Raw genomic sequence first — 72,089 nt, 5'->3', positions numbered from 1 at the left:
TATTTCAGTGGTATCCTTGTAATGTCTCTCATGTAGGGAAAGTAAGTCACCTAGTCCTTGAGTGAACTCATTGTGGTGAATGTATGGAAGGACATAGACAACAGCCACAAAAGGTAGGAAGGCATGGATGGGTTGACAAGTACATCCTTAGAGGGAATATCTTTATCACCGAGGTCACAGATGTATTTGAGAATTCAAGTAAGGCCCTTTTCAACACTAAGATTCTATGATCCTATCTTAGAAAATTAGAAAGATGTGTTGCATGTCAGTAAGCTGAAGTGATCCTGAAGGCCCATATTGACTATGGGAGGAAATTAATTAGTTGTCGAATAGAGGTAACAATATGCATTAATAATTTTTCTAGACTTTTCATTTCCCTGGGTACTTAACAAAATTTAATAAATCAAAGCAACAGAATAATAATATGCCATGGAAAGAAAATCCGTTAACCAAAATAAAACAAAAAATACTTGCAGCACAGGCCTTCAAGGTTAAAATTCATACTGTATTTCTCTTTTTGGCATGGGCAGAAGGGTTGTAAGAGAATGGGAGTTTCTAAGTAGTTATACCTTTGCTTATAAGTAAAAATCAAAATCACTTCTGTATGTGCATGGCTCAGGGGACTCTAGGGGAGCTGAAACAAGATTCATTAGTGCCTCCTAATTGACTTTACCATATGGAAACAAAAATTTAATTTTCCTTACCAAAGGGAGATTTAAAAAAGAAACTTTGCAAAGCAATTTAAAATGAGCAACCAAGAAGGGAACTTGGTCGTCATGATTATTAGCAATGAAATTAATTTTTTGCTCCCATAGAGTTCTCCAAAGACAATAAGTAACTCAGAATCCAAATCTTTAGCACTAAGTCTATTTTTTGTTTGTGTGGTTCCAATAATCCCCTAAAAGGGGCTAGGGATTAATAATGTTATACACTTAGTGCATGTAACTAATAAAACTGAAGGATGGGGAGAGGCCTAAAAGAGATTTTTTTTCCCTTCTCTCCGGAGCACAGTAATAAGAGCCCAAGTACGGGTGTTTCATTGCTTGTCTGTATCAGTCTAATATGCGGACCACATTGGGTGCCCAAATGGGAAAACTTAATATTAAATGACAAGAGTAGTTGGCAGTAGTTCCCTGGTTACTGCCTCTATTTGTCCCTAGGGGATGTGTAAGCTTTCTGTATTCTGAGGTAGAATTGTCTATTATCACCTGCCTCAGAACCCTTCAGATCTTTTTTAATCATCAGACTTGGGAGGAGCTTGACAACAGCTCAGTATGGTTTATGTCAACTGAGCTGGTTTCTTTATTAGGAAAATAATAAAAAAAGAAAACAACGAAACCTTATAAACCAGTCTATTGGAAAACCCAATAAACATCCCTCCATACTTCTACTGAGACTTATATTCTATGATGTTATGATCCTATGTGAATCAGAAATAGCTCGTTGGATGGGGTGGGGGCCCTCAGCACACTTTTTCTAGGTTCAGATATTGAATCAAAGAATGTCAAAGCTGAATGGAGCCTCAAAGAGGCTCACCTCCTTAAGCCCTTTATTTTATAAATGAAGAAACTGGGTCCTAGAGAAGTGAATTGCCCAAGGTCATGCATTTCATGGGAGAAGAGACCTTCTAACTACCAATCCAATCTACTAGACCATCTGCTAACATTAACACCATTAACAGGGGCATTTAGTGAATGCATATCCTCATGTGATGCTTGGGGTGACAATCCATGACAGACAACCAAGATATCAAAAGGCAAATTCATATTTTAAAAATAAACCCAAAGCATCTGCCCTGTCTAGCATGAGTCATGTGGGTTTTCTGATCCTCATTAACATTTTTGTCCTTCCTTCATCCCCAAGCCACCTATTTCCAACTCTTGGAAACCCCTTGACTGCTTGTCCTTGACATATATTTTTTTTACACATCCTCTTCAGGCTGCTTATCTTTGCCTCCTTACAGAGCTTCCTAACGCAGTTCATCTGTCTTCACTCATTATCTGCCAAGTGGAGCCTGTTTCAATACTCAGAGGCTTCAATGTGAAAATGACAAAGAAGAGGATGGTAAAAATTAAATTGGAAAATAGGGCTGGGGATCAAGAACAAAAAAGACCAAAAGTCTGTAGACAGTCAGAGGTCTTGTGCCTATTCTTCACGAATGCTTTATCCGATACTAATATTACTATTATTTATCATCAATAGCTCGCATTTATATTCTAATTTAAGGTTCATAACATGCCCTATCTGCAGCAATCCTGTGAACAAGGTTATCAAGATCATGTTACTATCCCTAATTTATGGATGAGGGAACTAAGGCCAAGAGAAGTTTAATGATTTGTCCATGGTCCCATGGATTGTGGATTAAAATTTAGGTCTTTTTCAAAAATGGCCAATGTGTTGAATTAATTTTTCTTGGCTACCTTTGAAGCTCTGAGGATTCTTATTTTAGCAGCCACTATCACAGATGAGTCTCACATTCTGGAGCAATACTGTGTCTCCTCTTGAATCAATGATCAACAACAAGCATTTATTAAGTGTTTTCTATGTAGGAAGCATCATCATTCTATGTTGGAAGCACTAATCACTGAGAGTACAAATACAAACAAAAGGAAGCTGGTCCCTCCCTTCAGGGAACTTTCACTCTAATGGGGAAAGGTCACACAGAAAAGGAAGCTAAAAAGGATGGGGTGAAAGATAGGGGAAGGTATCCCAGCCCAGTGAGGTACAAGGGAAGAGGGGGATGATGGAAGAATCCATATTACTGCCTGGTAAGAATTAAAGAGATGACTGTGTGCCCTCCTTAAATGGAAGTTCAGGGAGAAGCAATCCAATTAGAAGGGGGTACAGGAAGCTAAGGGTACATACAAGTGATGAATTCCAGAACTGAAATGATGTTCCAAGAGTTTTCTGGGATATGAGGTAGGAGGCTAGATTGCAGCCTAGTGAGAAATGAAGAATTCTAGGGGTAATCCTGAAGAGTTGGGGGTGATTCTCTAATGCTGTCAGGTATGCTTCACATTAAGATTATGAGTTCAGAATTAATTAGTTAGTCTTGGGCAGTTTTTAGAAAAGGGTATTTGCTAATAAGGACTAATAAGGTAGTATGGTAAAAGCAGTTGGTATAAAACATTCCTCCAAATGTCTGTGACACACTCTCCCACAAGTATATACAGAGTCCAGAGGAAAGTGTACTTAGGCTTAGGGAGTACCAGTGGCAAAGGGATAACACACAACTCCTGGTTGCTAGAAATCCTTTTCTTCCACTTATGGTCAAGGAGTTCAACCTAATAGTGGTCAACTTGTCCAGTTTTCCTTGGAGCCTGATGCAGACATTGCTGAGAGCCACTACTCTCCTGGGGGGATGATCCTAAGATGCTGATGGGAAATCCAAAATCCTCTGAATTCTGAAGCTTTCCAGGTCCTCCTCTGGTTAAAGAGGGGGAGGGTGGCGGTGGTAGAAAGGAGAGCCAAAGTTGCACCTGAGACTTCTCCTTCTCCCAGCAGGTGTAAGGAAATCCCCCAGCCACTTGGAACAGACTTCCTCTATGTAGTCATTTTACTTCATCCAATATCTTCCAAAGACTTTTCATATTTAATCTTACACTGATAATTGATAGATTGAGACATATTTCCATCCAGCTAATGTATTAGGTCTAAAATGGAGTGAGATGGTCACAATCCCATCTCTGCACACTTATTTATTATGTGAGAGTTTGTGGGTAGTGTTAAAGATGACCCCCCCAAAGGGAACATCAATAAAACATTCTAAAAGTATGTGAGGGAAGAAAATTCAAAAAGAGTTAAATAGGGCACTAAAATTACTACATTAAATTTAATAACAACCATTTACAACAGATGTTCGTGGTTTCATATATAAACTTTTTGTATATTGAAATATTTATGTTTATTGATTATTAAATTCATTAAATTTTTAAAAAAGAAAGATTGGATAAAAATGAAAAAAACCAAACCAAACAACCGAAGTCTCCCAAGTTTATAGCTTTCATCACTCTAAAACCAAAGCCCTTTCCATTGCCTCTTTGGCAACATATTAGACATATTTGTCACCCAATGACATAATGAAAAACTGACTATATCTTAATAAAGAGGAAGCAACAAGTAATAGAATTAGCAATGATTTCAGAATCAGATGAGTGCCTGGTTATAGAAGGGGAATTTGGGAGGGAGCAAGTATTTATTTAGCCACTACTATATGTCTGACACTGTGCTATATGCTTAACAATATTATTTTATTTGAGCTTCACAACAACCCTGTGAGGTAGGTGCTATTAATATCCCCATTGTACAGTCAAGAAAACTGAGACAGACAGAAGTTAAATGACTTACCCAAGGTCACTCAGCTAGTGTCTGAGGCTGGATTTTAACTCAGATCTTTCTGACTCTATACCAAGTGCTCTATCAAGATTGTACCACCTAACTGTATCAATAACTAGGATTCATATAGTGCTTTAAGGTTTGCAAAACACTTTACATATATTATCTCATTTGATCATACAACAATCTTGCAGGGTACATCCTATTTTGCTGTTTTTCATTTTTTAGTCATGTTCGATGTTCGACTCTTCGTGATCCCATTCTCCAGCTCATTTTACACATGAGGAAACTGAGGCAAACAGGATTAAGTGACTTGCCCAGAGTCACACAGCTAGTAAATGTTTGAGGCTAGATTTGAGCCCATAAAGATGAGTTTTCCTGACTCCAGACCCACGAGCTTTATTTACTGCACCACCTAGCTGCTCCATAGGTGCTATTACCATTCTCATTTTGTAGAAAGGGAAACTAAAACTAAGTGAGATGAAGTGGTTAGAGCAAAAGGTCCATGGAAGCAACAAATTAGAAGAAAGGATAAAGATGAGAAGATATAGTGTGTATTGTTATAATCCCACATATTCCTAATCATGACTTTTTTTTCTACTAAAGACTACACCTGACTGACCTGATATTATTTCTTCTAAGCACCTGTGGTTGACCATTGTTGACATCATGAAAGTAGGTGGCCTCTCTGGGAGTCATGCAGGATAGAGGGACCTTTGCTGAGTTGGGATCCCAACTCCCCACCCCCTAAGCTTTCTCTTTTACTGGGGCATAATCCCAGTACACTTATTACTATGAACATAGTACATCTCTAAATGTCTCATTAGGTGTGAGCCAAACATAGTAACCCCTAGGGTTACAAACAGATGGCAGTCCTCCAAATTCTTTAAAAAAACAACGTAAACAGGGGAAGACTTACCTACAGGACACCAACGAGTACATTCTCTATGGAGCACTTTTGGCAACATACAGATGAGAATTACAAAGGAAGACAAGATGGACAGTTTGTTCTCCTCATCAATTGAGAGAGTGCCTACACTATCATAGATCCACCATAGTAGATATAATCTGCAGAAACCAAAATGCCAACTTGGTAATCAGGGCCAGACTGAGCATAGAATATACCAAGAACATACATCTTGTAGAGCCAGAAGGGTCCTTAGAGATAAGCCAGTCATCATTTCACATTACATTATCACTGTTGATTTCCCCCATGGTATATTCCTTTTCCATGACATTTGGTCCACATCCTTTCCAACTATGGTGGTGTGAATTCCCAAAGTTAAAGTTGTTCTTGTCTATTTTTTAAAAATAATGACTGTTTGAGAGGCAATGTGCCCTAGAGGATGGAATGGCAAACCTCGATTCAGGAAGAACTGATACCTAATAGTTGTTATGAGCTATGACCATGCGCAAATCACTGAGTCTCAGTTTTTTCATTGGCCAAAATGAAGATAGATAAACCTGGAAAATGCGCCTTTCAATGCTGGTGTAAGACCCTGATTCAATGACATTAGCCTTCTAGCTGTTCCTCAAATAAGACAGTCTTAACAACTCTGGGCACTTTCAATCTCAGCTAAAATCCCACATTCTAGGGGAAACCTTTCCTGATCCCCCTTCATTCTAATGACTTCCCTGTGTTCATTGTTTCCAATGTATCCTGTATATAAATTGTACATAGTTGTTTGTATGTTGTTTTCCCCATTAGACAGTGAGCTCCTTCAGAGCTGGGGCCAACTTTTTTCCTTTCTTTGTACCCTCGGCACTTAGCACAGGGCCTAGCATATAGTAAATATTTAATAAATGTTTACTGATTAACTATTTCCAATGAGGTTGTGTATGAGAGGCACTTCATAAATTTTGAAGTGCTGGATTATCTGAGTAGCTTTTATTTTCTTATTCAGGGACCTAAATTTTAAGAGCTTAAAATTGCACTAAGACTTTTGGGACACTTCTTTCATCATATCCAATAGATGAAAGGGCAAAATTTATTTTAATGTGGACATAATATCATCATTAAAATCAATAAATGTCAGTTTCATGGATTGCCTGGAAGAACAAGGACTAAGGCTGGCCAGGATTTGAAGGGATAGAGGGGCTACAATCTGTATTGTTGGAGAGAACATCCACATTGTTGTAATCATGGATCCCTATGAGTATTTGAGTTAAGTATAAATGCTAGTCATTATTATTGGAATGTAGCTAAAAAGACATTTTTGGTAGGTCAGGCAAACACCACTATATATCAACCAGGGCATGCTACAGCAGCAGCAGACACGGAAACTTTGGCTTTATTCGTTGGTCACTTGATATATAATTTATGAGAGAATTCAGTAGTTCACCCATCATACGCAGTAGAATATGGAAGGAAATGAAATATTGCTTTCAAAGTAGTTAATGGAGTGTATTTCCTATCTTGCTTCTTGGTGAGGGACAATTTTTAGGGAAGATTCCAAGTTACTCTTTTTCGGGGCTTCTGAGTATATTCATGCTGAGAGGTGAATCACTTGACATTTTGGTATGTGATGTGAAGAGCAAGGATACATGTTAAACTACAGTAATATGAGACACGTGGGAGCGGAATCACATTAATAACCAATTGCCAGCTGTATAATCTATAAAGTATAGGTGACAGGCTCTCTATGGGGTCTCTGTCCTCCTGGGATAGTTCATTTCTATTTACTAGAAGAAATATGCCCAAAGAAATTGTTTCTGTTGCCCTAAAAAAGAGTAAGGATGGTCTCTGAGGGAGGCTCCTTTTACCCACTTAAAAATCGACAAATTTTCTAGTCATCTGTTCACATGCTCTTCTGCTACTTATTTGACCTCTTTCTCAGCCTCGGTTGGAAATAAAGTAGATGAGATTCAATACGGGTAAGAAAAGAGTTTACTGATGTATTAGTGAAAATGTAATTCTGTGCCCCCTTTAGTCCAAATTCTATTTTTTAAAGTCCTACCTCCTCTGTAAGACTTTTACAGACCACCTATCCTGACCCTTGGTGATTGGCACTCTCCTCCAAATTCTTGTGATAAAAATTATATATGATTCCAATTTGAAAGTTAGCAACGCTACTTTGAATTTTTAAAAAAAAATATGCCATTTCAACAACTAGATTTTGGACTCTTTTAGGACAGGGACGACACCTAGGGTAAAATCATAACATCTTCTAGATTTGTGTTCTTCATTCTCAATCTCTGGGGGCAGCTAGGTGGTGCAGTGAGTAGAGCACTGGCCCTGGAGTCAGGAGGACCGGAGTTCAAATCCAGTCTCAGACACTTGACACACTTACTAGCTGTCTGACCTTGGGTAAGTCACTTAACCCCAATTTGCCCTGCCTTCCCCCCTCCAAACATATATATATATTTTCTCAACCTCTCCTGTCTCTTTTTTCCACTCTCCTCTCTAATCAAAACCCTTCTCCTCTTCATTTCAGGCATCCAATAACCTTTTGCTTTCTGGACTTCTCCATCAAAATAGAGAAGGATCTGTTATCCATTATTCAAGCAAGTAACTTGATTGCTGACTGTTTACAATTTAATATGTAAGAGTTTTGTTCCATGCATTCCTTCAACTAGGACTTTTCCTTGTAAGCTTTTTACACTGCCTCTTAACCAGTCATAGGCTTTATAAAATGAATTTCTGGAATCATCTAGCATTTCTTAAGACATTTTTTTCTTTTGGGAGGATGGAGGAATTATGGAACTAGAGAAGAGAAAATAGCATTTGAACTTTGGAAAAGCACTGTGATTTTCTCCACTTGGACCAGCATCCTCTGTATAGGACCCTCACACTGGACCTTTAGAATTCATATCTTAATCCCTGGGGAAGTTAATCCAATCATCTTTGGAACTCTTACTATAATCTTACTGTAATCTTGATTTGTTACTGAGTGCAAACTTCCGTTGTGGGACCTATTTGGCCCCCAGATACCTGACCAACCTTGTTACTTCACATTTCACCCAGTCATTCACCCTGAGTACCTTGCTATCTGCCTGTGGTCAAGTGAGTATGCTTTCTCTCATCCCTTCCTTCATTTCACTTATTATTCTGGGCATAGTAATCAAATAGATGGTACCATTGCTTCTGAAAAGAACATGGCAGTTGACTGCTTTATTGATCAACTCATCATCCCTGTGAGTGTCCAGGAAAAACTCCTTTTCTTGACCATAACTCCCCTATATTTGTTATTTTTCCTTATTATGATGAGGACAATTGTCTCACTTTTTTGTATTTGTATTCCTAGTGTTTAACACATTGCCTGGCACTTAGTAAATGCTTTTATCATTCATTCATTCATTCAAGATAAACCTGATTTAGCTTTTTAGGGCATCTTGGATGGGGATGGGGAATAGTGAGAAGGAATAGTTTGTAGTTTCTTCCTCCAAACACTCCCTCTGGAAGGGTTGAATTGGGACAAGTCATCCATGCATTCAAGGAAAGGTTTGAAAATTTTCATCCCATTTGCTAACATCTACTAGAAGCTTTATGCTATCACTGGAGCCCTGTAACAACAATGCTACTTGCCACCACTGTGGCTGTGTAAGGCCAATAACACCAGCACACAGGAGGGCTACTAGCACAGGTTCTTTGATCTGCTTTTATAAGGAAAGCAACTTTAAGGGGTTTACAATCTCACTGTAATCAAACGTACCTATATCATTCACTTAGTTCAGGGGAAAAAGTCAGCACCCTGAACTTCAGAGCAAATACAAAGAGAAATTATATAAACAGAAATTATAAACAGAGCAAAATAACACAAATCAGCAGACAGGCTTCTATCTGTCTGACCACAGATACACAGTTACCAGAGGGAGAAGCACAAACATCTGAGTTTTCAAAGCCAGGGGGCTTCTTAACAGCTACCATCTGGTCAAATCACACAACACTCTTCCAGTACACAGCCCCAAAGCAAAGTGCTAACACACACACACACACACACACACACACACACACACAAACATGCTTCTTCAGGGTCAGAGGGCGTCACAACCATGAGACTCAAACCCATGTGACCTAGGCCTTCCCTTGACTTAAGCATGTCATCAAAGACTCCCAATTCAATCAAAGACTCTTGATTGAAACAAAGGCAAGACTCAAAGGCACTTGATTGCCTTAGGGCTGAGAAGCACTCCAAAACAAAAGACAACAAAAGTCCCCCTTTATTTGCTATTGTAGGCCCATACCTTTTGACTCATCAAGGAGTTTATTTATGCCATGGAGAACAGGATTATCTGACATTAAAAATATGCTTATGGGGGCAGCTAGGTCATTTAGTGGATAGAGCACTGGCCCTGGAATCAGAAAGACCTGAGTTCAAATCCAGCTTCAGATACCTGACACTTACTAGCTGTGTGACCCTGGGCAAGTCACTTAACCTTGATTGCCTTGTCAAAAAAAGTTTGCTTATAAAAGTTTATCAGAGGATTACAGATCTAGATCTGAAAGGGACCTTAGAAACCATCTAGTATACATATTTCTCAGATTTTCAGGGGTGGTAATCTTTTTTCTGTCATGGACCTTTTTGGCAGTCTGGTGAAGCCTATGGACTTCTGAGACTGCTTTTAAATGCATAAAATAAAGTACACAAGATTACAAAGGGAACCAATTATTTTTAAATGCAGTTACCAATTTTTTTTTAATAAAGCCATTTTACAGGTCCCAGGTAAAGAATCCCTGATCCAGTAGTCCAATCTCCTTATTTTTACAAATGAGGAAATAAAGGCTCAAAAAAGTTGTGACTCACTTCAGGTCACTCAAGTAGACAAATCAGTAGATGCATAGCAAAATATCCAGAAACTAATTCACTTTGACTTAATTAATCATATGAGAGATATAAGAATGGTTGAACACTAAGATATCAAATATCTGATTTGACATAAGCTCCACTGACTCTAGAACCAGTGAACTTTACACTGTCCCATGATGCTATGTCTACTTATATCCTTCTATATGTTGTATTTTAGGCAGTTGCCTACCTTGCCTGTCCCTAGTCCTATTCCAGAGAGTATATGGGTAAAGAAATCTGTATCACTTTGTTAGTAGCTTCTTCTAGGACCCTGACTTAGCACAGATTTTAGTAGGTCCTAATTTTAACCAAATTCTTTTCCTTCCCTCCCTTTACTCTCTCTAATACATAACTTGTGCTTTCCAGAAAATTTAGCAGTTCATAGGATCATAAAATGGACCTTTAAAAACATTATTTTAATTAATATTTAATGATATTTTTGTACTGAATTACTACCTTCTCTCCACACTTTCTGCCTTCTGCACTTTCAAATATATACTTGTGTCCTATACTATTTCAGTGATGTTTGATCCAAATATTTTCCCCACTCTACCATTTCTCTTCCAATTTGGTTTATATTGTTTTTGTTTGTGAAAAAGCTTCTTGGGGGCTGAGCCAAGATGGCAGCTGGAAAGCAGGAACTTGTGTGAGCTCCCCACCAGGTCCCTCCAAAAACTTATAAAAATGGCTCTGAACAAATTCTAGAACTGCAGGACCCACAAAATAGCAGAGGGAAGCAGGGTTCCAGCCCAGGACAGCCTGGATGGTCGCTGGATGAGGTCTATCATGCACAGAGCAGATGGGAGCAGAGCTCAGCATGGGTGGTGGCAGTCCTAACCAGACAGGGAGCCAGGCGGAACAGGCCCTAGTGCTCTGAATCAGTGAGCTGTGGCAGTTACCAGACTTCTCAACCCACAAACACCAAAGACAACAGAGAAGGTTAGTGGGAAAAACTGCAGGGGACAGAGTTCGCAGTTCCGCCACAGCCCCAGGGGCAGCAGTGGTACAGCTACAGAACTATAGCTGCAGTTACTTCTGGCCCCAGACCCACGTGGTGGGAGGAATTAAGTGGCGGATCAGAGCAGGAGTGCAGAGCCAGCTTAAGATTTGCATCAGGTCTGGGTTGGTGATTCATGGGAAAGGAGGAGTGCTGGTGTGGCAGAGCTGGCTGTATAGAAATAGCTCTGAAATCGACAATGCATCCCCTCAAGCTTGGAACAAAGTACTCTTTGCTCTACAAGCAGTCATACCCCGACGAAAAACTCAAGGGTCAAGTAAGTTCGGTGGGAACATGGCCTGGCAGCGAAAACACACTCATATTCAGTCTCAGACTTTGGAATCTTTCTTTGGTGACAAAGAAGACCAAAACATACAGCCAAAAGAAGTCAACAAAGTCAAAGAGCCTACAAGAAAAACTTGAATTGGTCTCAGGCCATGGAAGAGCTCAAAAAGGAGTTGGAAAAGCAAGTTAGAGAAGTAGAGGAAAAATTGGGGAAAAAAATGAGAATGATGCCAGAAAACCATGAAAAACAAGTCAATGACTTGCTAAAAGAGAACCAAAAAATACTGAAAAAAATACTGAAGAAAACAACACTTTAAAAAATAGACTAACTCAAATGGCAAAAGAGCTTCAAAACGACAATGAGAAGAAGAATGTCTTGAAGGACAGAATTAGCCAAATGGAAAATAAGGTCCAAAAGACCCCTGAAGAAAATACTACCTTAAAAATGAGATTGGAGCAAGTGGAAGCTAGTGACTTTACGAGAAATCAAGATATTATAAAACAGAAACAAAGGAATGAAAAAGTGGAAGACAATGTGAAATATCTCATTGGAAAAACCACTGACCTGGAAAATAGATCTAGGAGAGATAATTTAAAAATTATTGGACTACCTGAAAGCCATGATCAAAAAAAGAGCCTAGATATCATCTTTCAAAAAATTGTCAAGAAGAACTGCCCTGATATTCTAGAGCAAGAGGGTAAAATAGAAATTGAAAGAATCCACAGATCACCTCCTCAAAAAGATCCTAAAAAGAAAACTCCAAGGAACATTGTTGCCAAATTCCAGAGCTCCCAGGTCAAGGAGAAAATACTGCAAGCAGCCAGAAAGAAACAATTTGAGTATTGTGGAAAAACAATCAGGATAATACAGGATCTAGTAGCTTCCACATTAAGGGATTGAAGGGCTTGGAATATGATATTCTGGAGGTCAATGGAGCTAGGATTAAAACCAAGAATCACCTACCCAGAAAAACTGAGTATAATACTCCAAGACAAAATGTGGATTTTCAATAAAATAGAGGACTTTCAAGCTTTCTCAGAGAAAAGACCAGAGCTAAATAGAAATTTTGACTTTCAAACACAAGAATCAAGAGAAGCATGAAAAGGTAAACAAGAAAGAGAAATCATAAGGGACTTGCTAAAGTGGAACTGTTTTGTTTACATTCCTACATGGAAAGATGATGTGTATGATTCATGAGATCTCAATATCAGTAGCTGAAAGGAATATGCATATATATATGTGCGTATGCATATATGTACATATGTGTGTGTCTATATGTTGACAGAGGGCACAGGGTGAGTTGAATATGAATGGATAATGTCTAAAAAAATAAAATCAAATTAAGGGATAAGAGAGGAATATATTGATAGAGGGAAAAAGGGAGAGGTAGAATGGGGTAAATTATGTTGCATAAAAGTGGCAAGAAAAAGCGGTTCTCTAGGAAGGGAAGAGGGGGTAGGTGAGGAGGAATAAATAAATCTTGCTCTCATCGGGTTTGACCTGAGGAGGGAATACCATACACACTCAATTGGGTATCTTACCCCACAGGAAAGAAGGAGGAAGAAGATAAAAAAGGGGGGACAATAGAAGGGAGGGCAGACAGGGGGTGGAGGTAGTCAAAAACAAACACTTTCAAAAGGGGACAGGGTCAAAGGAGAAAATTCAATAAAGGGGGATAGGTTAGGAAGGAGCAAAACATAGTTAATCTTTCACAACATGAGTATTGTGGAAGGATTTTACATAATGATATGCGTGTGGCCTATGTTGAATTGCTTGCCTTCTTAGGGAGGTTGGGTGGGGAGGGAACAGAGGAGAGAATTTGGAACTCAAAGTTTTAAAAACAGATGTTCAAAAGCAACAACAAAAAAAGTTTTTGCATGCAACTAGGAAATAAGATACACAGGCAATGGGGCGTAGAAATATATCTTGCCCTACAAGAGAAGAAGGGAAAGGGGAATGGGAGGTGAGTGGGGTGACAGATGGGAGGGCTGACTGGGGAATGGGGCAACCAGAATATATGCCATCTTGAAGTGGGCGGGAGGGTAGAAATGGGGAGAAAATTTGTAATTCAAACTCCTGTGAAAATCAATGCTGAAAACTAGATATATTAAATAAATTAAATTAAAAAAAGGAAAAAAAAAAGAAAAAAAGAAAAAGCTTCTTAATTTTATGAAGTTGAAAGTGCCTATCTTATTCTTTCTGACTGCTATCCCTTGTTTTGTTAATAATTTTCCCCCTGATACTTTAACAACAATCAATTGTGAAAGATTTAGCTACTCTGATCAATATAATGACCTCTGACCTTGATCAATAGCAATACTATGATCCATAATGATTCCAAAGGACTCATGATGAAAAATGCTTCCATAACCAGAAAGAAAAGTGATGAACTCTGAATACAGATTGAATATTTTTTCACTTTTTAAATTTTTCTTGCTTTCTCCTGTGTTGGCAACCAAAAATGGGCTCCTTAGCACTTAGTCAACAAGTGCCCTTGACTAGTTTGGCTTTTTCCCCTGAACTGAATGTTGTTTGTATGTTGGACTGGAGTAAGCTTGTCGGCTCCTTCACCTTGCTTCCCTGATGGAAAGAACCTGTGCTTTCCCGGTCAACCCCTTCACCTTGCTTAAGCTGATTGAAAGAACCTGTGCTTTCCTGGTCAACCCCTTCACCTTGCTTAAGCAGATTGAAAGAACCTGTGCTTTCCCCGGCGTACCTTATCCTCCCCCCCCCCCCCCTACAGAAGCCAGATGGTTAAAAACAGCTTCCGTTGGAGCCAGAGGCTGCTATAGCTACAGCCACAGCCGAAGCTGAAGCAGGAGCTGCCAGTAGCAGAGCTGACCTACGGGAGGAAGCTGAACAAGGACTTGAAGCCAGTGGGTAATCTTTTTACCATAGAAGGGGAAGCATGATTTTGTTTTACACCATCATGCTTCTCTGTAGCCTCCTGGTTACTCTTGTAAGGCGTACTTATTGGGCCTGGAAACTTTTCATTAATATATCAAAATGGGGATGCTGGTTCATGGGTTGGTTACTGTGGAGCCTAAATATATGCTTTGATTCTTCTGCCTCCTACTTTGAGAGTTTCTTATATCTGGCGGTTCCGAACCTTTCAGACATATATATGATCCTCTTTGAGATTATAAACTCTGCCCTTCTAATACACCCCCCTCCCAATATGGCTAATGTAGAAATGTGTTTTGCATGACTTAATGTGTATAATGGATATGCTTGCCTTCTCAGTGGTTGGGGGATGGTTTGAAGGGAGGGAGAGAATTTAGAACTGAAAATTAAAAAAAAAAGAATGTAATAAAAATCAACCATGCTGAGCCATGCAGGGAAGAGGAAGAAGAGGAAGATGAGGAGGAAGAAGAGGAAGATGAGGAGGAAGAAGAGGAAGATGAGGAGGAAGAAGAGGAAGATGAGAAGGAAGAAGAGGAAGAGGAAAAGGAAGAAGAAGAGGAGGAGGAGGAGGAGAAGGAAGAGAAGGAGAAGATGAAGAAGACTAAGAAGAAGACGAAGATGCAGAAGAAGATGAAGAAGAAGAAGATGCAGAAGAAGATGAAGAAGAAGAAGACGCAGAAGAAGAAGAAGAAGAAGAAGAAGAAGACAATTTTCCCCCAGACATAGATGTAAAAGGTACTTGATCTCATTTTCTTCTAATTCTTTTATGGTGTGACCATTTTATACTCAAGTTCTCTTTCCATTTTGAGTTTATTGTGGATATGGTGGAAGCTGTTGGCCTAAATCTAATTTCTGCCACATGACGTGCCCATTTTCCCAGAAATCATGTCACAAAGGGGACCTTCTGTTATTTCTTTTTTACAGTTGAATATAGGCCTAAAGAAAGGTCCTTCCATGACTATGTTTTCCAGGGTTTTAGAATAAATGAATGTGACATGTTGTTAAAAGCTTTTATTTATTTATTTATTGAAATAATCCTTTAAAAACATTTGTTGGTCAAATGATGAATTGTGCTGCTTATTTTCTTAATATTAAACCATTTTTGTATCCCTGGTATGACTGACTCTAACTTAGGCATAGTGAGTTATTTTCTGGATATATTGCTATGCTCTATGTATAAGAATTTTGCTGAAAAAAAATTTAATCAATATTCATCAGTGAGATTGATCTATGTTACTCTTTCTCTGCTTTGTCTCTCCCTGGATTAGGATATATTTATTTCATTAAATGAATGTAGTAGAATGCATTATTTTCAATTTTGAGAATAATTTTTGTAGCATAGGTATTATGTACAATACAATTACTGCCTCTGGTCAAAAATGTGCCTTCAATGCACATTTTTGTTAACATAGGTTTTCTTTTTCTACAAACAGAAATCAGTGTACAAACACAGAAAAAAAACTGGAGAGAACTGGCTCAAAATAAAGGCACGCTTGTTAAAAGCTATCTTTGACATACCCTTCTTGAAAATGTACAAAATGCTAGTTTCACACATTTTAAGATACCCAATATATCTTGTATGAGATCATCCTTTTTCTTTGTCCCCTAGTTAGGCACCCCCTTGGTCTTTAATATAGAAATAACATGCAGAGAGTAGGAAAAGTAGATAGTGTCTATATTGTCAAGGCACTGCAAAATAGATCTCTATTAATCAACCAAGGAGAGAAATGACAACATCAATGGTGATCATGTGTACATATGTTTATCATTTTTTGTGAATATATTTCACAGGACTATTTCTCCTCCAGCACATCATTCACTGACATGGATTATTCTTGTCTTAAACATAGTAGATACCTCTTTATTTAAATGAAAATAGAAGTCAAATTTCTTCCCCTTATTTCTATTTTTGCCTTTATTCTTGCATCTTGAGCATAACTAATTAAAGATTTAAAGAAAATTATTCAAAGGAAAATTTGCCCTACATACATATTGTGGGCTTTTCTAGACTACTAATCGCTTTGTTTCCACGCTTGGGATACCTAAAGACAACTCATCAGGCTGAGAGAGAATCAGGTTACTTAATTAAATATCATAAATCTTATGTTTTAATTCTAGGTGGGATGATTAATTTTGTATTACCAAATCTGGTACCATTTAGAGGATACTCCTGGGATTGCCTGTTCTTAAATTTATAAATTACAAACTCAATGAACCAACACAGCTTATGATAGATATTATAATCCATGAAGGCTTATTTTGATAAAACACTCTTCTTGAGAAGAAGAAGTTAGGATGAGCAAAAGGTTGTCCTTTGACATGCCCTCTTTCCTTTTGTTTTAGTGCTTTTAAAAACAATTTCTGTTCCATCGTTTTATTTAATGTGGTATCATATCATTAGGGTAAAATGAATACCGATCCTCCACGGAGTTACATGGACTGTTAGGAAGGTAAAACCTCCAGTGAAAGGAGAAAACAGAATTTAATTGGGAGGCAGTGTAGCAAAGTGGACAGAGTTGGTTTGAATACTAAATCAGACTGCCTATGTGACCATGGGCAAACCACCCAGCCTCCATCAGCTTATTTCCTGTTCTGTAAAATGGGGATAATAGCATTTATTTCATGGGGTGGTTGTGAGACTCAAATGAGATAACTATCAGTGAGCTCTCCTGGGATGGCTCCTATAGGCTAATTCATCCTTGCTATATGTGTGAAGCACTATATAAATGTTAGCTGCTGCTGCTGCTGCTGCTGCTTCTACTACTAGCTATAAGAAAGCTAGTTGGCACAGTGGACAGAGAGCTTGGCTAAAGGCAGGAAGATCTGAGTTCAAGTTCAGCTTTAGACACTTACTAGCTATGTGACCCTGGGCAAGTCACTTAACTGTTTCCCTTAGTTTCCTTGTCTGTAAAATGAGCTGAAGAGAGAAATGGCAAACACCTCCAGTAATTTTGCCAAGAAAACCCTGAATAGGGCCATGAAAAGTTGCATACAAATGAACAACAACACCGAGAAGCATGAAAATGTGTTTAAGAAATTTCTATTTGAGGGCATGGCAAGAAAAGGAAGTACTTTCATTTAACAGACAACAGAGAAAGTATTTTGTTATGTGCCTTTAACTTTTATCTTCTACTCTAAAACCATCAGTAGCTCCCCTTTACCTATGGGATAAATTTTGATTTATTTAGCCAGGAATACATGACCCTGCACAATATGGGCTGAATCTATAACTACAATTCTATTTCCCATGACTTCTAAGATTATTCTGACCAATCTAGACTATTCATTGTCCTTCAAAGGCAACTTAACAATCTTGTCACCCTATGTTTTCTGTTTCCCTTGCCTGGAATGCCCTGCTTCACCCTTCTCTCCTCTCTTACTCACATGCTTTGTGATTAGCTCAAGTCTTTATTAACTAAGTCTTCCTCGAGGCAGTATGATATAGCAGAAAAAGTACTGTACTTTGGAGTCAGGAGTGTCTTGGGTTCAAATACCACCTCTGACATTTACTAGGTGTGTAGATGTAGGTGAGTAACTTCAACTCTGTGCCTCAGTTTCCTTATCTGTTAAATAGGGACAATAGTATCTATTTGATAGGTCCCTGAGGAGATAATGTATCTAAAGCTCTCCTCAAAGGTTAGACCTTTATCTACAATATAATATCTTAATATAATATGCAATATAATATAATACAGTATACTATAATACAATATAATATCTTAACCTACAATTATCTTTTCAACATATTAATTCATTTGGCACTATAATTACCTGTCCTGTATGGTGACTTTTAAAATGTATGGTGATGCTGAGTCTGAAGACTTAAGGACATTTCTCTATTCTCCAGAGACTACATTTCCCAGAGGGCTTTGAGGAAAAAATGAATGTGAATCCTGAAGTATTTCCCAGAGACCTGGACAATGCGTAGAATGTCACCAGTGTGGGATTATAAAGTTGAAGGTGACAAAGAGAAAGCAGGGAGATCCAGAGGCATGGTGGAAGCTGGGAATGTCTGTCTCTATCGTGTGTCTCTGTGCCAAAAGGAGAAACTTTCCACCGTACGAGCAGCAAGTCAAGAGGCCATAGGCAGCTCAGTGGTGCAGTGTGTAGAGTATTGATCATGAGTCAGGAGGACACTTGCTAGCTCTGTGATCCTGGGCAAGTCATTTAATCTCCAAACATAAAAGGAAGATAATAATATTATCTGTGCCCTAGGCTTTTTGTGAGATTAAAATGACATAATATTTGTAAAATGTTTTGAAAATTTTAAAGCACTATGTAATGTTAGCACATCAGTGAACCAGTTTGTTGTAAACAGTGAAATAGGTGTGTCCTCTCTAGCCAAGCTAACGAGCATGGCAGTGGCTGAGGTTTCTGCAGCTTGTTTGTTGTTGTTCAGTTGTTGCAGTTATGTCCAATGCTTTGTGACCCCACTTGGGGTTTTCTTGGCAAAGATACTGGAGTTTGCCATTTCCTTCTCCAGCTCATTTGACAGATGAGGAAACTGAGGCAAACAGGGTTAAATGACTTGCCCAGGTCACACAGCCAGTCAGTGTCTGAGGCTGGATTTAAACTCAGGTCTTCCTGATTGATTCCAGGACTGACTGGACTAGATGGACTAGACTCCATCCTAGTTGCCCAAACATTTCTAATTTAATTAAATTGCTTACTAAGATAATGAACTTGTATAGAGGTTTGATTGACTTAGCAGAGAAAGAAGGGAGGAAGAGTGGGGCAAGTAGGAAGAAGCAAAGACTACATACATTATACTCTCCATGGTCTTTGCTACTTTTTTGAGAATTAAGCAGTAGTCAGAGCTTCCTCTATTGTTTCTCATATTCAGATTTTGTATCTTCAATTAGATTGTGTAAGGATGTCTCAATACCTCCCTTATTAATGAGGACTCAGTCATGAAGAAAGAGTAACCTTTCTAAACCTGAGGACTGTATTAACAGCAAGGCAATGGGCATATAGTCTCCCTTTCAACTTTCTAAAGACTAGGCAATCACCATGAGAAAGTGTATCTTAGTATCCTGCTGTCTCTGTCTCTGTCTCTGTCTCTGTCTCTGTCTCTGTCTCTTCTCTTAAGCTGAGAAAATTTCCAGTCCACTTGAGAACTGATACAGCATTTCAAAAGAAATCTTAATAATGTTAGATCTGAAGACCAGATGTCTTCACCTGGAGAAACAAAGCATTACTGAAAAGTCCCTATCCAATCTCAGTATGCCACTAATGGGTCACCACCCATGAATTGATTGGTCAGTTCAGCTATCCTCAAACTGTCTGACCTAATTGGTATTTAAGGGTACCATTTAGACAAGTAGTAGCAACTTATCTCCCTTAATATCAAGTAGCCCAGATCTCTTTGGGCAACCAGGGTGATTCATGAGGGACTTTACCTGTGAATCTACTTTCATTGTTGATAACTAAAAGCTATCGAGCTCCCCATAACTAGATACCAAAATCCATGCCCATGTGCTTACCTCTTCAAATACTTGTCTTTCTGCTTCACAGTTATATCATAGGAATGTGGTGCTACTTATAAAGTCATGTTATTAGTTGCTGATGGTAATGAGAAACTAGCGGGGTTCTTAACCTTAGGAAGCATTGTAGAGTTTGAAGTGCTAGGCCCAATAAGGATCAATCCTCCTTTGATATCCTGTCCCTCCAAAATCTGGCATTAAGTAGTACATTCTTTGGTGGACCTTAAGCATCTTGCCCACTCTGATTGGATATTCAGGGCAAACATTGCTTTACCACAAGTCACTGACATTTTGTAGGGGGTAGTGGTGGTGGTGGTGTCCTCCCTATGATGCCCTCTGTTCCTCTGCTCTACCTCAGGGTCCACCCCCAAGCCACTCCTAGCGACCAGTAAATTTAGGACCCCTCTTCCAGGCTTTGCCTTTTCTCCTGACTCCCTCAAGGGTGAGGACTGGAATTGGTCCTAACAGACATATTATCCACTGTGTTGCCATTGCTGTCCTATCCAACTAACTTTGGTGTCATGGCTCTGCCTACAAACCATCATCATTCATTAGATTCTTCTAGGCTTTCTTAAGACTGATTGCAGCCCCTTGTAAATCAGATAGCATCATTGCAAAATATGAGCTCACTGAGGGTAAAAACAATGATATACTTCTTCCTATTTCCCATAGTTCCAGATATTAGTGCTAGTTTCTTCTTTTCCTCCTTCTCTTCTCCTTCATGTAACTGCAACAAATGACCTGCCACTATTTGTTCCTTATCTAAGTACCTCTCATGGCTGCTCTGTCATTTTTTTTGAGGGTGCTGTCTCTAATTTAGACTGTAGGATTCTCATGGAGGTATTGTGAATAACCATGTGTCTTACAAGCATCTAATGAATTAATCATTTAATAATAATTTCGAATGGTCCCAGTCTGACTGATTATTTAGGGAAAAAAGAGACCATCTCCCTCTAATATTCTTGCTTTCAGAAAATTTGGCCTCCAAATTATTTTTTCCATCTAAAATGAATCATTATTTTGTATGTCTGAAGATGTGCTTGTCTCTTCTGTTCATTAGGTCAGGCATGGCTTGTATGAGCTTTATAAGGGGCACTAAAGAGGATAATCAGACAGCCAAGAGGTTTCAGCCAGACAGCAGCACAAAAAAGATGTTAAAACAGTGGTAAAATTCAGAGGATTTCTCAAAATTCCTTTAGGTAGACAAAGCTTTTGCAGAACAGTTAGCAGTACATCTTGCTTAATTCTTTAACTGCCAAAATATAATATCCACAGCTCCTTTCCCACCATAGAAACAAAGAAGTTCTACAGCCAAGGAAACAAGCTAAATTCATGTCGTGATTCTTATGTTTCTGCCAGCCATGACTTCATTTCCATTATCTGTTTACTAAGAAGAAGACAGGTCTATATGAATGTGGAATGAAAATATAATATACATTTTTAAGCTCTGAATAAATTTAGCATTGTTAGTTGAATACTTGATATGGTATTTTATGTTAGTCTTGAAAACACTAAAAATGTTAGAGAAACCAATTCAAAATACTATGGAATATTCTTTTCTTACCCATAGAAAATGATCAAACTATTGAGGAAAACTTTCAACAGTAATCAACTAATTAACAACAATCTATTAAGTGCCTACTATGTGCCAGGCACTGTATTGGGGGTACAAAGATAAAAATGAAAAAAAAAAACTCTGTCTCAAGAAGTTTATATTGAATTCTGGGGGGTGGGGGTGGGGATGGAGTCAAGATGGTGGAGTAGAGCGACCAGATGACGTCTCCCAACATTCCCATACACACAACTTTAAAATATGCCTCAAACTGAATTTTGGACCAGTTGACAAAAGGTCAGGGTGAGACATTTTTCCAGCTGAAGACAGATTAGGAGGCTGAAAAAGAAGTCTTTGACACAGGGGTGGGGGCTGGCCCAGAGCCCACTTGGTGGCAACACTAGCAGTGGGCTTTAGAGGTGGTAACAGAAGCAACTGCAATGTTGGGAGCTCTCAAACCAGAGATGGTAAAGGGATAAGAAACTGATCATAAAGAGATTTATAGGGGACTGCTGTGCTAGCACTGAGTCCAGGACAGGGCACTGTTTGGAAATTACATTGCCTATACCCTCTCATGGGTTGCAATTTCAGGGTGGAGAGGAGTACTTACTGTCCCAAGGAAGCACAGACACTGAGGAACAGTATCATTCACAGTCACAAGGGGATAGTAACCACATCTCTCTCTGTAACACACCACTTTAAGAACACCGAAAACTTAAAAATCCCCAGAACTAGTTCCAAAAATAGTAATGTGAAAAAACCTAAAGCTTGGGAGAGTGCCCCCAACCCCAACTAGGAACAAAGATAAACTTAAACATGAAATTGGCTGGAACAAGAGAAAACAAAAAATTGGCTGGGAAAATGAGCAAATAACAAAAAAGAAGCCAACTATAAAAACTGCTATGGTGACAAAGAAGATCAAGATACAAATTCAGAAGAAGGCAACGATGTCAAAATAACTACAAGCAAAACCCCAAAGATAATATGTGATCTAGACACAAGCCCAACAAGAATTCCTGGAAGAGCTTAAAAAAAGATTTAAAAAATCAAGTGAGGGTGCTAAAAGAAAAATTGGGAAAAGACAATTAGCAGCTTGGGGAAAGAGGCACAAAAATACTGAAGAAAATAGCACCTTAAAAAACAGAATTGGCCAAAAGGAAAAACTTTATGGATGAAAATAATTCCTTAAAAAAGCAGAATTGGACAAATGGAAGGAGTAGTACAAAATTTCATACAAGGAAATAATTACTTAGAAATTAGAATTGGTCAAATGGAAGCTAATGACTCCATGAGACATCAAGAAAAAAATAGAAAAAAAATGTGAAATATCTCACTGGAAAAACAAATGACCTAGACCAGGGCTGTCCAAAGTGTCTGGCAGGCCACATGCAGCCCACAGTGCAATTTTATGCGGCCCGCCTATGTTTACTACAGGTGTGGAAATTGACATAAATGTTTTAACTAAAGCATTTGTGTCGATTTCTGTGCTTGTGGTGGACTCAGGCAGGCCACATCGGGGTGCATGGCCCATGTTTGGACAGCCCTGACCTAGAAAATAGATTGAAGAAAGCTAAGTCAAGAATTATTGGGCCACCTAAGAACCATGATCAAATAAAGAGCCTGGACCTCATATTTCAAGAAATTATTAAGGAAAACTGCCTTCATAGTCTAGAACCGGGTAGTAAAAAAATGGAAACAATTCACTGATCACCTTCTAAAAGAGATTCCAAAATGAACACTCCCAGGAATATTATGGCCAAATTCCAGAGCTCCCAGGTCAAAGAGAAAATATTTCAAGCAGCTAGAAAAATATTGTGAAGCCACAGTCTGGATAACACAAAATTAATAGCTTTTACATTAAAGGACTGGAGGGCTTGGAATGTAATATCCTGGAAGGCAAAGGAGCTAGGATTACAATTGAGAGTAACCTATCCAACAAAACTCAGTATAATCCTTCAGGGGAATAATGGATATTTAATGAAATAGAGGACTTCATGCATTCCTGATGAAAAGACTAGAGCTGAATAGAAAATTTGACATTCAAATACAAGACTCAAGAGAAGCATAAAAGGGTAAACATGAAAGACAAATCATTAGGCACTCAATAAGGTCAGACTTTTTATATTCCTATATGGAAAGATGATACATGTAACTCCTAAGAACTACATCATTATTAAGGCAGTTAGAAGGAGTCTACATAGACAGTGGGCATGAGTTTGAGTTAATTGGGATGATCTAAAAAAATAATGATGGGTGAGAAAAAGAGATGAATTAAGAGAAGAGCAAAGGGGGAGAAAGAGTGGGGAAGAATTGTCTCACATTAAAGAGGCATGCAAGGAAAAGCTTTTATAGAAGAGGGAAAAATGGTGGTGGTGGGGGCCAGGCAACACCTGAATCTTCCTCTCGTTTGAATTGGTTCTTATAGGAAAAGTTAATGAGTTATAGGAGGAAATTGAGAAAAAATTATACTAGTGGGGAACCTCAACTTTCCCATTTCTAAATTAGATAAATCTAACAAAAATTAATAAGAAAGAAGTTAAGAAGATGAATAGAAGGTTAGAAAAATTAGACATGATAGACCTCTGGAGGAAACTGAGTGGGAATAGAAAGAAGCATCGCTTTTTTCCACAGCTGTACCTTCACAAAAACTGACAATATATTAGAGCATAAAGATCTCACAAACAAATGCAGAAGAGCAGAAATATTAAATGCATACCTTTAAGACCATAATTCAATAAAAATTATACTTAATAAAGGGCTGTGGAAGCACAGATTAAAAATTAACTGGAAATGAAATAATATAATCTTAAAGAATGAGTGGGTCAAAGAACAAATAATATAAGCAATTAATGATTTCATTAAAGGGAATGAAACAATGTGACAACATCCCAAAATTTGTGGGATGCAGTCAAAGCAGAACTTAGGGGAAAATTTATCTTTGAAAACATATATCAATAAAAGAGAGAGCAAATAAATGAATTTAGGCATGCAACTAAAAAAAAACTAGAAAAAGAACAAATTAAAACTATCCAATTAAACACGAAAATGTAAATCCTGAAAAAAAATCAAAGGAGAGACGAATAAAATTGAAATTAAAAAAGACATTAAACTAATAAATAAAACTATGAGCTGACTTTATAAAAAAAGTGGTTAATTTGATTAAAGAAGAAGAAAACCAAATTATCAGTCTCAAAAATGAAAAGAGTGATTGAATCATCAATGAAAATGGGATAAAGCAATTATTAGGACTCATTTGCCCAATTATATGCTATAAAACTGACTAATTGAAATGGCTTAATATTTATAAAAACATAATTTCTCCAGATTAACAGAAAAGGAAATAAAAGACTTAAATAACCATATCTTAGAAAAAGAAATTGAACTTGCCATTAATGAGATCCCTAAGAAAAAAATTTTTAAGACCAAATGGATTTACAAGTGAATTCTATTTAAGAAACTGTTAACTACAGTACTATATGAACTATTTGAAAAGATAGATAAAGAAAGAGTCCTAACAGATTCCTTTTATAACACAAATATGGTTTTGATACCTAAACCAGGGAGAGAAAAAAGAAAACTGTTGGCTAATTTCCCTGATGAATATTGATGCAAAAATTTAAAATAAAAACCTAGCACGGAGATTATAGAAATGCATCACAAATGTCATACATTATAACTAGGTGAGATTCATACCAAGAATGCAGGGCTGGTTAAAGATTAGGAAAACTATCAGCATAGCAGACCATGTCAATAACAAAAAACAACAAAAATCATATGTTTATCTCAATAGACGCAGAAAAAGTTTTTGACAAAGTACAATGCTTATTCCTGTGAAAAACACTGGAGTGCTTGGGAATAAATGGAATCTTTCTTAAAATGATAAATATTTATTTAAAACCCAGAACAAGCGTCATCGGGTATAGGGATAAGCTAGAAGCCTTCCTAATAAGACCAGGGATGGAGCAAGGATGTCCACTATCACCACTATCATTCAATATTTTATTAGAAATGCTAGTAATGGCAATAAGATAGGAAAAAGAAATTGAAGGAATAAAAATAGGCAATGTGGAAATCAAATTATCACTCTTTGCAGATGATATGATGATATATTCAAAGAACCCTAGAGAATCAACTAAAAAACCAGTCGAAACAACCTTAGCAAAATTACAGGATGCAAAATAAATCTAGCATTTCTATATATTTCCCATAAAACTCAGCAGGAGGGAAATTTTAAAAATAACTGCTGAGATTATAAAATACTTAAGAGAGTATCTGCCAAGACAAAACCAGGGACTAAATGGACACAATTACAAAACACCTCTATCTTCATTAACCTTTGACTTGATTAGGCTACATCAGATATTCCCATCTATCCTCTTCCTCCCCTTTTTATGTGCCTCCCATTCTATAAGTTAGTCCCACAAAAGACATGGGTTCAGCAGCAGACAGGGTGTTGTGATGTTTAGTCCATGATATTTTAGGCCTGTTTCTCCACCATTACTTCTACTTAACTTCTGATTTCACCCCTCTCTCCTCACATACAGTTAGAAAGAAATTTCTTAATGATCTCTCTGTTAATGGTGCCCTTGGTTCCTGTATTTGTTTATGTTTCTGGTATTAGTGTTATCTGGAGGTATTTGAGAAGTAAATAATTTCTTCAGTTCTGTTTTTATTCCTAGGAATGTTTCAAGTGCCTCTTTATATTGAACATCCATCTTTTCAGGGTCATATTTGTAAGGTAGGTCACCTTGGGGTGCATATTGAGCTCCTTTGTTCTTTGGAACACATTATTCCATTCCCCCCTGCATTTTCTGGTTGGTTCAGAATAGTCTTGTGTTATTTGAAGTTCCTTTCTTTTCTTTTAAGGTTTTTCTCCTGGTCACTTGCAGAATTTGTCTTTTGTCAGTGGAATTGTTAAATTTAACTAGTATGTATCTTGAAGTTTGCTATATAAGTTGTTTTCTTCTTTTTCTGGAGGCTATCTATGGCTTCTTTCCATTGGCACTTTGTTTTCTGTGTTCAGAACTTCTGGGCAGTCTTCATGTGTTATTTCATGTATTGTGGTGTTCAAGTTTTTTGCCTTGTCATGTTCTTTTGGTATACCTGAAATCCTTAAGCTCTGTCCATGCATTTTGTCTTCAAGATCAGAATGTTTTGCTTGTATGGCGATCATGTTTTCTCTTAATGTTATTCCCATTTGCTTCTCTTCTTCGAGATTGTCCTTCAAGTCCATCTATTTGCATTCCTTATCAGTTATCTTCTCTTTTTTTTTTCTTTGGTGAGACTTGCCACCAGGTATTCAAGTTTTTCTATTCAGCCAAATTATTTTTGCTATGCAGTCCATACATTCTGCTTGTACAATTCTTATTCCCATTTTCAGTCACTCAGGGATGCCTTCCTTTGGTTCCATGCCCTTTTGGGAAGTCATAGGGCTTTTGCCTCACCAGATGTTCATTCATTTTTCTTTGTTTCTCTAAATTCCTCTCGTTGATCTTTTCCTACTAATTCAAATGGTTCTAAGATTTCATCAATGCAGATATTTCCTTTAGTTATGTGGATCATAACCCATCTATTCGAACTCCCCTATGTGACTCTGTAGCAACAATCGACTAGCAGCTGCTGTAGGGGTGTAAGACCAATAACACCCAGCACACAGAGGGCTGCCAACACAGGCTCTTTGATCTGCTTTTCTTTTTTTTTTTTTTCTTTTTTAGGAGGGAAGACAGGGCAATTGGGGTTAAGTGACTTGCCCAAGGTCATACAACTAGTAAGTGTGTCAAGTGTCTGAGGCCAGATTTGAACTCAAGTCCTCCTGACTCCAGGGCTGGTGCTCTACTCACTGTTTGATCTGCTTTTCTAAGGAAAACAACTTTAAAGGGTTAACAATCTTGGTATAATCAAACATACAAGTATCATTCACTTAGTTCAGGGGGAAAAGATCAGCCCCCTGAGCTTCAAGGCAAAACACAAACAGAAATTACAAACATTAACAGACAGACCTTGTCTGATTCAAATCACAATTCATAGTTACCAGAGAAACACCAATATCTGTCTGGGTTATCAAAGCTGGGGTGGGGGGGGGCAGTTAAACAGCTTGCCCAGAGTCTCAACACTCCTTCCATGGGTGAGCTCCAAAAGTAAAACACCAAGCTCCCCTCAATTATATCCTGTTCAGAGCCCTGAGGGCTCTGACCTCACCCAGGCTGGGTGTGGGAAAGTTTCCCATCCCCAGTATAACATCATCTACAAATCAATGACTCCCAATTGTCTTAGTGCTCAGAAACACTCCAAGGCAAAAGATCCCACAGTACCTGCCCCATTCAAATAAAGAACAATGAAAAGTCCCATTTTGCTTGTCATTACAGACTCTTATGCATGTCCTCCTATTAATTTGGAATTTAGAGAAACAAAGGAAGACATATGAGTTGACATAGAATCAGATAAACAGCCTTGAGTGAATATCATTTGTAATGATTATAATAATGTAAATGAAAGGAACGCTAAAAGGAAGAATTCTTACTAACTACAGTGACTAATCTAAATCTTAGAAAACAATGAATCTCTTTTCTTGGTAAAAAAGGGGAGGACTATGGGTATAAATGTTGCATGTACTGTCAGATCTGACCATTGTGTGTATTGCTTTTGCTTAATTTTTTTGTTTTTTGTCATAAAGGAGAGTTTATTGTTGGTTGGTGTGTGTGTATTTCTGTATGTGTATGCATGTAAGATGTATATATGGAAATGACTATGATATAAAAATGTTTTAAATTGTCAACAATATTTATTTTTAAAATGAAATAGGAGTGCCCACACTGTTACTGGAGAATGAATTTCTAATGCGAGGTTCATCTCTTTAAAGTGATGGGGTTGGATTGGTGCATTGTTAAGGTCTCTTCTATTTCTAATTTAGAAAAGAGAGTTAGATCTAGAAGGGAACTTAGAGGTAATTTAGTCCCACCCTTTTATTTTATAAATGAAGAAACTGAACCTCAAGGAGGGGATGTAATTTCTCAATCAATCTACAAATATTTATTAAATGTCTATTACGTGCCAGTGATAGGTACTGGGAATACATACAAATACAAAGAATGAGATTTTTTTTCTATGCAACTTATTTCTGTTGGAGGAGACAGCATGAGCCTCAGTTCTCTCACCCATAAAATAAGCGGATTGGACTAGACCTTTTCTACGGTCCCTTCTAGTTTCAAATCTCTGATCCTATGCGCATATAAAAATATATGGAAAGTAAACATATTCAGAATCAATACAAAGTTTAGCTTTTAGAAAGGCAAGGCACAAATGATTGGACTAGTAAAGGCTTCATATAGAAGGTGATACTTGAGTTGAGGATGCATTTGGAGGGAAAGATAAGGTCCCACTCTTATCATTCTCTACCACCATACCCCAAAACTGGATGCTTGCTAGAGCTAGGGCTATTTGATCTGTATTAATAAATGAATTAGTGATTTTGGAACTCTAGGACAATTACTTCAATAAAACAGCAAATTACATTCGCCATAAAATGAAAAAGTAGCATTCCATCCAATTGTCCCTGTATCATTGACAAAATATATTGGTTGAATCAGTAATAGATATCTTTTTTCTTTTTTTTTAGAAGAGTTTTTCTAGAAGTTATGTCAAATTAGCAAGTCTGCAACAAAGGAGAAATCTACATACATTCACCTGTCTCCTGTCACTGGTTATCCACCAGGTGATTTAGAAGACAAGACACAAATGGTGAGCGAGCCCTACAGCAAAATTACCTCCCTATTATAACTTTCCAGGGATAATTAATTTTAGCTAGATTTCAAATATGCCATGAAAGAAGTGGATTGTTAAATAGCTATGAGACTATTAAAAAAAAGATACCTCAAAAACCTAGCTTTTAATTTTTTTCTTGATCAATGCAAGTTGTAGCTCCAGTATGGCAAATATTTTTCAAAAACCAAGAATTTTCATGAGGGCAAATCATGTCAGCAAGGCAAATAACTTGGTGTGAAATCATTCTGTTGCCACTATAAAAAGATAATTTTGCAAAACCTCAAGCATCAAAGTCTTTTAATGAAGATTATAAGAACATAAAGAGAAGCTATTCCTGTCTCTGACACCTATTAGCTGGTCCAAGTCACTCTGCCTCTCAGCAGACAAGGCAGATAATCATTTTATATCAGTGGAAAGAATTCCACATAAGAAATATCACCTAGAAAAGGGGATAGAAGTCCATGTATAATGATACTACTACTACTACTACTACTGCTACTCCTCCTACTCCTACTCCTACTACTCCTACTATTTCTACTACTACTACCTAGCTAGCATTTACATAGCATTTACATATTTTTTGGGTAAGAGAACTGAGGCTCATGCTGTCTTCTCCAATAGAAATAAGTTGCATAGAAACAGAATCTCATTCTTTGCATTTGTGTGTTAAGTGCTTCACAAGTACGACAGAGCTGCAGAAAGAGTGGAGAGTGGAAACCAGGAAGCTGCAGAGACCAGAGAACTGAGGGGGGAGAGAATGCAGACAAGCAGACGGTTAGGATTCATGAATGATTGTTTATGGGAAGGCCCTACTGGGGGGAAGGTTACAGGATGACTTGGTTCCTTGCTATAATACTGTGTTATAATTTCATAATTTCCTTGTTGCTACATTGAGTAGGACTGGTTTTGGAATATAATTACAGCTATATCAAATTGGAGGTATTGGTCCTTGGATTTAATCCTCTGGAGTATAAATAAATGTTATATTTCCTTGCCTTCTACCTAGAGTGTTTCTCATACTCCGTGATTCCAAACCATATAGGCATGTTCATGGTCATCCTTGAGGTCATGAATCTTGCCTTACTGATACAGACTCTCACCATAACCCCATGAAGCAGGTGCTACAATTTTCCCCATTTTACAGATGAGTATCTGAGTCTAGATTTACACTCAAGTCTTCCTGATTCCAAGTGCAACACTTTTAGGTGTCTAAAAACTTAAAATTTATATCTTTATTTTCATTAACCTCTAATTGAAATCCATCATTTCCTTGTACTAAGAATTTTTAAAAATTCTGATAAAGAATCCATTAGATTTACCAGTCTGCCAAAGAAGTTCATGAATGAAAAAAGTTTAAGAACCCATGCTGCAGAGATAAATCATAGTTCTAGACAACCTCCTGCGCCACCAAATACCAAAAAAGTTTAAAAAACAACAACAAAGGTACATAAAATTAGAGCTGGAAGGGTTCTTGGAGGTCATCTACCCAAGCCCATCACTTTAGAGATGAGAAAACTAAGGCTCACAGATAGACATTTGTCCAAGACCACATAGGTTGCAAGGTAGCAAATCATATAGTAACTGGTATTCTCTTTTGCTCTGGGTACTCATCTGATGCTCTCAGTTCAGGCAATGTTGTTTTGGGATAGCCATCAATCAGTGATCAAAAAAGCATTTAGTAAGTGATTACTATTTGTCAGATGCTATTCTAAGACCCAGGGATACAGAGAAGCTAAAGTATTCTGGCCCTCAAGGAGCTTACATTCTAACATAAGCTCTACTCTAAGGGAATCAAAACATTGCCAATGAAGGAGTAATGAGCTGAAGTCTTAGCTCCGATCATCCCATCATCATCAGTCTTTTTGAATTTTTTTTTCCTTTTTCTTCCTGAAAGCAAGAGCTGGGGGCAAAGTCACTTGGTAAACTTTGTTTCCTCTCCTTTATGCATTATATGCAGCTGTCACTAGTTTCTGTCAGTTCTTCCTTTCAAAGGTCTCTCAGTCACCACTTCCTCTCCATTCACAAGGCCCTTATCGCTGTCATACTTGGACCACTATGGTGGTTTCCCAGATGTTCTCCTAGTCTTTTCACTTCATCCTGTATCCTGCCACCACACTCATCTTCCTAAAACACTATCTTTGTCATGTTATTCCCCTGGAATTGCTTCACTGACTCTTAAGAAATTTTGTTTGGAGGCCTTAGGCAAAAAGAGAGATTTTTCATGACCCCTGTCACCTCCAAGACCTAATGATGCCTCCTGACAACCACAATTCTAGGGAACAAATGACCTGAAATTGCTGCTACAGCTTCATCCAAAGTTGCAATGGAGCAGCAATAACTCTAATAAATGATATTCATATACCAATTCCAGGTCTGTGGTTATTATCCCCATTTTACACCTAAGCAAACAGAGATTTAATGACTTGCCAAGGTCTCACAGCTAGTAAGTGTGCAAGGCTAGATTTGAACTCAGTACCTGCCTGATTCCAGGTCCAGTACTCTCTATCCTCTCCGCCACCTAAGAGAAGGGCCTTGTCCTTTCCAGGAATCCAGAGCAGGGCTAAAGGATCAAGTCAATCCAACCTAAACAATATTTAACATGTATTATCTGCAAGGACCTTTGTTAGGCGTTGAGGATTTGTCAGCAAAAACAGAAAAAAAATGCTAACGTGTCACTGACTTAAATTTGATTCCTGCCTTTGGTGTTTATAATCTGTACAACCTTGTGCAAGTCACTTCAGATCTCTATCCTTATTGTTAACACCTGACTGAGGATAAGTGTGTGATAGTCACAGAAAGAATGTGGCAGCCAAATATTTAAAAGTCATTACCCCTGGTAACTGTTTTTTCATAAACTTCTAGACAATCATTTATAAAATAAGGGGGTTGGACTGAATGATCTTTGACGTTCCTCTCTTTTCTAGATCTATTACCCTAATAGACTGTCGGTAAAAAAAAGAAATCTGAGACAGGGAGTTTTCATTTAGAGGAAGAAAGGTGGAGACTGTGAGCATGAGTGATATGCCTGTGTGGCAGGGAGATGATGCACAGGACAACATTCCCCGTAACAGGCTCAGGAGGGTAGGCTCTAGAACAGGGAATATAGGAGGAAGAAGGCAATGAAGATGATACAAAAGGGGGGTGGTCCATTTCAATGCCAATATTCTGATTCTACGAATGGAGTGATAAAAGGTGAAAGGGAAAGCCAAGGGGAGCCAGGAGGATATAGTTGGAAACATTTTACGTGGATTGAGCCCTGTGGCTTGGTATCAGAAAATAAAATAATGGTATAAAAAATGTAATGGATGATTCTAGGCATTTTTTCCCTCAGTCCCAAGTTCCCTTCTTCCTTCATCTGCTAAGGAGGACAATATTCTGACATGAAGATGTCTGACCATGCAATGTGTAAAAGTCGTTTCATTGTTAACTACTGGGCCAAGTTGGAGGGGAAGAGCTCTATGGCATGTGAATGGGAAAGTGATTTTAGTGTAAATGGAGTCTTGGTGGTGACCCTTAAGTAACACTGGATGGAAGGCCTTCTGTCTTGCCTATGCTATTTCTGCAAATCTATCACCTAGAATTCTTGGTGCGGGCAGATGGAGATAATATTTGTTGCATTTACTTCAAGTGGTTGTTAGGATCACATAAGATACTGCATGTAAAGCATTTAGAAAACTGAAAAACATTATATAAATCTAGAAATGTCATTGTTATTATTAATTTTGGTCGAAGTATGGTGCATGGAAAGAGAACTAGACTTACAATAAAGACAGGCCTGGATTCAAATACTGTCTTTGGTACTTACAAATTGCTTGCACCTGGACAAGTCATAGCCTCTGCAGGCCTCAATTTTGTCATCTGTAAAATAGGGATAATAACATGAGAAGTACCTACCTCACAAGGTTGTTTTGAGGATCAAATAAGATAGTATATACAAAGTGCTTCTCAGATCTTAAAACCCATTTTAACATTAGCTATGTCATGGACAATGGTTTTAATGTTTGTGTCTGTCATTAAGTTTATTGCTTCAAGATGAAATTTGGAACAATGGAATGCTGGTGATGGGTTTTGTAAATAAGGATTGCCGATTGTCTAGAAATTTATGAAAAGTAGTTTCCAGGGGTAATGGCTTTTGAATATTTGGCTGCCAAGGACTTTCTGTGACCATCACTCATTTATCCTCAGCAAGGTGTTAACAATAAGGAGAGAGAGAGTCAAAGTCATAGCTGACCAGGAGGCTTCAATCAGGAAAAAAAAGTCTTTAAGAAACAAAAAAAATCATATCTTCTTTAGAACCTAGTGTAATGTACTGCACGTAAGAATAGGAATACAAGAGAACATTATACATAGTAATAGCAATATTGGCTCCTTTCATCAATGCAAGGTTCAAAGACAGCTCCAAAAGACTCATGTTGGAAAAAGCTATCCACACCTAGAGAAAGAATTATGGAGTCTGAATGCAGATTAAGACAAACTTTTTGCTCTCTTTTTTTCCCCTTCTTTTTTGGTTTTGTTTCTTCTTTCTCATGATTCATTCCATTGGTTATAATTCTACTTTACAACTGGACTATTATGTAAATAAGTTCAATGTGAAGGTATATGTAGGACCTACATTGGATTACATGCCGTCTTGGGGGGAAGGGGGAGAAGAGAGAAGGAGAGAAAGTCTGGAACCCCAAAACTTGTGAAACTGTGTGTTGTAAACTAAAAATAAAAAATAAATTTATTTAAAATTTTTTTTTAAAAATGACTTTATGCAAATAAACTATAAAGGGCATATGAAGAAAGGTGCTATCTGTATCTAGAGAAAGAATTGATAAATAGAAGTATGTATAGAATACATACACATACACATACACATGTACATACACACATACATATTTGTGTCTAATGGTAGTCATCTCTAGAGTGTGGGGGAGAAATAAAGAAAAAAGGGGAAAAAGAAATTTACATAATAACTTTGTTGTGTATTTAAAAGGAATAACACTTTGTGCTATAGTAATTTGCAGTTTTATGTACAGTCATCTTTTCATTGTACTATGTTATGGAAATGCTTGTTATATTCCATAAATTAAAAATAAATAAATAAATTTAAATTAAAAAAAATAAAATGAAATAAAAAGTAAAAAAAATTAGGGATAATGACTAGACCTGTGGTTTCATGAACATAGTAGACTTCCAGGTAAGGAAACTCCTTCTATTGATGCAGGTCAGCATCCCCTCTGTGACTTAAAATCTCAGAGAATTGCCTAGACATATACTCCCAAGGAGGTCATTGACAAAAAGAAAGGCTCCATACATGTAAAAATTTATTTTAAACATTTGTAGGAGCATTTTTGGGGAGGTCCGTCAAGAATTGGGAACAAAGTACATATCTATCAATTAAAGAATGTTCAAACAAATTGTGGTACATAAATGGAATGGAACATCACTGTGATATAAGAAGATATGAATACAGAACTGCATGGGAAGGCTCACGCAGACTGATGCAAAGTGATGTGGAAGAGCCAGGAAGATAGCATATACGATGGCTACATAATTATATATCTAAAGAACAGCCATCACAACACAATCAATAAGGGATGTTGCAAAATTACAAAGAACAAACTTGTCTTCAAAGAAGAGATATGAAAAGATACCTCCATGCGCACCTTTGCAGAGGTTGCGGGGAGAGTGGTCCATGAGTGTCAAATTGAATATAAGGCCAGGGTTTTTTCCCTATGTATTAATCAGTTTTGCTGATTTTTCTCTATTCTTTTTCCTTCTTCCTTCTTCTCTCCCTCCATCCCTCCCTCCATTTTTTCCTTCCTTCCTTCCTCCTTCCCTCCCTCTCTTTCTTTCTTTTAAAAAAAAATCTTTGTTATAAGCAATGACTTTCTGAAGGGGAAAAGCAAAGACCACAAGGAGAAATCTAGGGAATATAAAAACAAAAATATCAATAAAAAACAATTAAAAAATGAGTTGACTATAGGTTGACTGCTGAGAGGTTAAGGTACTTGACCAGGGTCACATAGCCATAAGACTTGCTTTTGTTGTTATTGAGTTGTTCAGGTCATATCTGACTTTATCACTCCATTTAAGGTTTTCTTGGCAGAGATACTGGAGTAGTTTGCCATTTCCTTCTCTGGCTCATTTTACAGATAAGAAACTGAGGCAAAAAGGCTTAAGTGATTTGCTCAGGCTCACAGAAAGTATTTGAAGCTGGATTTGAACTCATGAGGATGAATCATCCTGATTTCAAGCACAGTGATCTTATCTACTGTGCCACCTAGCGGCCAAGACTTGCTTTTTCAATGTTGAATGGTGGCTTTTGGAAAGGGTCGATTTAGTCATTAAGACTTACCTATACACGGATTTATTTTCCAACTAAATATTCTGAGTCTTATTTAGCGCAGAAAATTTAAAGCTGATGACCTAGGAGTAAAAGACTTTGTAGCCTTGCACTCAGTCTCATAAGCCATTCACTTCTTGTTTGCCTGAGAATTCATATAATCCTTTGCTAATAAACTAAAGAACAATATTCTCCTGAATTGCATTCCTTGGAGAATGGCTTATTTATGTGTAGCTAATTTAATCTTGGCTAATTTCAATTTTTTTTTTACCATTTTAATGAACAGTGTAAACCAATGTCCTTGAAAAGGAACGAATGCAGAATTATGACATGAATATTCAGTAAGATTTCAAGTGAAAGCGCATGGCCATGACACCTTTTTCATGTGAAGATAATGAGCACGGCTAAACCGCAAAATCAAGCTGTTCAGGACTTGGCACCAGGCATGAAGAAAATGGTTGTAGCTCTTGTCATTTTTGCTGCATTTTTACACTCTTTAAATTTGTAGAAAAGAGACAAAAGAACTTTTAAGAGAATTTATCCCAAAAACCTTATTATTTAGGCTAGCACACTTCACACTGATATGATTCAGAATGGTAGGGACAAAGCTAGGATAAACGGATTTGGTGAAGGAAACAGGTGCACCCAGAACCATAGGAACACTCACTGACTTCTGTGGGGCGTAGCATAATTTGTTCCCTTCAGGGTGAGACTATTTTCTCTCATGGGCTAGCCCATGACCATGGTCTTACCTAAGCTGATAACAGACTCAGGATGTCATCATTGTGGGAAAACTCCCACAGAGTGGGAGATACTTCTACCAATGTAGATGTGTGTTATAAATATAACTTACAGCTTTGGATAGTTCCCTGGGGGCAATGAGAGCTTAAGTGACTCGCCCAGGGTGACACATCCAGTATGTGGGAGAGGCAAGGCCAATCCTAGACCACTGCCATACATCCTTTAATAAGAACATAAAATATTGTTTTCTGGCTATCGTGGGGATTTGGTAGCTATACTTAAAAAATGTAAATCGTTTACAACTCTGGCTAAAGGGCCCCATCTCAAGTCAACAAGTATCACTTCACCTGTTTGGCTCAGTTTTCTCATCTGTAGAATGAGGATAATGATAGCTAGCTACAGGGGTGCCTCGAGGCCACATGTGGCCCTCTAGGTCCTCAAGTGTGGCCCTGTGACTAAATTCAAACTTCACAGAACAAATCACCTTAATAAAAGAATTTGTTCTGTAAAACTTGGACTCAGTCAAAAGACCACATCTATAAGGCCACATGCAGTCTCGAGGGCACAAGTTCCCCACCCTGGAGTACCTATCTCCCAGAGTTGTTATGAGGAATAAATGAGATACTCTTTGTAAAGTGCTTAGCTCAGTGCACGGCACACAGTAGATGCCATATAAATTTTAATATTCTTTTATTCATTTTCTTATTAAGTGCTTACTTTGTGTTAATTACCGTGCCAAGTGCTAGGGTTACAAAGAAAGGCAAAAAAAACTCGGTGGTGACTGGGCAGGCTCTGCCTTGCTCTGAGGTGACTCAGTGGTAGGTCGCATCTGGTACAATGCTGGGTCCTCAGGGGAAGGCAAAGACAATATGAGTGATGCCTATGTGGTCTCTAGGGGTCATCCTGTGGGGCATACTCAGAGTTGGCATTCCATATTCCTCAAAGTTAGATTAAAAAAAGAGCACTTCTGGAATATTTGACCCTGTAGACCTATTTCAGCATCTCTCGTTTCTAGAGTGTTTGTGAAATTTTTAAAGCACTTTAATAATAAAAATAACTAGCATTTGTAAAGCCTTTAAGTTTTGCAAAGCACTTATTATCCCACCTTATTTGAGCCTCACAACTGAGGTAGATTCTTTTATAGTCCCATTTTATAGATGAGGAAACAGACTGAGAGAAGTTAGACAACTTGTTCCAAGAAAAAGAAGCAATATAGTATTCCCTTAACATAAAGGGAGGGAATTACCACGTGTTAAAACCCAGTGAGCAGGGTTTGGCGTGACTCAGTGGCACTCAGCTTGTGCTGTTCTCTTCCTGTTTGGACTAAGGAGGAATGAATGGCATCCTTTCATTAGACTAGAGTATGTCCACTGGCACTCAAAGACTGAGCACTCACAACGATGGCGAGATGCTTTTTTGCCTTAGCACCTACCTCCAGGATTGTTGTGAAGATCAAATGAGACCATAATAATTGGAAAGCACTTGGCACAGTGCCTGGCACATAGTAGGTGCTATATAAATATTAGCTGTTAGTAGCTATTGTTATTATCATTATTATTTTGATTTCTGCATGAAAGCAGATTTTTCTCCCCTCTACTTGTACTAGGGCTTCCCAAGTTCAAATTTAAGAAATGAAAATAGTTAAAATAGCAACAAAATAAGCAAAATAGCAATTATCTTGGCTCAGCCCCCATGTCTTGGAATAATTCCTTCAGTTTCTTTTTCCTTCATGCCCAGTCATTAGCATATAGATCACTGCAGTTTTAATACATGTGAAATAAACCATAAAAATAAAACATGTACACTCCTACTCACCACTAGTTACACATCCCTATATTTCTCTTTCCTTCCTTCTCCCACCTGTTCTTCTGTGTTGAAGAATTCACATATACTGTAGTATATATGAACCTCTGTAGGGGCTCACATAGTATGGAGAAACAGATGGAAGGCAGGAAGCAAGTGTTAATTAAGCGACTACTATGTGTCAGGCAATAAGTTAAGTGCTTTACAAATATTTCGTTTGGATCTCACAGAAATCTGGGAGGTAGGTGTTATTATTATCCCTATTTTATAGCTGAGGAAATTGAGGCAGACAGAATTTAAGTGACTTTTCCAAGATCACACAGGTTGTGTCTAAGGCCAGAATTGAGCTCACGTCTTCCTAATTCCAAGGCCAGCACTGTGTCTACTGAGCCACCTAGGTGTCCTGGAAAAGGTCATGGGATTGTTCATTAAAGATGAAGTAAGCAGAGTAGTCATCACTTGCCATCTCACTAAGTCTAGTCGCTAGGCAAGATTCGTTGCATTTTACTGTCTCCAGTCAACTCTAGGCAACAACTAATTGTAGCCCTCCTCTCTAATGGCTCAACTGGGTCCCATGAGGTCTTATAGTGTTGCTAGTTTCTCTTCCTCCTACCACACTTAAGATCTATCAACTTTTCCCGAAAGTTCTGAGGGGCATAAATTATAGACATTCTTCTTTTGTAATGTCCTCTCTTAAAAAGAGAAATAGCATGATGTCTTCCTCTCCCAGGGCAGTACATGTAAAGTAGAAATGTCCAAGCATCTAGTCTGCCTTGTTCTCCCCTTTAAATAATTGACAGGCTTCCATGGGAAAACCAGAGAGGCATAAACAAGGAGGCAAAATTTCTCCAAGATGTGTTTGCTTACACTGTCCCTGTACAAAATTAAGTAGAGATATTAGACAAAAAGATAACATACTTTTTTTAACATCAATCAATCAAATAACAAGCACTTACCTAGACACTATGCCCTGTTTGTCCTTCGTTCTCAAAGAGGACCATGACATCAGAGAGGGGATGCCATGACATGCAAGTGAACTGGATTTAAGTGAGGGAGGGTTGTGCAAAATCACCAGCCTCACTTTCTCCTCCAGAGCCACTTGGGTCCGGTGGCCAGATATAGATCAGGAGAACTGGAGGTGGCCCAGGATGCATTGCAAGAACTTGGCCTTTTCAAGCTAAGGTCTTCAACAGGTCTCATTTTGACTGCCCTGGGGATACTAAGAAAACTAAAAATCTTCCAGGAGTTCACATTGTAATGAGGCAGACAGCATGTAAATAAATAGACACACAGGTTAGACAGGAATTAACCTGAGAAGGGAAAGCTCTGGCTGCTTTCTATAAAGGCTGATCTCAAAATATTAATAAAATTTTTCAGATATTTTTTGTTTTCAAATTATCTTTATTTCTGAATATGTCCTTACCCTGTTCCCTCCTTATTGAGCCACTCCCTGTAATAACAACTAAAAGGGGGAAAATCAGCAAAAGTAACCCACATATCAGCTAAGTATGACAGCATATATAATGTTCCACACCTGTCTTCTCAATGAGAGGTGGAACAGTATGATGGAAAGAGCTTTAGTCCTGGAGTCCAACTGTCCAGGTTCAAATCCCTTCTCTGATGCTTACTTCCTGTGTGACTGCAGGTAAGACAATTAGCCACTCTGAGCCTCTGCTTCTTTATCTGCAAAATGAGGATGTCAGACTAAATAGTCTCTTCCGGTTCTAAATCCATGATCTTGATCCTGTATAAGAATGACAGAAGGAAGGTACATTTTTCTGGTGTCTTCTCCAGGAACAAACCATCATCATAACTGCACAACATCCAGTTTCTTTTTAGCGGTGTTAGTCTTTCTCTTTACACTGTTGTAGTCATTGTGTGGATTACTTCCCTGGTCTTCTAACTTCATTCATCAGTTCATATAAGTCTTCTCACACTTTGAATTCTTCATATGGTTTTTGTTACAGGTGCATTGCATCCACATGCCACAATCCATTCAGGCATTGTCCAATCAATGGATATCTATTTTGGTTCCGGTTCTTAACAATTATAAAAAGCACTGCTATGATTATGGTTGTATATATAGGATGTTTCCTTTTGTCTTCAACCCACTATATACCTTGAAGTGAGGTGTCTGAATCAAAGGGTACAGACATTTTAATTACTTCTTTCGTTTTCTTTTTTTTTTTTAAAATTTAAATTATTAGCTTATTTATTTTTAGTTTTCAACATTCATTTCCATAAGTTTTAAATTTTCTCGCCCTTTTCCCTCCTCCCTCCCCAAGACAGCCTGCAATCTGATATAGGTTCTATATACACATTCCTATTAAATATATTTTCACATTAGTCATGTTGTATAGAAGAATTATAACAAATGGGAGAAACCATGAGAAATAAAAGAAAACAAAACAAAAAAGAAAATAGTCTGCTTCTCTCTGCATTCAGACTCCATAGTTCTTTCTCTGGACGTGGAGGGCATTTTCCATACTTCTTTTTTTGTCTTAAAAGTGTAATATCAAATTGTTTCCTCAGAGTGGTGGGGCCGATTCACAGCTTTATCAATAGTGTATTAGTGTATGGCCGCTGAATTATGTAAAAGATAGTTAAATCTGTGGAATGAGGGTATAAACTTTATGGAAGTAATGGTCATTGTTTCTAAGAATTCTGGTTTGTTTGAGAAACATATACTTTCTCAGTTCTTCATCTATATATTTGATGAGATTACTTCTAGCCAAAAGTAGTAACTATCTTTTGTATCTCAAATAGAATTGAATTTATGATGGCTATTTTACAAGTAAGTGATAATAGTAATGTGTGGAGTAGCTTTTAAATAATGATGAAATAACTATTACCAAGTCACCAACTTTTCTACATTTCATCAGACAAACTCAGATGAGTGTGCTGAGATGTTATGTGTCTCAAGATAATGCTATAAAGATAAATAATGCTGAGAGATGAAGTAAGCCTTCCTTTAACTATTAGTAATATCTGTGCATATGTATATACATGATTATTATTATCTCTATAAAATTTATTTATTTATGTTTATAAATTTATTTATAAAGATTGCAAGGTTGGCTTGGATTTGCCATTTCCCCAAAGGAAAGGGACCAAAATGCATGTTGTTGTGAGAAATAGGAACTGGGTAGGACCAACAGCTGGACCCAGAGAAATGTGAAATATTCCTTTGATTCAGTGGATATTATTCTCTTTAATTCTGCAAATATCTAAGAACTGGAAGTGGAATGGGGGAAGGTGCAACAAAGGGCATATGCTTTAAAGCTGTGAGGGTAAGAGAGTTGGTCTGGGTCCCTGGCAGGGGAAAACCATGCCAGGGATCATGCCAGCTGGCTATGTGATCAGGACAATTTTGGATGCTAGTTAGAGCCAGTGGTGATGGAGTTGCACTTTCCTTAAGGCTTATATCAGCCTTGATGACAACCTAGGGAGTATAGTCTAGACAAGGTCAAGAACAGTATTAGATCATAACAGAACCAATTATGCCTGGAAGCTATCCCATTCTCCATGACTAGATTGTGAATGTCAGAGGATGATCATCCTGTACTCTTAAAGCTTGTTAATTCTGTGTTCTGAAATTTTTCCAATTTCACATTTTCCTCTTAGTAGCAAACCTTGTGTCAGAGTCTCTCACGACATGAAAGGCCCGGGGACACTTAAGTAGATTTTCTCCTTTTCTTGGCTCATAGCCCCTATCCTTCCTGAGAAAGTGTATGCATGGTATTATTCCTGATATACTGAGACTGACTCCCTGCTGTAAGTAAGCAGCTCCTATTGTTATAGACAAAGGTTGGCAAACTACAGTCTGAGAGCTAAATCTGGCCTGTTTTCTATATGTAGCCTATGAGCAAAGAATGTATTTTACATTTTTAATTACTGGCCGTAGTTTGGCTATCCTTGATATAAAACAAAGCTTAAAAAAGGAAACAGAACAGGAATCTTAGAATGAGCAACTATTAGCCTCAAATATGTATGTGGGATCATAGAGATAAAACTGATAGGACTTTAGAAGTCAACCCACCCACTGTACAGATGAGAAAACTGAAGCCTAAGGAGATTAAGTGATTTGTTCAAGGTCATATAGGTCAAATGTCAGAGGCAAGATTTGAACTCATATCTTCTGATTTCATATCCAATGAACTTTCCACACTACTGTGAAATTCTTAGAGTCGTAGTCCCATCTGAGGGCCCTTTGGCCAAGGTCCTCCCCTATTCCCAAATCACATCTTGGTCACTGTTTCTAAATGGTCAGAAAGCGGAAGTGTAGAAAGTACTTTCTTCTTTGTCTGTCTGTCTCTGTCTCTCTCTCTGGGTATCTCTCTCTTTTCATCTCTTCTTCTCTTCTCTCCCTTCCTCCCTGCTGCCTTCCCTTCCAAGCCTTGTGGCCCAGTTTTACATTGCTATAATAATTCTCACCAAAAATCAAACCTGCCACCAAAGTTCACATTCCTCCCACTAACTCGTCTGGCACTTCTATTTCACTGTTTCTCTCTCTCTGTTTCTCCATTTCTATTTCTCTTTCTGCCTTTGTCTCTTATTGTGAACAACACCTCCACCTTCTTTTAGCCAGTACTCATGATGTTCCTAGCTTTGTAGCACTGCTATCTAATTCACCAGTTTCTCAAGCAAGGTAATGACAAGTTGAATCTTTCTGTACCATTTCCTCTGTGCAAGATGAAGGAAACCACTTTTTTCACTGATCCTTCCTTTTTTCTCTTTTCTTGAATTTCTCTTAGCTATCAGACCCATATGTCACTATCAATACCTATTAGAGTAGAATCTTTATTTTCCATAGTTACTGCAATGGAAGAAGGAAAGGGAAGGAATAGTCTTGCAAGCATTTGCTCAAAAACAAATGTGTTGATCTAACAAATTATGTCTTTGCGTAAGCAATTTTATTTGAATACACAAATATTATTTTTGTTTTAATATTTTGTTTTGCCATTTACATATGAAACCATTTTAACATTCATTTTAAAAAATGTTGAATTCCAAATTCTCTCCCTTTTCCCCCCTCCCTGAGATGGCAAGCAATTTGGTATGGATTATACATGTGCAGTCATGCAAAACATATTTTCATATTAGTCATGTTGTGAAAGAAAACACAGAACCTCCCCACCCCCCAAAAAAAAGTTTTAAAAAAGTATGCTTCAATCTGCATTTAGATTCAAACAGTTCTTTCTCTGGAGATGGATAGCATTTTTCGTCATAAGTCCTTCAGAATTGTCTTGGATCTTTGTATTGCTGAGAATGGCTAAATTTTTCACAGTTGATTATCATAAAATATTGCTGTTACTGTGTGCAATGTTTTTCTGGTTCTGCTCACTTCCCTTTGCATCAGTTCATGTAAGTCTTTCCAGGTTTTTCTGAAAACATCCTGCTCATCATTTCTTATGGCACAATAAGAATACACAAATATTGTTAAACTTTTTTTCCAGACCCATGGTTTCATTGCTGTAGGATCATACATTATAGAGCAGAAAATGACCTTGGAGATCATCTTGTGCAATACACTTATTTTAAGCTAGGGACACTGAGTTTCCCCAGGATCTCACTACTAGAAAACATGTGATGCAGGACTTGAACCTAGTTCATCTTAACTTTGAGTCTTCCTATTGTGGAAGCGCCCTCTACCCATGCAAATCTTAAACTTTTCTTTATCATCTTTGGTGGTTGCCCTGTGGCACTGAGAATTTCAATGTCTTGTCCAAGGCCACATAACAATTACGCATCAGAGGTGGAACTTAAATCTAGGTCTTCCTCATGCTCATCCTTGATCCCTTTCAACTCTGACACATCGCTTCTTATTAACAAGCATTTGAACACAAAATATACACACCAGAGGGCTATACATGGAAATTACTTTTTGCCTCCCTTGAATTTGGGATATATCACCTGGGAGCCCTCAGCTATGAGATGCCAACTAGTCAGTCATGTGAGCACAGCAATCTCTAACGAAAGCCTATGAAAAGACCATTTGTCAGTTGGGGAATGATTCGTATTCTTATAGATTTGACAAAGTTCTTTGCATGTTAGAAACATGAGACCTTTATTTGAGTATCTGTCTATAAAATTTCTCCCCCAATTTTCTGCTTTCCTTCTGATCTTGGCTACATTTGTTTTATTTGTATAAAACCTTTTCAATTTAGAGTAATCAAAATGATCCATTTTATACCTCACACTGCTATCTGTTGTTTATTCTTAAATTGTTTGCCCTATCTGTAAGTCTAATAGATAATATATTCCACATTCTTCAAATTTTCTTGTAATCTCTTCCTTTATATCTAGAGCATGTATCCATTTTGATCTTGTCTTGGTAAATGGTATAAGATATTGGTCTATGCCCAATTTTTGCCAGACTGCTTTCCAGGTTTCACATTTTTTTAAATCAAATAATGAATTCTTATCCCCAAAACATACACTTGTCAAATTAAAATAAAAAGCTCCCAGGAAAAGATAACAGAGCCTGTTTCCTTATCTGTAAAATGCCTCTGGGGTTTCCTCCAGCTCTAGATTGATGAATGTATGAACTGTGACATGAAATCCCTCAGTCTTGGGAGACATTGGCTTCAAAATCTGTTTTTCTGGTATTCAGGATCCTAGATCACATCTTCCCTCCTCCCAAAATGTTCCGTGCCAAAAGAAAAAGTACTACTTGTACCCCAGTTTTACATCAGTTTAACAATTCTCACCAAAAGTCAAACCTGCCACCAAAGTTCACATTCCACTCATTAGCTTATCTGGCATTTCAGTTTCACTAAAATGTAAACAAGTCTTGGCTTCAAGGTACTAATAGGGAGAGTGACTTCCTGTAGGTACCAACTGATTCCATCTCTGACCACTAGATATGTGACAATGAGCAAATCATTTAGGTCTTTGAGCCTCATTTTCATCAACTGTAAATGATGGGATTTGGACTAGGTGACCTCTAAGGTGAACCACATGATTATAGATTTAGAGTTAGCAATTCATTGAGCCAAACCCCTTCATTTTACAGAAAAGGAAACTGAGACACAAAAGGTAAAGTAACTTGCTTAGTGTCACCTAGGTAGATAAGTGTCTGGGATTCAAACCCAGATCTTCCCAATGCTAATTGCAATGCTCTAACCACTACGTCACGTTGTCTCTCTTCTTCAGTTTCTAAGTCCTGTGAAAGAAAAAGTGGTCATGGGGGAGAGACGGGAGACAAAAGTGGAGACTGCCAGCACATAGTAGGTGTGTAATAAATGTTCATTGATTTGAATTGGAGAAAAAGGAAGGAAAAAACATTCTCCCAGCACTTGCTGCCTTTGCCTTTCTTCTAGCATTTCTCTAATGGCTATTTATATTGCTTTCTTGTTTTTGTTGTTGCTCAGTCATGTCAGACACTACATGGCCTCATTTGGGGTTTTCTTGGCAAAGATACTGGAATGGTTTGCTATTTCCTTCTATAGCTCATTTTACAGGTAAGGAAACTGACACAAACAGGGTTAAATGACTTGCCCGGGGTCACACAGCTAATGAGTGCCTAAGGCCGGATTTGAACTCAGGAAGATCAGTCTTCCTGGCTCCAGGCCCAGCCCTCTATCCACTGCACCACCTAGCTGTCCATTGCTCTTTTAGTTGTTGCTTAATAGCTGACATTTATGTGGCATATTTTAAGGTTTGCGATGAGCTTTACATATATTATCTCACTTGACCTTTAACTTCTCCTTGACTTTGAGATCCCTTCTCTGACTATCATGCTCCCTCCAGTTAGACCCGTGAAGTTAACGCAGACTACAATGCAGACTAATTGGTCCTCCCAGAAGACTGTCCTTCTAATCTATTCATGGAATACTTCCTCCTGGGGTCTTTCTTTCTGGCTTTACCTAGTTGTAATACCATAAAACAATAATGAGTATAAGAGGAAAGGGACTGGTGAGTATGTGCAGTGTGCTCAATTGACCCTGTTCTAATGCAGAAGAGTGTGGGGAGCCTGCTTCTGGAAAAGCATGATGCCACATAATGGGAAGGCCCTGGTCCTTGATTAGGAACATACATTGATGTTTTGTAACAGTTCTGAGCTGTTCACCTTATGGTGAAAAGATAGGCTGTTGGATGGCTAGGAGAGCCAGAGCTTGCATGCATCCAAGAAGCAAAACTCTTGGTCTTGCTCTTTCCTAACTGGCTGGTGTTTGAGAGGGAGAACAAACTGCTACAGACCTCTGGGTGAGGGAGGGATCTCTATTTTTTTCTTTCACACAGAGCTGGCATTAAGCTGAGAATGTGTGGTCTGCTTATTGCTTCTCTTTCTTCTGGGTCCATTCTTCCTTCTTAGGTGGAACATTAGAGATGACAAGAACTTTGTGAGCTTCAAAAATCAGAAGAGTGAACCATCCAAAACCTAGGAGCTGGAGTTGGTACTGGGATTTGCCAAAAGTCAGATAGTAAGAAATGAAGTCTCAAGCTACCTGTTTGACCCAGTATAGATCAAAGGGGAGCCAAGAGGGAGCTACAATGATTTGGAAGTGACCTTGGAGGGGTGGATGCTATGTTTATGCCCACTATCCCCAGGGACTAAGGTGGCATTGGAAAGAGCATGCCCCCATGTGTTGGGAGGAAGAAATGTTTTGTAACTTTCGCTCTTGCTATATCTTCAAAGTAAATATCCATTTGTAAAAGCTAACTTAAATGGCATCGAACCACGTTGGCTAACAAGCTGACAGCATTAAAGACACCCCAATCTCCTCACAGGTACCCTCTAGAAACAGGATGGGTGACTATAGTCTTGTTCTGGGATCTCATTCATTTCTGAGTGTGGGAGTTGGGATAAGGATCCTCAGAGCATATATTACTATACAAGTTTACTTCATGTTATCACTAGCTATTTATATCAAGCATGCTGCCAACACTCTGCATGAATTGAATTATTTCTCTTGAAATTTAATTCTGCGGATGAACTTTCCAATGACCCCTACTCCTGCGATCTCTTCTGCACCCACCTAATCCTATAATAGTAATAATAACCATGGCAGTATCTTGTATTTATATAGTTCAAAGTATTTTCTCATTTTATTCTCACAGTAACCATGTGAGGCAAGTGGGAAAATATCATGTATATTGTACGTATATATTTAGAGCTATGCCTTAGTGAATAGGCTGCCTTGTGAAGCGGTGGCAGCTGAGTGGCATAGAGGATAACTTCCTGCAATCAGGAAGTTGTGCATTCAAATCCAGCCCTGGCTCCTTATTAGCTCTCTAACCCAGAGCAAATCATTTAATCTCACTCAGCTTCAGTTTCCTCATCTGTAAAATGGAGGTAATAATAGAACCTGTCTCACAGGATCAGATAAAAAACTGTGTAATTTGTGAATCTTAAAGTGATAGAAAGATGTTACTTATTATTAATAATTATTATTATAAGGAGATTATAATAATTATTGCAGTTGTTGTTCAGTTGTGTCCAACTCTTTGGGACCCCATTTTGGATTTTATTGGCAAAGATCCTGGAATGGTTTGCCCTTTCCTTCTCCAGCTCATTTTTAGATGAGGAACTGAAGCAAACAGGATTAAAGTGATTTGCCCAGGGTCACATAGCTCAAAAGTGTCTGAGCCCGGATTGGAACTCGGGTTTTCCTGACTCCAGGTCTGGTGCTCCATTCTCTGCACCACCTAGTTACATATAATAATTATAATATGTAATTATTATATTATTATAATTTATCTATTTGATATAATTTTATTAATAATAATAACCAACATTTATATAGTGCTTACTATGTACCAGGCACTATGATAAGCACTTCACAACTATTACCTCACAACAACCCTGGGGGGAGGTCCTATACATTTTACAGATAAGGAAACTGAGGTAAACAGGGATTAAGTGACTTACCTAGGGTCACATAGCTAGTGAGTATCTGAGGTCATATCTGAACTTGTCTTCCTGACTCTAGGCACAGTTCTATAATAATTTGTCATATTCAGTTATTTTTCAGTGGTGTCCAACTTTTCATGACCCCATTTGGGGCTTTCTTGGCAAAGATACTGAAGTAGTTTTCCAGTTCTTTCTCTAGCTCATTTTACAGATGAGGAAGCTGAGGCAAACAGATCAAGTAAATTACCCAGGGTCAAACAGCTAATAAGTGTCTGAGGTTGGATTTGAACTCATGCCTGCCTGATTCTAGGCCTGGCACTCTATCCACTGTACCACCTAGCTGCCCATATTATTATGATATCATATAATAATAATAACAATGAACATTTGTATAGCGCTTACCATGTGACAGACACTGTGCTAAGCATTTTACAATTATTATCTTATTTGATCCTCACAACATTATTATATTATTTGATAGCTATTATCTTTATCCCTGTCTTATAAATCAAGAAAGTGAGGTTCGGTGACTTGCCCAGGGTCACACAGTCAGTAAGTGTCTAAGGTCACATTGGAACTCAGATCTTCTTGACTCCAGGCCCAGCATTCGATCCATTGTGCCACCTGACTGCCCAGATCATTAGTGAGTTTCCTATCACCAAAAGTCAAAGACGAACGAGAGAGATTACTACATAGAAAACTGGATTAGGTAGAGTCTCAAGTTCCTTTAAATGCCATGATTCAAGATGAGAAAACTGAGGCACAGAGAATTGAAATGAACAGGATCATTAGTGAGAGCTCAAGTCTCCTTGTTTACAGTCTTGTTCTTAACAATACATCACATCACACTTGAAAAAGCAAATGTCACAAATGTGCCATGATGACAACTCAGCCCAGTTCACTGGACACAGGATGGAGGAGGTGGAAGTAACAGCAGCAAGAGGGAAGTGGGAAGATGGAAGAAGGTAGAAGAATTACTCATTTTATTGAAAAAGTAAGTACCCCCACTGATGAAATCATGGATATACCAGGGTACTAAGTGTTCAAAAGGAATCATCATAGAGAGATTAATTTAGGTTAATCTCATTTTCTTATTGGAAAGCTGAATCAACACTGAGGCACTTGCGGTACTGATCTTTTTGGCGATGCCCATGCCCTAGATAGAAATCCTCATTGCCTCTGCTCCTTTCTTTTCCCCACCCCACTCACATGGTTATTTATTTCATAACAATTTCTGAGGCTCCAGTAATTCAAACCGCCCCCCCCCAATTCCACCCTGCATTGTTGCTATTTAGGGAGACTTAGAGCATATTCATCAAATTGGGATAAACTATGGACAGGTTTCATTACATTGACTATTTTTCAAAGTAATAATAGTGCTTGATGTGATTATTTAAAACAAAACAGAACAAAACAACTCTTTCCTTTGCTAGAGTCAGCATGTAAGATCCTGGCTAAGGACATATTATTTGCCTTTGTGTGTGTGAGAGAGAGAAGTTACATTGTGTTCCCATCTCTCCACTCTGACTGAAATCCCTTTCCTATTGCTAACCTCTGAAGTCAGGTTACATTACAAAGAATCCTCAAAGCATCGGAAAGCAATACATCTACTTCTTAGGATGTCTATTAAAAAAATTGACTTGAAGAAAGAAGGGCAGGACATCATCTATATAAGTGGTGACTTCAAGGAGTTTTGAAAACTCTTCTTTTTGTGCAGTTAACAAATTGTAACAGAAAAAGTAGCTCAAGAGTTGTTTTTAATAAGGCTGGTGTTTTAAGACTTTAAGCAAATTGCAGCAAAGAATAAAGACATCATGTCATATAACTGCAGAGATATCCTGAAGAATGAATTCAGAGGTTCATGTTAAACACACAAATGCTTTTAAAAGCAAATTACTGGTGAGACCGTTATAAAAACTTAAAGACACTATGAAGTTTTTATTCTTAGTTTAAGACCTCATTTTATTTCTTGCTGAGAAGACATGAAATCACTTCTCAGAGCAGTCCTTTTAGGTTGTATAACTGAAAACTAAAATGTCTACTTGACCTCATTTCTGAGCAAGGGAGATCACAGTAGAATAGACATGTTTTCAGAATCTCTTCCAATAATTCAGTGGGCAAAGTAATTATGTTAATCTTGGTTTTTTGTCTCTTCCAAATGTACATGAAGTCACTTTCCATCAGTTTGGATAAAGTCATTCTCATTCTTCAAGGGAAGAGTTTTCTGTTCATTTTTAAGGTCTGGTTACAGACTTAAAAGTAGTTCCATTTTTATGAACTAACTCAGAATGTCATTCCTTGAAGAGCAAAATAATTTTATGACAAGTGAGGGATACTATAATTACACAGGCATTGTCCTTCAATACATTCTTTCAGCAACATACTGTTGGGCTTAAGTTTCTAACCTAGAAAGATCATTGTCAGCTCACCCACTTCCCTCATAGTTCATCAGTTGCCAAGTCTTATCAGTATCTTGCTTTATCTCCATTTATCTCCACTGACATGACATCTACCTGACTTCAGGCCCTCATCATTCCTCACCTTGATTATTTCAGCAGCTTCCTAATTGGTTTTCCTAACTCTAGTTTTTATCCAGTTTAATCCATTCTGTACGTAGCTGCCAAAATGATATTCTTAAAGTATGGGTCTTACTACGTAACTTCCCTTCTCAAGAACCTCCAGCGGCTCCCTATTGTCTCAAGGATAAAATACAAACTCCTACGTTTAGTATTTAAACCTATTTTTTAAAAAAACTTGTCTTGAGCTCGTTAATTTAATATTGCTCCCCTTCATAATTCTCTCTACCAGCCAAATTGACCAACATGCCTTTTCTTGTGTGTGACATTCTATCTTCCCCCTCTATCTTTCCATAAATAGGCTGTGACTCAGACCTGGAATTCATTCCCTCCTCATCTCCACCTTTCAAAGCCCCTAACTTCCCTCAAGGTTCAGCTGAAGTACCAACTCCTACAGAGAAGCCTTTCTTGATCTTTATGGTTGTTTGTGCACTCAGACCTCCCCACACTCCACTCCCTCCACAAGTTACTATATTCTGTGAAATTACTTCCTTGTGTACATGCTGGTCCCCTCAATTAGAGTGTAAGCTCCTTGAGGGCAGGGATGACTTCATTTTTGTCTTTGCGTAACCAGGGCCTAGCACAGTGCTTGGAATATAATAGGTGTTTAATAAATGCCTGCTAAATGAGTGAATTGGTACATTTTGTACTCAGAAAAAAGAACAACCACAACAACCACCCTGTGCATTTCCTCTGCTGCCAATTATTTTCAGAGATGCCCTGGAATGGCTGAACCTGCTCAATATAATGGAAACTTGATAAAGAGACTACAGTGTACAGTGAAAATGTAAGAATGAGACTGTTGCACACAAAAAGAAAGGCTGAGTTCTATACCTTTCAATTACCGATGGGGAAGGTATATTAAAGAACAGGAGAAGACTCGTGTCTGGTTTTACTAGCTTTAACAGTGTTGCCCTTTCCTCTTTCTTCAACTTAGGAGGTGCTTACTAGGTCTTGTATTGGTGAGCCTGCTTTTTGTTTTTTTCTGAGCCAGGAATATGACTTATTGGTAAAGATCTCATAGGCCTATTGATGCATAGAAAGTTGAAACTGGGAAAGATATTAGGGATTATTTTCAGTTTTATAAGGATCATTCATCAACCCTCTCTTCTTCTACCCCACACCTACCAACCATTTCACAGATGAGGAAATTCACTGTCCTGGATACATAAACTCAGTTATACAAGGTCCCACGGTGGAATTCACAGATTAGAATCACAGAATTATAGAACACACACACACACACACACACACACACACACATACACACACACACATACACACTTGCATACATGATAGGTGTCTAAACTGTACTTTCCACATTGCACACTATAAAAGTCATATAAACTGCAATTCCTTACTCACCATAAGTCAAACTAAAATCAACCCAGTTTTTGACAAACTTATATGTAATTAATTAACAAGCATTTAGTAATCACTTGCTATGTGCCAGATACTGGGCTAAGCACTGAAGATACAAAGAAAAAGCAAAAAAAAAAAGATCCCTGCACCTCAAGGTACTTACATTTGCATAGGCATAGCAATCTAATTGTAGTCTATTTTCTTAAGACACTGGCCTATTATGGTTCCATGGTCAAAGAGGCAAACAGAACAGTGATCTTTAGGGAGGACACTAGAAACTAAAAAAGCAAACAAACCACATTACCTTCTCTTTGAACAAAGCCATGGTGAATCTAACAGATTTGGCTATTTCATCCCCTAATTGATCTAGAGATTGAGAAGACATCGTGATCAAAGATTGGAAAGGCTATTATTTTGAGGAGGGCTCTTCTCTCTGGGATGGCCAAAGTGAGATATAAAAGATCATGAAAGGTATGAAAGAGGGAACATGGATCTGAAAAATAGAATTAGGGAGATCCATAATAGGTGGAATAGACCATTTTGAAACAAACAAAATGACTTCCATACAAATCATCTCAGGTGGTTGTTTTTGTTGTTGCTCGGGTCAGACCTGTGACTTCATCAGCATGGGGACCACCAGGTCTGGAAAATGCTAGAAAATCCCTTTACTGATACAAATGAGCAAAGCCTCTATAATTTACAGCATTAGAAATTTCTTGATTGTATTGAGATGTCAAGTGTTTTATCCGTAATGAAATAGTATGTGTCAGAAGTAGTACTTGAGCCCATTTCTTTCTATTTCCAAGTCCAACCCTGCAAGCTATACCAGTCTGTCTTGCCAGTGGTAAGAAAATACAAAGGCAGTTCAGATTAAAATGAGTATATTCAAGAGAGGCTTAGGCAGATTCATGGATAGTGGTTCTATAGGTAATTAAGAGAAGTTAGAGATGCTTGTGGGATAATACTTTTGACATTTTTAGTTCAATGTCTTGTTACTCAGCCACATAGATATCTCTTGATGCCTCTGTTTGGCAGAACACTGGACTGAATAGTTTAGAACAATTTTTTTGAGCCAACACATTTGTTACCTTAGTCCTATTTGGGGAACTGGATGAGGGTTCATGGAAAGGGCTAGAAAAACTTACTTGGCTACTTTCCTGCATTGAGAAGTCCAAGCTATCTATAGCTTAGGCTAAGCAGAACCCGTGGCTAACTATTCAGATCACAGCAAGGAGAAAACAGAATGAGACTGAGGCAGTAGGATTGGCTAAATCTATTTCAGAATTTCCCTTGGCATTATATCAGCTTTGTTCAATGTTTTGTTTCTTATGGGAAAAGGTTAAGGATTTTAAACCATATGGAGTTGTAAACATCCAAAAAAGTTTGAAAGGCTAGGACTATCAGTAAGAATGAATATGAGGCACAGTTTTGTAGCAACCTGCACTGAGTGTGCTAGAGGCGTATTCCTGCAACAGCCAGGGGATTGTTCTCTATCATCAAAATCCAAGTGGATTGTCCTACGAAGAAGGTGAAATCAGTCAACCAGTCAGTCTACCAATATTTATTAAATGTCTGTGATATGCCAGGCGCTGTGTTAAGTGCTAAGGATACAAAGAAAGGGAAAAGACAGTTTCTACTTTCAAAAAACGTACAGTCTAAAAAGGCTCGAGGAACATTTCTTCACAAAAAATGGTGGAGTAAAAAAGTAGAAAAAAGATCTGAAATGGCAGAGGAGAAACCTTCATCATATCAGGAGACTGCAGAATAGAAAAAGTTATACAGAACAGGAAGAGAAGGTTCACTGTGTACTTGGAGGTCAAAATAAAAATAGCAACAACTTTGAGCAAAATGCTCTGAGGAACAAACAGCTTCCTCTTCTGCTTCCTTGCTGTTCCTCAGACATGACACTCCATTGCCTGATTCCATCCATTTTCACTATCTGTCCCCCATGCCTGAAATTCTCTTCCTCTTTATCTCCATTTCTTGGCTCCCCTGACTTCCTTCAAATCCCATCTAAAATTTAGGTACCTTCTCCAAGAAGCTTTTCTCAGTCCTCCTTAATCTTAATGCCTTCCCTCTGGACTTACCTCCAAATTATCCTCTACCTATCTTGTTTATTCATAATTATTTGCATACTTCTCCTCATTAGACTGTGACCTCCTTGAGTGCCCAGACCTTTTTTTTGTAAACTTTCTTTGCATTCTCATTACTTAGCACACTGGTTGGCACAGAATTAATGCCTAATAAATGACCTTTGACTTAACTTGAGCAGGTATGAATAACAAAGCTTGGGATCCTAATATAAAAATAAGGTCAGAGATGCCAAAGATGGTGAGAATGGTGAGAAACTTAAAGGACAACAGAAACAGGAATGGGAAAAAAGCTACAACGAGGAAGGGAAGGGAATGACTGAAGTAGATGAGAGGATGACAGTTGACAATAGAAATGAGATAGAGCTACTCAATTATTATTTCATTTTTTTTCTGCCAAGGAGAATGATCTTTTTTGGTCAACTTTGTCAATCTGATGTGCGCTAGATGGAACCTCAGAGTTACTTTAATTTGAGTTTCTGTAATTGTTAGAGGTCTGTAGTATTTTTTTCATATATCTATTGATAGCTTGGATTTCTTCCTTTGAATACTGCCTGTTGATATCATTTTTCCATTTATCAAAGGAGGCTATTGTGATCTTAAGTTATATTAAAGGAGGTATAGCTTCCAGGAATGAGGAGTTGTATTTTGTGATGGTCAGATCAAATCTGGAATGTTGTGTTCAGTTCTGGGAACTACAGTGGAGGAAGGATATTAAACCACTATACAATGACCAGAGGAGCTACCAAGTGCCTCAAGTCCACAGCATACGAAGGCCAGCTGTAGGAACTAGGAAGTTTAAATGAAGGAAATATTTGGGGGAGGGCAAAGAAGGGGGATAGAGAGGTATTCAAGTAAAGGGCTGTCATGTGGTAGGAGATTTCTGCTCTCTCTTCTTGGCCCCGTAGGGAAGAGGCAGGAGTAATGGGTGAAAGTTTGTTGTTGTTCTTGTTTCAGTCATGTCTGACTCTTGTTGACTCCATCTGGGATTTTCTTGGCAGAGATACTGGAATGGTTTGCCATTTCCTTCTTCAGCTCATTTTATAGATGAAGAAACTGAGGCAAACAGGGTTAAGTGACTTGCCCAGGGTCACAAACCTGGGGACATTTTGAACTCAGCAAGATGAGTCTTCCTGACTCCAGGCATAGCATTCCATTCACTGCACTACCTAGCCACCCAGTAGAGAAATTTTAAATTTGATATAGGGAAAAACTTATTAACAGTTAAAGATATTAAGAGATGGAATTGGCTATGTAGAGAATAACTTAACTGGAATTCTTCAGGCCAATTTTGGATGAACACTCATTGGGTATCTTGCAGCGAGAATTCTTTTTCAGGTGAAGTTGGGTGAGATGGCTGCTGAGGTCTCTTTGGACTCTTCAATTTTGTGATTCTGTTATATTAACAACAACAATAGTATGTATATGGTGCTTTAAGATTAGCAAAGTGTGCTTTTAAAAATATTATTTCATTTTATACTCACAGCCCCAGGAGGAAGTTTCTACTATTATCCTCATTTTACAGATAAGGAAACTGAGGTAGACAGAAGTTAAATGACTTTCCCAGGGTCACAAGCTAGTAAGTGTCTGAGGTCAGATTTGAACTTAGATCTTCCTGACTCCAGACCCAGTGCTTTAGCCACTATGCCATTCTTCATACCTTAGTATAAGATCTCATTAGTTGCTATAGCCGAGGAATATATCACCCTGTGGATAGCCTTCTGGTAATGAACTTCCCTAAGTTTGGCAAAGCTGGGCCTAGGAAGATAATTATCCAGTCCACACCTGGGCCCAAGCATGAACACTTCCCATCCTGGTAAAATTTGTCAGAGATTGCACTGTACTGGCATATGTTTTAGGAACATAGAGTCACTTGAATGCCAAGAAGAGACAAGGACAATCAAAACTAGTCAGTCAGATTACTTTTATAAAATGATTATATTACATTTTTATGTATTTATTTTATTTTTTCATATTTTTTCTTTAATATTTTTAGTTTTCAGCATTGATTTCCACAAGAGTTTGAATTACAAATTTTCTCTCCATTTCTACCCTCCCCCCACTCCAAGATGGCATATATTTTGATTGCCCCATTCACCAGTCAGCCCTCCCCTCTGTCACCCCACTCCCCCATCCCCTTTTCCCTTACTTTCTTGTAGGGCAAGATAGATTTCTATGCCCCATTGCCTGTATATCTTATTTCCTAGTTGCATGCAAAACAACTTTTTTTTAACATCTGCTTTTAAAACTTTGAGTTCCAAATTCTCTCCCCTCTTCCCTCCCCACCCTAAGAAGGCAAGCAATTCAACATAGGCCACATGTAAAACCCTTCCACAATACTCATGTTGTGAAAGACTAATTATATTTTGCTCCTTCCTATCCTATCCCCCTTTGTTCAATTTTCTCCCTTGACCCTGTCCCTTTTCGAAAGTGTTTGCTTTTGATTACATCCTCCCCCTATCTGGCCCCACTTCTATCATCCCCCCTTTTTTATCTCCTTCCTCTTTCTTTCCTGTGGGGTAAGATACCCAATTGAGTGTGTACGTTATTCCCTCCTCGGGTCAAATCTGATGAGAGCAAGTTTTACTCATTCCCCCTCACCTGCCCCCTCTTCCCTTCCTAAAGAGCTGCTTTTTCTCAACACTTTTATGTGAGACAGCTTGCTCCATTCTATCTCTCCCTTTCTTCCTCTCTCAATATATTCCTCTCTCTGCTTTTATTTTTTTAGATATCATCCTTTCATATTCAACTCACCCTGTGCCCTCTGTGTGTGTGTATTGATTTCTTCAAAGTTAGACATATATTAAGTGGCAGAGCTGGAAATCAGACTCCAAATATAGCACTTGTTTTGCTGCATATTAGTAACGATAATCCTATTTGCCCATAGTTAGACCTTCTCCAATTGAATGAGGTCTTGAAGTGAAGAAGTCAAAATTGCCCTGTGTATTCAGATGCAATTATATCGTGGTTTTGTTCAAGAGGAAAATATACCTCATTCTTAATGCCAGCTTTTGAAACTGGCATTTTGTCTGCCTCTTTGGCCATGACAACATAGCATATTGAGCAGATGCTGTAAAGATGTTCCTAGCCTACATGTACTCCTCACAGAAACTATATTGCTTTTCATTTTAGTTAGAACAAATAAGGGCTTAGGGTCTGCTCTGTAAAATTTGTTGTGGGAGCAGAGTGCAGTAATAATAAGTTGTATGTGTGTTTTTGGTGATTGTCCAATATTACCCTGACCTTTCCCTTTGGAATAATTTTATCATACTAATTTAGTAGCAATTGTTTTGCTGTTTCTTTTCCTAAAGTAATCTATCTTCATCCTTCAAAATGTTAATTTTAATACCCAGCGTTCTTGCGTTCAAAGAAGAAAGGAAGGAGACAAACATTTATTAACTGCTTACTTGGTGTCAGACACTGAGAGCTCATGGTTTCTTAAAAAGTAGTTTTGCTCTTTTAGAAAATTTATGTTCAGGGGACAGCTAGGTGGCGCAGTGAGTAGAGCACCAGCCCTGGAGTCAGGAGGACCTGAGTTCAAATCCAGCCTCAGACACTTGACACATGTACTAGCTGTGTGACCTTGGGCAAGTCACTTAACCCCAATTGCCCTGCCCAAAATAAAAAAAAACCAGCAAAAAAGAAAATCTATGTTTACAAACTTAGAGTTAAAATGTAAAAGTTAATTTTGTGCCATTTGTTGTAGAGAAGAGATGATTCTCAGAGACATCTAAATCAGTGTCATTAACATATTACCTGCTTTCTCCATTCTTCAGTGGAGTATTCAGAAGGAAATTTTTTATTCATTCATTCATTCATTCATTCCACTGGAGAGTCTACTTTCTAACACGATAAAGCACATTCTTTGCAAGTGCTTCATTTGCCAATGGAAGAGCAGCTTGCTCAGTCTCAGAAAACAATATTTTACCTTTCTGGTAATGAGAGAGGACATTTACGTAGCACCTTAAGGTTTACACGGTGCTTCATACAAATATCTTGTTTGATCCTTACAATGATTACAAAAAATAGGTACTATAGGTATTAAAGGATCACAGATTAGAGCGGGAAGGAAAGTGAGATGCCCTTTAATTCTACATGCTCATTTATAGATGAAGAAACTGCAGCTCAGAGAGGTTCCTGACTTGTCTACGGTGACATAGCTAGCAAGGTTAAGAGCAGGATTTTAACCCAGAGGTGACTAGAATCCAGTTCCAATATACTTTCTGCTATATTACATGGCCTCTACCTCTTTACTACCTGAAAGATTTTTGCTGATATCTTTCTGGGACTGTACCAGGAGCTTAAGAGATCTATATAATTACTAATCATGGTAACTATATGAAATGGGGTAGCTAATTAAAAACTTTCATAAGAGTAGAAAGCTGAAAACCTGGAATATCTTTGAGTCCCTTTTATGCATCTTATATCCAAGTCAATTAGTCAGCTCGGCTACCATGCAAACTAGACAACTTTTCTTCTTTTAAAGAATAAGATGCTTCTCAGGATCGAGATGCCCCTTATGGGCACTCTTCATGGACAGCTAGATGGCATGGAGGATAGAGCGCTGGGCCTGAACTTAGGAAGAGTCATCTTCTGAGTTCAAATCTGGCCTCAGACACTTACTAGCTGTGTGGGCCTGGGCAAATGATTTAACTCTGTTTGCCTCAGTTTCCTCCTCCACAAAATGAGCTGTAGAAGGAAATGGCAAACCACTCCGGTAACTTTGCCAAGAAAATCCCAAATGGGGTCATGAAGAGTCAGACACGGTTGAAACAACAAGAAACGGGTATTGTTCTGTAAGAACCATTTCTGATAAGTTCATTTGCTAATGAGAGGCACTAGAATCAGAAGCTTGGAGTTCAAGTCCAGGACCAAACCTTTACTAGCTATGGGCATTGAGAGGAAATGTGGTAAAGTAAATAGAACTCTGAACTTGGAGTCAGGAAGATATGAGTTCAAATTCTGTCACTTACTAGCTATGTGACAATTTGTGAGTTATTTAACCCCTCAGTGCCTCAGTTTTCTCTTCTGTAAAATGGGAATACTAGTACTTAATAGCAACAGGTCATGGTAGTTGGATACTTTTCCTACTCTCACTTCCTATCACTAATGTTAGATCAAAAGATATAACTAGGGATAGTTTCTGGATTCACACAAATTTCCTTGAAAAGCAGGGGCTTTGGGCAAGGGTTGGACCAAGTTAAAATCAAATTTTTCTCAATTCAGTGATTTCATGAGGAAAGAACAACTTATTCAACTGATAGTCTGTATCATCTCCATGGATAGTAACAAGAACACTGGATTTGACCTTAGAAGATCTAGGTTTGAATCCTGGTTCTCTTACTTTCTAGATATATGATCATTGGAAGGACATATAACCTATCTGGGCTGCTGTTTCCTCATGTGTTAAATAAGGGGGTTCATAGATGACACTGAATTAGTTGCATTAAGCCTGAAATACTACAAAGCCTCCTTGGATTATCCAGATTATACAGTAGTATTGAGTTGTATAGGAAACCTATGGAATTATTCTATCACTATATTGATATTTGAAAGATGCTGCAGGTGGAAAACCAACTGTACCCAGAAGTAAATAAGAGGAGGAGATCAGGCTAGATTGCATTTGGGAAATCACAGAGCACAGTGCCTTTGACATTCCAAGCTGCTTCCTTATCTATTTATTTTAAAAATTCATCCATTTACTTATATTATTTTTATATTGATTTATTTGGCTATTCATTTATTTACTCATTTACCTATTTATCAATTCATTTATTCATTTATCTACTTATTTTTTGTTCATTTATTTATCTAATTATCCATCCATTCATTTTTAGTTTTTATTGGTGTCTTTGTTTTTATATCACCTTTACTTCTTAATATATCCCCTATTCCTCCCTTTCCCAGAGAGACTTCCCTCATAATAAAGAATAGGAAAGAGAAAAAAAGAAAGTTCAGCAAAAGTAATAAGTCAAGCAAATCTTATATTATATGCAGTGTCCGCTATCCATAGTCCCTTACCTCTGGAAAGAATGGAGGGAAGTGCATCCTTATATCTCTCCTTTGGACCTAACGTGGTCATTATAATTTCAGACATCAGTTTCAACTTCAAAAGGCCCATTTGAAACACTAATATCATTCCAGGGATGCTGAATATTTACAAATCACTGACCACCACAATTGTAGATGATTCAAAATTTTAGGTGACCCCAAAGGCCAACAGAGAGACTCATAGTGGGGGTCAGTTCACAGTAATTCTGTTTCTGTTTATGTCATTTACACTGTTCCTCTTAAGCAAGTCACATATGACCAGAAAAGGAGGTGAGCTGGTCCTGCAGCTAGAGTGAAGGATACAGATTAATCAGTTCATTTCGACAAGCACTTATTGTTGTGAGATATGACTAGTAATATTGTTGTGTTGTAAGGAATGACAAATAGGAAGAGTTTAAAGAAACATGGGAAGACATATGTAGTGAGGCCAAGTGATTCACAGGTGATGAGCAAATATCAGTAATATGACATTCTTTTGGGTCACAGAAATAGAAAGTCCATCCATGACCTTCCTCTTCCCCTATGTAGCCCTAATGTAATATTCAAAAATGGTCCATACCTCACATGATCTGCACAACCCTCGGCCCCTTCTCAAATCGTACAAATCAAGTTGTTCAAATCTCAGTCCACCGAATGGTCACCTACAACACTTCCCGAGCTATCAAAGGGACGTATAATTTATAAACTACCAAGCGTTTGAAAGATATCATGGTAAAGAAACAACGTGTTCTTTTCTATCACTTCGATGGTGGGATTGGCAGACATGCCCAGGCTCTTTACTTGGCTGCACGTGGGGCTGTCGGCTCCAAAATGGTGATTATCGTTGCACAATCTCAAAATGAAGAAGGCAATTCAGAACTTAAAGGTTTTTATGAGGATTTTCAGATCAGAGAGTATACATAGAGTAACAAACCTCCTAATGCACACGAATACTTAAAGGGCCCATGGCCAAGTCAATCCATACTTATTCTCTCTGCCATATTGAGGTGGTCCTAACTTGAAAAAGAAAAGCTGTTTCCTAAGCATGAAGAAGAAATTGCTCAAAAGAAAAAAGAATCCCCAAAGAAACAAAAAATTATGACGTTGGTATAATTATAACATATTGACATGAAAATAAAAATTAAATTTAAAATTATATCTGTAAGAAGGGAGATTAGGAGGGGAGAAGGGAGAGGAAGGATAGAGAAGGTAGTCAGAATTCTTTTCCATTTTGCTCTTTGCACAACCCAACCCTTCCACTACTTTGGCAAGCACCTTTGTCAAGCATAGATCTTCTAATTGTGTAAATACCTACTTGAAGGTAATACTTGGCTGACTTTTTTTTTTAACAAATTCTGACTCAACCTACAAACTCCCACAAACTCACATAGCCCAATCCCCGAATATAAGCAAAAAGAATAAAAGAGTGATTGTAACTAACAATACATATAATTTTATGATTTAGTAGTTTTGTTAAGGGAAGGCCACATGCTTTTATTTTAATACATTAACAACATTACACATCATTTTTGTCATTGCTTAACACTGCTGCCATTTATGTAATTGCTGATCGTTGTGCATATTACTCTTTTGGCTCTGCTTTCTTCACTGTCCATCACTCCACACAAGCCTTCCCATATTTTTTTGAATCCTTCATATCTGTCACTCCTTACAAAGCAATAATATTCTATTGCACTCACATACCACAGAAATAGAAAGTCCATCCATGGCCTTCCTCTTCCCCTATATAACCCTAATGTAATATTCAAAAATGGTCCATATCTCACTTGATCTGCACAACTCTCAGCCCTTTCCCAAATCAGTCAAATCAAGCTGTTCAAAGCCCACTCCACTGAAGACACTGCCCAAGCTATCTAAGGGATGCATACTTCAGTATTTTTGCCAAGAAAACCCCCAATGGTGTCCCAAAGAGTTGGACATAATTAAAAATGACTGAACAATAGACATTCATTTGGAATTTATTGTACTATGTGGTATGAGATGCTGGTCTACTTTCCTACTCAGCCATTCCCCAATCACTGGGTACACAGTTTGATTACAACTTTTTACTATTACAAATAGTAAAGTGATGAATATTTTTGTATAGATAAATCTTTTCTTCTTGTCAGCATGCTTCTTGGGGTATAAACCTAGCAATGGAACCCCTGGGTCAAAGAATACAAACAGTTTTGTTAACTTTTCTCACATAATTTTAAATGTTTTTCCAAAATATTTGGACCAACTTACTCCACCAGTAGAGAATTAGCGTATATGTTTTTATAAAGCCTTATCAACAGTGATTTTGAGTGTGTATGTGTGTGTGTGTTAGCAAGGTTTGCCAATTTGACGACTGTGAGATAATACAAAATTGTTTTGACTGAAATTTTTCAGATTATTAATGAATTTAAGCATTTATCTGACTGGTTGTTAAAAATTTGTGTTTCTTCCTTTGATAACAGAATGTTCATAACTTTTGACAATGTATTGATGAAGACATTGCCCTTAATAACATAGATTTATGTCAATTCTCTATGGGTTTTGGATGCCAGACTTTTATCAGAGCTATATAATGCAATGCTTATTCCCAGTCTCTGCATTTTATTTATTTTTGATTGATCATATTTTTTTGTGTAAATCCCTCTCATTTTTTCATAATCCAAATCGCTTATTTTATTTTTCTGCTGCACCTAGTTAGAACTTCATCTTCTAACTATAGTTGTGAGAGATGCAGCCTTCCGTTTTCCTCTAAACTTTTTTTGTAGCGCGATTTTTTTTTACATGTAGATAATTTATTCATTGAGGCAGGTAGGTGGCACAGTGGATAGAGTGCTGGACCCAGAGTTAGGAAGACATCTTCTTGAGTTCACGTCTTGCCTCAGACACTTAGTAGCTCTGTGACCCTGGGCAAGTCACTTAATCCCATTTGCCTTAATTTCCTCATCTGCAAAATAAGATGGAGAAGGAAATGGCAAACCACTCCCTTATCTTTGCCAGGAAAAACCCAAATGGTGTCACAAAGAGTTGGACATGACTAAAATGACTGAACAACAGCAACAGCAGACTCACTCATTTGGAATTTTTATGTTATATGGCGTGAGATGCTGGTCCACTTTCCTTCTTGGTGGATGATTGAACAAATAAGTCAATGTAGTTATTGCAATCTGTAGTTACTTCTATCACTGAATCACTTATGATTTTAACATGTGAGTGGAAGACATCTTATTCGAGGAAAGCTTACATGACTGAATTTTGTTGTCCTAAGTTGAATACTTAAAAAAATCCTCATCACCAGACATAGTGACATTTTACCTTCTTTATACTTCTTAGTAAGCTGTGTAACTGTAAATATTTTAGTTATAAGAAAGCATTCACAGAGATTAATATTCACTGTCTGCTTGTTCTTCTACCCTCCATGATATTTTCCATTCTTTTGTATTATTCTCTCTTGAAGATGTCTTGAAAATCTATCCCAGAGTCCCTTTAAAAGTGCATTGCTTCCAGCATGAATTTCTTCTGTATGTCCATGTGTGGTTGCCCTTTCCAACTTCATTTCCTCAAATGATATTGCCAGTTTATCATCAGGCACTTAAGCATTAGAGTCCAAATTTATTTGTTCTACTGTTACTATGGATAAAACTAGATACCAGTTGAAATGCCAGTGATCTGTTCCAATTCACATCCATGAATTTGTTGTTCTTCCAGAACCATCTACAAATCCTCTAAAGATGATCTGGATTAGCAGGGCCTCATACTAAGTCCTTTTTACTGTGAACTACTTTTATTGCTTTGCGAGGCCACTAGAAACCTTCTGTCATCCTCTGCTATGATGATTTTCCAGTAAATATGTGCTTTTAAGTCATATTGGCATTGACTGCCATGGCTCTCTGTACTCGACAAGGAAGTCAAGTGCTTGCTGGAGGAAGAGGTTTCTATGTTCTTTCAGGCCCTATGATGACTCTCGCTGCCTCCCCACCCATTTGAACATTGCAAGAAAATATGACATTGCCAGTGCTTTCCTATTTTGTCTAATTCCCATTTTCTGAAATCAATGGCTTATTAAACAAGTTGGGTGGGAGTGGTAAACATAGCTAGTGTTTTACTCTTTATCTTGTCTTAATTTATTGTTGCTTTTGATTTTTTTCTCTCACTACTCTTTGGTTTAACTGCATACAGACAGCTGAGCTGGATATAACTTGCACATCAAAAGCCAGTTGTTTCCTGTCTGTTAATATGCAGTCAATTGCATTAAAAATATTTGGTGCTCACTACTTACATATTGCCTTCTTACTAAGTGCTTTCTGAAGAAACATTTATGATGTATCTATAAGAAACTTCTAAGTAGTCTACTAGTCTTCGGCTTCTTTTATCTCTTAATCCTTAATCACATTTGCCAACATAATTTCTGCTACTTTCCTCTGTGCCCATTTTCCCCTTGAAATCACAAAATATCAAAAAATATTTTAAAAATAATTTTTAAATTAAATTTTATTTTTTTCAATTATTAAACATATTTTTTCTCCCTTCCCTTTCCCTCTAAAAAGAAAAAAAGAAAAACCAGTATTTGTAGCAAATTAGTCAAGTATAATCCAATTGCCACATAGGCCTTGTCCAAAAATGTGTCTCAGTTCGCATATGATTCCACAACCTCTCCATCAAGAGGTATGTTGATTTAATCTGGAGAGATTTAGTTCTTCGTAGAATTTCCCTCCTTTTTTATTCTGTGTAGCTGGTGTTGGAGCACAATCACCTTATTGTCTGTTCACACTTATGAGGATAGCAAGACAAGATGACCAAATGTCTCCATGAAATGCTGTTTCTTGTTGCCTTTGAATACGTGATAAGAACAATTCAGTTAATTCCTTTGCTTGATATGTATGCTCAGAACAACCTGACTGGTCTTTTTCTACCTTTCCAATCTCTTATACTTTACTCCCTTCCACTACCTTACAATCCAACTACAGTGACATACTATTTCTCTTACAGGACACTCCGTCTCTTCTCCTTGTGTCTTTGCATCAACTGTCTCCCATGCCTGGAATTCTCTCCCTCCTCATCTCCTGGCTTCCTGGTTTCTTCCAAGACTTGGCTCAAATCTTACCTTCCAAGTCCTCTCCCTCCCACCAGCTGCTAGTGACTTCCTTTTGAGATTCCCTCAAATTTACACTGTATAAATATATTGTATGTACATTGTTATTTTCATATTGTCTTCCCTACTAGGATGTGAGCTGCTTTAGGAAAGAGGCTTAATTTTTTGTTTCTCCAGTATTTAGCATAGTACCGGGCATATAGTAAGTACTTAATAATCAATCAATAAACATTTATTAAGTGTCTGCTACATGCCTGGCAGTACTTGTTGACTGACTGACTGACTGATTTTAGCTATTTTGAGCTTGAGATGATGGTGGCACATTCAAGTGGAAATATCCACCAAATCTGTGGTTTTAGTCCTGTTTTTTTCCACTGCTCAGAAGAAAGGTCTAGAGAAGGAGAGTTTAGGAAATTATATATATATATATATATATATATATATATATATATATATATATATACACATATATTATATATCACATTCATACTTTGGATCTCTTGATATTGAACTGTCTTTATTGGTGACTGAGTATTAACTTATCTAGTCAACTGTATCTAGCTGACCAGATTTTTTTTTTTACATGCCATCCAGTTGTTTTACTCAGGCTATCTTGCCATCTGCCCTGCATTTCCCTACTTGGACCAGCAACCTCCAAAACAGAGACCTCCAGAAGCCATGACCTCTGGAAATTTAATCTACACAGCTTTGGAATTGCTGCTTTGGTCCTGAGCCCTCTTGACTAGTGATTGAGTGAGTGCAAACTTAGCTCTTTTTCAAATTTGTTTTTTATTTGTTGTTAACATTAAAAATATTTTTGAGTTCCAAATTCTCTCCCTTTCTTCTGCCATACCCACTGAGAAGGCAAGTAATATGATATCCATTATACGCATAAAGTCATGTAAAACCTATTCCCATATTAGCCACGTCACAAAAACCAAGAAAAATAACGTGAGAAAATTATTGTTCAATTTGTTGAGTGCATACTTATCTAGTCCATTATATCTAGTCTGCATCAGACTATATTATGTTTCATATGACAATCCATCCAGTCATCCCATGCAGGCCAACGTATGTCACTGATGCTGTGAGCATGTATTCTCCCTCTACCTCTTGCTCCGAGCATAATGGTCAAGTCACTACATCACTAGTATCATTGTTTCTGGAATGGGTGTGCCAATCCATTGCCCTTTGACTCCACTCACCATCCGTTTGATTTCCCAAACGATGACTCCCTTCCTTGGCCAATACATCTCTATGTATCTCTCTCTATTTGAATGTAAGCTCCATATGGTCATTGTCTTTCACTTTTTGTATTTATGTCCCCATGGCTTAGTCTGGCACAAGTTAAGTGCTTCATAAATGCTTTTTTCATTCATTTATTTACTCATAGGATTTTTTAGTTGGAAGGGACTTAAAGAATAATAGATACAACCTTTGCATCATATCTTAATATGTACATTTATCAGTGATCTCATATATCTGATTTATTGGCTCTACGTGGGTTAAGCCTTGGAACTTCAGCATCTGGCCCTGTCCTAGGCTCAGCTATCTGTTACCCTCTCATTCAGGTTTACAAGGATTCAAAATACATGTAACTAGGCTTGCATCCAAGCTTGTGACAAGCACCTCAGTGTTTTCTGTATACAGAAAGAGACATGACTCCAGGCTGGGGGAGACAATGCTGTGTTCAGTGCTGTATACCTGTAAAAGAGACTTCCTGGGTCAGTTCCAGACATTCTTTGGAAGAGAAAAGTGAACAGAGGACGCTCTAGGAAGAAAAATGAGAAAGATTTGGAAATAGTAGACATGTATTGGCAGCTGGCTCTATCATGCCTCTGTACTTGTTTGACGTTCCAAAGACTGCTAGGATGAATTCCTTATGAGTGAGTGTTTTTTTTCTTCCTGGTTTGAGCTAAGATCTCATCGCACTCCCATCTAAAGGACTCATTCACTCTTGTGTATTCTTTGGTGTATTCTAATCTTTAAAACTGTTTTAATTTCTGCTTGAGGTTTGCTTTGTTCAAGTAAATAATCTGGTGAGTATTAGCTAAGGGCTATGCTCTCCTCACAACAAAACGTGGCAAGTTCTCAAAGAGATTTGAGTACCAGATCATCTTACTTGTCCCTTGTCTCTGTGTGTGGGTCAAGAAGTAACAGTTAGAACCGAACATGGAACAACTGATTGGTTTAAGACTGGGAAAGGAGACTGACAGGGCTGTATATTGTCAGCTTACTAATTTTAATTATATGCAGAGTACATCACACAAAATGCCAGGCTGGATGAATCAAAAGTCAGAATTAAGGTTGCTGGGAGAAATATCAGCAATGTCAGATAGACAGACAATACCACTTCAATGGCAGAAGGTGAAGAAGAATTAAGAAACCTCTTGGTGAGGGTGAAAGAAGACAGTGTAAAAACTGACTTGAGGCTTAACATTAAAAAAACTAAGATCATGGCAGCTGGTCCCATCACTTCCTGGCAAATAAAAATGGAAGCAGTGTCAGATTTTATATTATTGGGCTCAAAGGTCGCGGCAGACAGTGACTGCAGGGATGAAATTGAAAAACTCTTACTCTTACAATAGGAAAACTATTGCAAATCTGGACAGCATACTAAAAAGCAGAGACATCACCTTGCTGACAAAGGTCTGTACAGTCAAAACTGTAGTTTTTCCCAGTAGCAATGTATGGCTGTGAGAGGTGAATGGAAAGCTGAGTGCCACAGAATTGACACATTTGAATTATAGTGCTGGAGAAGACTTTCGGGAGTCCTTTGGACAGCAAGAAAATCAAATCAGTCAATACATCAAGAAATGAATTCAGACTACTCTTTGGAAGGACAAATACTGAAGCTGAAGCATAAATACTTTGGCCACATAACAAGAAGACAGGACTCATTGGAAAAGATTCTGATGTTGAAAAGATTGAAGGTAAAAGGAAAAGGGGCCAGCAGAGGATGAGATGGATAGAGTGTCATGGAAACAATGAGCACGAGCTTGGATAGACTTTGGCAGACAGTGGAGGATAGAAGGGCCTGGCATACTATCATCCATGTAGTCATGAAGAGTCAGACACAACTGAAGGAATAAACAACAACAACAACAATCCTCTCTTATGATTGACAAGAAAAGTGGTTTTCCTTTCGATCTCAGACTCATGCCCTTGGATCAGAAAAGGGGTGTGTGTGTGTGTGTGTGTGTGTGTGTGTGTGCGCGCGCGCGCAGACGTGCAGCACACAGGTAGATTTAATTTTAGCCCAGTATGTTTCTTTAAGACTGAAGGAAAGAGCACTCAACCTCCTTGGAACTCCTGGGATCTACCAGCCCTTCCTGACTTCCCCCCTGCCCCTTACCAGCTAGAATTCAGGCATGGCCCTTGGCATTCCACTTCAGAGAGAAAAAAAGAGGAAGACCAGACCATACATCATATCTATCCATCCGTGCTATCCATGTACCCATCTATATATTTAGACAACTCATATGGGAATACACATAGAACTTTATTTCCATAGTAAAAGATATAAAAGGAGTTGTCACAGGTCATTCAGAGAAGGAGAACTCCCTCTTTCTCTGAGGATCTTACAACCTCCTTTTCTTTTTTTTTTTTTTTAAATTTACATACAATGCTTATTTAATTAACAGACTCTCCAACAAGTTACCCTAGGGAGGAGTAGCAACCTGCAACTTTTACAGATATTCTTTTTTTTTTTTAAATGCAATTTATTTATTTAACATATTTGGTTTTCAGCATTGATTTTCACAACATTTTGAATTACAAATTTTCTCCCCATTTCTACCCTCCCCCCCACTCCAAGATGGCTTATATTCTGGTTGCCCTGTTCCCCAGTCAGCCCTCCCCTCTATCACCCCCCTCCCCTCTCATCCCCTTTTCCCTTCCTTTCTTGTAGGGCAAGATAAATTTCTACGCCTCATTGCCTGTGTATCTTATTTTTTAGTTGCATACAAAAACTTTTTTTGTTTTTGAACATCTGATTTTAAAACTTTGAGTTCCAAATTCTCTTCCCTCTTCCCTTCCCACCCACCCTCTCTAAGAAGTTGAGCAATTCAACCTAGGCCACACATGTATTATTATGTATAACCCTTCCACAATGCTCATGTTGTGAAAGGCTAACTACATTTTGCTCCTTCCCAACGCATCCCGCTTTATTGAATTTTCTCCCTTGACCCTGTCCCATTTCCAAAGTGTTTGTTTTGATTACCTCCACCCCCATCTGCCCTCCCCTCCATCATCCCCCCATCTTTTATTTTTTTTTTATCTTCCTCCCTCTTCTTTCCTGTGGGGTAAGATACCCAACTGAGTATGTATGGTATTCCCCCTCAGGCCAAATCTGATGAGAGCAAGGTTTACTCATTCCCCCCTCACCTGCCCTCTCCCCTCCTCCCATAGAACTGCTTCCTCTTGCCACCTTTATGCGAGATAGTCCACCCCATTCTATCTCTCCCTATCTCCCTCTCTCAGTATGTTACTCTCTCATCCCTTAATTTCATTTTATTTCTTTTAGATATCTTCCCTTTATCTTCAACTTACCCTGTGTCTGCTCTCTCTCTTTTACATATATATATATATATATACATATATAAACACATATATATATACACATACATACACATACACATGGATATATACATACACATTCACTTATATATATATATATATATATATATATATATATATATATATATATATATGGATATTCCCTTCAACTACCCTAATACTGAGGTCTCATGAATCATATTCATCATCTTTCCATGTAGGAATGTAAACAAAACAGTTCAACTTTAGTAAGTCCCTTGCAATTTCCGTTTCTTGATTACCTTTTCATGCTTCTCTTGATTCTTGTGTTTGAAAGTCAAATTTTCTATTCAGTTCTGGTCTTTTCACTGAGAAAGCTTCAAAGTCCTCTATTTTATTGAAACTCCATATTTTGCCTTGGAGCATGATACTCAGTTTTGCTGGGTAGGTGATTCTAGGTTTTAATCCTAGCTCCATTGACCTCCAGAATATCGCATTCCAAGCCCTTCGATCTCTTAATGTAGAAGCTGCCAGATCTTGGGTTATTCTGATTGGGTTTCCACAATACTCAAATTGTTTCTTTCTGGCTGCTTGCAGTATTTTCTCCTTGATCTGGGAGCTCTGGAATTTGGCAACAATATTCCTAGGAGATTTCTTTTTGGGATCTATTTGAGGAGGCGATCGATGGATTCTTTCAATTTCTATTTTGTCCTGTGGCTCTAGAATATCAGCGCAGTTCTCCTTGATAATTTCCTGAAAGATGGTATCTAGGCTCTTTTTTTGATCATGGCTTTCAGGTAGTCCAATAATTTTTAAATTATCTCTCCTGGATCTATTTTCCAGGTCAGTGGTTTTTACAATGAGATATTTCACATTGTCTTCCATTTTTTCATTCCTCTGGTTCTGTTTTATAATATCCTGATTTCTCATAAAGTCACTAGCTTCCACTTGCTCCAATCTAATTTTTAAAGTAGTATTTTCTTCAGTGGTCTTTTGGACCTCCTTTTCCATTTGGCTAATTCTGCCTTTCAAGGCATTCTTCTCCTCATTGGCTTTTTGGAGCTCTTTTGCCATTTGAGTTAGTCTGTTTTTTAAGGTGTTGTTTTCTTCAGTGTATTTTTCAGTATTTTTTTGGGTCTCCTTTAGCAAGTCATTGACTTGTTTTTCATGGTTTTCTCGCATCTTTCTCATTTCTCTTCCCAATTTTTCCTCTACTTCTCTAACTTGCTTTTCCAAATCCTTTTTGAGTTCTTCTATGGCCTGGGACCAGTTCATGTTTTTCTTGGAGGCTTTGGTTGTAGGCTCTATGACTTTGTTGTCTTCTTTAGGCTGTATGTTTTGGTCTTCTTTGTCACCAAAGAAAGAATCCAAAGTCTGAGACTGAGTCTGGGCGCGTTTTCGCTGCCTGGCCATATTCCCAACCCACTAACTTGACCCTTGAGTTTTTCAGTGGGGTATGACTGCTTGTAGACTAATGAGTTCTGTGTTCTACGTTTGGGGGGGAGGTGCCAGCTCTGTCAGAGCCGCACTCCTCCTTCCCCAAGGACCCCCAGTCCAGACTGGGCTTAGATCTTCAGCAGGCTGTTGCATTCCTGCTCTGATCCGCCACTTAATTCCTCCCACCAGGTGGGCCTGGAGCTGGAAGTAACAACAGCTGTAGCTTCCCCACCTCCGCTGCCCCCTGGGCTGGAAGCTGAACCGCGAACTCCTTCCACTCCCGCAGCTTTTCCCACTAACCTTCTCCGCAGTCTTTGGTGTTTGTGGGTCGAGGGAGGTCTGGTAACTGCCGCAGCTCACATATTCAGGGCGCTAGGGCCCCCTCCGCCTGGCTTCTGGTCTGGATCGTCCACGCCGCTCAGGCTGGGCTCTGCTCCACTCTGTTCCCAGCTCCCAGCTCCGTGTGGAATAGACCTCACCCAGAGACCATCCAGGCTGTCCTGGGCTGGAGCCCTGCTTCCCTCTGCTGTTCTGTGGGTTCTGCCGTTCTAGAATTGGTTCAGAGCCATTTTTTATAGGTTTTTGGAGGGACTCGGGTACGGAGCTCACTCTAGTCGGTGCTTACCAGCTGCCATCTTGGCTCCTCCCCCACAACCTCCTTTTCTTACTTAGGTGTTACTCAAACAAGGGGAAATGGGAAAGTCTATTGTGCCTTGCTAATCTCCTTAGAATTCCACTGTTCTGTCACTGCTGCTGATCTCAGTTCCTGACTGAGTTCCTGGGTCCTTTCCATATCTTTTACTTTTCTCTGTTCTCAGAGAATGTTGCCGGTCCTTCTTCATTGATGACTCTGCTGGCTCTCCACCAGCATACATTGCCAAATCTCTATCAGCTGGATGATGCAGACTTGGCTAAGAGTCTTCTAGCTTTTTCCTTAGGGATGTTAAATGCCTTCTGCCTATTTTAAAACTGCCTGCTGCTTTATGAACTGGTTTCACAACCTCATCCATGACACAAAGGACATCTCTTAAAGTGGCTCTAGGCATGCCACTTTCCACTTTGGGTTAGCTGTGTGTAGTGGATAGAGATCTAAATACAGAGTCAGGAACAACTGAGTTCAAGTGTCTTCTCTGATAT

Source organism: Trichosurus vulpecula, chromosome 7 (assembly GCF_011100635.1).
Source record: "Trichosurus vulpecula isolate mTriVul1 chromosome 7, mTriVul1.pri, whole genome shotgun sequence".
Classification (NCBI taxonomy): Eukaryota; Metazoa; Chordata; class Mammalia; order Diprotodontia; family Phalangeridae; genus Trichosurus; species Trichosurus vulpecula.
The sequence above is the reverse complement of the archived record's forward strand: the minus strand, read 5'-3'. Positions refer to the sequence as shown.